The sequence below is a fragment of the Aricia agestis genome, chromosome 16 (genome assembly GCF_905147365.1).
Source record: "Aricia agestis chromosome 16, ilAriAges1.1, whole genome shotgun sequence".
Classification (NCBI taxonomy): domain Eukaryota; kingdom Metazoa; phylum Arthropoda; class Insecta; order Lepidoptera; family Lycaenidae; genus Aricia; species Aricia agestis.
This window is the reverse complement of record NC_056421.1, coordinates 2,380,528-2,441,475: the sequence shown is the minus strand read 5'-3', so window position 1 is coordinate 2,441,475 and position 60,948 is coordinate 2,380,528. Positions and strand designations below refer to the sequence as shown.

The following is a 60,948-nucleotide window of genomic DNA, read 5'->3' as shown; positions in this document are numbered from 1 at the left end:
TATAAGTCTATGGGAGAACCATAGGAGAACTGTCAAAAATGGCGTTTTTGTATGATGACATTTAGTTGAGAGCGTTAGTTCCTTTTTTCGCCACGAGCATTTAATGGCCCGGGAGCCAGGTAAATTTTTGGTCAATGATTAAAAAAATTTACGACTGATGAGTGATGTCAACTCACGTCACCTTTCAATGCCTTTCATCTACCCAACTGTCAAATCAATAGGATTCGAGTACAGTGTAGCGCACGACGATTGTGGGGATATAAAATATTAATTTGGCCAAAAATTAAATACTAAGTACTGTGAACTTTCATAGAAAAACATTTTATTTTCAAAAACTTCTAGTGAATATAATATTACTTCGTTTACAGTGAAAAACAATTGACAAAAGTATACTCTGTGTTCTGAGGATTAAAATTTGGTAAGTTACTAAAATTTATCGCTTAAATCAATACATAATTCGTCGATTTAACTGTTACAAGTTTAGAATTACTTTTATTTACAATATTCCATACTTATAATGCCGGTGTGTGTGTGAGGGGCGTGTGGTTAACGTTGTAGTTTACGCTTCGAAATTGGGATACAAATTGTTTCCATCCGGTTTATTCAGATCACAAATCACACGCGCATCTAAATATCATATTATAACCATTAAATCGCTTTCTCAAATAAAACTAAAAGTCCCTATTTGTTGGTCAAAATCAGCAAATTTCAATGCCAAAACAAAAACTTTAATAGCTAATTAAAATCCATACAATTATTACAAATCGAAAGTATATCTGTGGATTTATAATTAACTGATGTTTTTTTGTTACTTTTATTTTTAATCCCGGAAAAATGTGCAGTTAATAAACAACATTTTAGTAATTTTAAAAACAAAACATAATATTAAATATCTTAAAATGCTCACTCACGCCCGTCTTTCATATGCCAGGTGTAAAAGGACGACGCAGAATCATCGCCAAGTTAGCGGGCAGTTATAGGTACTTATTCTTTTGTTTTAAAGGATATCTATTAAGTTTTAAAAAATATGTAACATAATCCCTTCCTTTTCTATAATGTAATTATACTAAAAAGTTTCAAGCTTTATTTTAATGTATTACTTGAATACTAGCAGTTTAAAGTGTTAATTATAGGTGATTTGGAAGCAACTTCGCAATTTTTTTCAATCGAGAAAATTGTATGTTTTTGAGTAACACAGTCACTAGTGTTAGTCCTGAAGTTTGCTGCATCTAAATTTAACATTCAGTTTTTCATTAATTATTGATATTACAGACGATCATGTAAAGCAATTTGACATAATACGCACCCTGAAGGTGACAATATTAATTTAAGTAATTCATTTTAGATCATCAAATTTCAGCTTTTCTGGCATATACACCTAGAGTTGAATTTGCAAGTCACTTTACAGTTTTACAATGTTGGATTAAGCAACTGATGACTGAAATATTATTTGTCGTCTTCATTAAAACGGGTTAAGTATACAACATTTTATAAATAAAGAGCATTAGGTTATAATATCATGTATATAATGTTAAATAACACCAGTATCACACAGTCAAGGCCATAACGGCTAACATAAAAAACTTGTATCACTAGTAGGTAAACAAAAATGAATAAAGATATATAATATATAATTAAATTATGCAAATTATTTAAGTAAATGTATTGACTATCGTCATTATAATGCTAAGTCTGTTTTGTGTAACATATGAGATGCAAGTTACAAGAATAATCTTTTAACAGTTTGAATCTTGAAAATATGTTTGGAAGTAATTTACAGTCAACAATGTCAATACCAATTTTTCACTCCCCTCCTCAGTGTAAGAAGAAGGTGGAAACCAACAAAAAATACAACTACTAGCTAACTGTGTTGGTGTTGTTCATGTTATGAGATCCCATAGCTCTCTATAAAAGCATTGGAACAGTCTTATATACTAATGATAAGTTTTTTAGTGGGCAAAAATCTCTATATTATACTCCTATCTCTTATTGCCAAGGAGTTTGAGTTTCTTACGCCGGTTCTTCTAGGCGGGGTGGTTCACGAACTGGTGGTAGGCAACATAGTTTCTTCTTTCTAGGACTTTCAAAAAGTGTATCATGATACCCATTTTTAATAAAAAGATATTTTATTCATTTATTTGTTCTCTTTATTTTCTCTTTATTCTCTATCTGGGAGCACGGCAGTGCTCCAGCCAAGCTTTTTAGCAAAGGCACGGCCGTAGCATACTTGTCTCGAAGCGGTTCGCGGCTTTTTCACACCCCCTTTATCTTCGATGTTAACAAAGCTAGGGATTTAGAATTTCGTTGACTAGGAGCAAGTATTAAAACTAGATTAACCTCCAAATTACATAACATTTCGATAAATAGTTTAATAGTTACGGATGATCAAAGTTACTATATTTTGTCACTCACTGACTGACAGATCATCAAAATTCTAAGGTACTTCTAGCAGACTTAGAACCTTGAAATTTTGCAACAAGGTCGTTATCCACAATGAAAGGAAAAATTATGAAACTGGCCAAGTGCGAGTCGGACTGGCGTACATAGGGTTCCGTACCGTAAATTTGTATGGGAGCCCCCCTTAAATCACAAGTTTATGTACTTTTTATTACTCATTATTAAAGTTGAAATACAATTAAGTATTTTCTGAAATTTTCAAAAACCTTACTTTTACCATTATGGATATAGAGCAAAAAAGGGCAAAAAAACGTGTTTGTTGTATGAGACCCCCGATTAATCATTTATTTTATTTTAGTTGGACTATTAGCTTTTATAGCGACAAAAAAAGTACATAATTTGTAAAAAATTAAAATATTTAGCTATTGTGGTTCTCGAGATCTAGCCGCGTGACACACGGACGGACCACAGACAGACAGCGAAGTCTAGACTCATTAGGAATAGGCTCCCGTTTTCATCCTTTGGGCAAGGAAACCTAAAAACTGAAAAGTATATTAACTTTATTAAATAAAAGAAAAGATTTTTATATTTGTAGCTTTGCAAGAACATTAAAAATGAGTTTCGACTTCATAATAATTATTTTACGTACAAAAGGAAAAATAGTGTTAACTTAGTTAACAATGAAACTATGATAATTAAATTCGATTAAAATATAAATTAAATCAGAACTGCGAATTACGATGTACACTCCATAGTCCATACTCGCTCGATAGATGGTGTAGCACTCCCTTTATATCGCGGTATCGCTTGTTTGCGGAGTATAATTATTATGGTTTAAAAAAATCCGGGATAGGTCGTAATACTCAATCGCGTCGGAAGTAACATCGGTGCACGAATAACCTCCAGAAAGTTCAAATGTTGTTGGGCTATCGTCACAGAATTTGTACTTTGTCTTCTACAAAGTACCTACAAATTCTGTGACGATACTTTTTGTGGCGATTTATTTTATAATTATTATAATGGCTTGGCAATGAGCACTAGAGAAATAATCAGCGACTGATTGGATTTATTGGGTACGCCGTACGCGTCGTTACATACTGAAAAACACTTTACGCTTGCCGTTTGTGTAAGTATGTACTACCCCAAATATGAAGTTTTATATTTGCTTTTCTTGTGCTCATTGCCGAGCCACTATAATAATTATGAAATAAAGAAAACTATTGATAAATTCACTCAATGTTGATTTAAATTACAAAATAAGTTGAAGGCTTGGCTTGAATGTGATCTGAAAACTTTTTACGATAGATATATTGCATGGCTATGCAATATTTTGCTTGGCTCCTTTTTATATATTTTAATGTTTTGGTGGGATCATCTTTTGAAGAAAAATCCTGCTGCACTGCAGTATAGTTTTACAAACATAGCGCACAAATATAGCGTCTTGTGGCTAATATTTCACACCTGCTAAAAGTGACACATCAGCTGTAACTTTGTAAGCTATAGCTAATTATAGTAATCATGGTGTGATCATTGGTTTGCACTTGTTACCTAAATGGTATTGCAATATCTTTGACATACTAGAGTCTGTAATGAGAAGAGAATTTTCAAACAGTTTAGTGTTATTTGAATCTAAGGCTCAATTCATATGCATCCCCCACAAACGCTCAGTTTGGTGGCTACACCGCAATGTATTTAAATGACAGCGCGACCGCACCTCTATTTAAATAAATCTGGCAACTCCTAAATGGGGAGGCTTACGCCAAAAGAAGAAGAAGAAATAAATCTTTACATATACATTTGCTTGTAATCTCGCGATATAGACGATACCTAAACCGCGCGTTTGGGCGGGCGCATATAAATCCAACATAAATGCGCGTTTGTACTTTATAGTGATGAAAACGCGCGACTGTGTTGAGCAACAGCGGGGAGAAAACGGAGAGAGAGGGGTTTTTTAGGGGATTTTTGTGTCGTTTGCGTTTTTATCATATTTGCATCGCGTTTTTATCGCGTACGCTATAAAAAACTCGCCGTGTGGTAGGGCCCTAACAGGAGCTTTGTACCAATATGTAACTCCGAATGGAGGTTTCCTTTTACTTTTCTTTTGAAAATTTTGTCAAGTCTATGTGTAATGCTAGACATAGCAAAGATAGAAAACATTGAGTAAAATTATCATAAATTATACAAAGTTACTATACCTATCTAGAAAGTCAGCTGTAAGCTAAATTAAGGAAAAAACTGTGATTGCATAAGACAATTCACAATAGCATAATAAGCCATAGAGCATACCTTGACTGGATGCTAATGAGCACATATGTAATAATATTCTTATTGTATGCCTAGTTATCTACAATATTTTAGTTGGAATATATTTACTATTATTTGTAAAGCTAATACAAGTATACGCCCCAACATCTGCATACTTAAACGAGGACGTAGAATAATTTTATGATCACCTAAATAAAGCGTGTGAAGAAAACAGAGGCACTTTCAATATCATTATTGGCGACTTTAATGCAAAAGTAGGTTGCAGAGAAGAACGTGACATTGACACGATCATCGGAAAATATGGTCTTGGAGACCGTAATGAACGTGGAACTCGTCTTCTGTAATTCTGCTTTGGACAAAACCTCCATATCGCCAACAGTTTCTTTTATAAACAATCCCAAAGACGTTGGACTTGGGCGTCACCCGACGGATACACACGCAATGAAATTGATTACATTCTTTCAGCAGACAAACATTTAATTAAGGATGTCAGTGTCATAAATCAGATTAAATTCAGTTCGGACCATAGGCCATTAAGAGCTAAATTGAAATTTAATTTTAAAATCCATCGGGCCAAAACATTCAAGAAACGTTTATTTAATCATTCAAAAGATATTTTAGTAACTAACTCAGAACAGTTTAACTTAGAACTTTCAAACCATTTCAGTACATTACAATTAGAAGGAACAGATGCTGAAACCCAATACAGTGCTATCACCACAGGAATTCTTAAAAGTACAAAGTGTATAAAAAAACAACCAAAATAAAAAAGTAAACTTACAACTAAAACTTTAGACTTAATAGAAAAAAAGAATGAAAATGGTAATAGGATCCAAGGAATACAGGGACATAGACAAGAAAATTAAACGTAGCGTCAGAAAAGATATAAGAGATCTCAATACTCATCTGTTCAAAGTAGCCCTAGAGAATAGCTCGTTTCTAAAAATACTAAAGCAAGGTATAATAAAAGGCAAATCGTGGATTAGTAGTCTTAGAGATAATGAAGGAAGAAAGCATAACAATAGAGAAAAGATAATTAGCATAGCTACTAACTTCTACAAATCACTTTATTCTGAAAACACACCATCTGAAAATAAACATTTCAACTACTTTTGCCCAGAAACCATTCCTAACATAACTCCAGATGAAATAAAAAAAGCTTTAAATAGTATGCCGTAGAACCGCAGCCCTGGAGAGGATGGCATCAGCACTGATATGCTAAAAATCGGTTTACCAAATTTATTACCCCATATCACGACTTTCTTCAATACCATTCTTAAATCCGGCAAGCTCCCAGACAAAATGTGCCACTCAAATATTATTCTACTCCATAAAAAAAGGGGACAAAAGCGATATTGCCAATTACCGTCCAATTAGTCTAACATCACACCTCTACAAAACTTTAATAAAAGTAATACTAAATCGTATTAACCATCAATTAGACATACAGCAGCCACCAGAACAAGCCGGATTCCGTCACAACTTTTCTACCACAGACCACCTGCAGACCATTAACCAACTCCTCGAAAAGTATTCGGAATTCAACAAGCCTCTATACCTAGCCTTTGTTGATTACACCAAAGCATTTGACAGCATTAAACATCCCGCTATATTTAATTCTCTTTATAATCAAAATATAGATCCAACATACATAGAACTCCTGAGAATCATTTATGCCAATAGCACCGCTGATATAAAACTTAATACTACCGGTCCTAAGTTCCGAGTACTCAAGGGTGTCAAATAGGGTGACCCGCTCTCTCCCAAACTCTTTACTTGTGTGCTTGAGGAATTCTTCAGAAAACTGAAAGATCCTTGGGCGGCGAAAGGCATTGAAGTTGGCGGAAAACGGCTAACAAACCTCCGTTTTGCTGACGACATTGTCCTGTTCGCTTCCACAGCCTCTGAGTTACAAACAATGCTCCAAGACCTGAGCACTGCAAGCCTCGAGGTGGGATTAACAATGAATAGGTCCAAAACCAAAATAATGACCAATAGCACGAAGCGTAGGGTCGAGGTAGACGAGCAAAAAATGCAATATGTCGACGAGTACTTGGGCCAGTTAGTTTCTTTTGAAAATAGACAAGGGAAGGAAGTCGATCGTCGAATCGAAAACGCCTGGAAGAGCTACTGTTCCATGAAGACGCTGATGAAGGGAAATTTACCAATCTGACTAAAGCGCAGACTCGTCGACATGTGTATTTTGCCTGTCCTAACCTACGGTGCACAAACTTGGTCATTGACCGATTCACAAAAGTCCCAACTCGGGGTTTGCCAAAGAGCAATGGAGCGCAGTATGTTAGAAGTAAAACTTCTGGACAAAATAAGGAACACCACACTGCGCTCCAAAACAGGTATCAAGGATGTAGGTGTCAAGGCTGCCAAGCTGAAATGGGATTGGGCGGGTCACGTTGGCCGTATGCATTCCGACCGCTGGGCAAGGATCTCAACAGAGTGGGCACCTGAAGACGGACGCCGCCGCCGAGGCCGGCCTAGAAAAAGATGGCGTGATGAGCTGGAGGCATACCAGCCAGGCTGGCCAGCAGTGGCGCAGGAGAGAGACAGATGGAAGTCTTTGGGGGAGGCCTTTGCCCAGCAGTGGGACAGTTTAGGCTTATAATAATAATAATAATAATTTGTAAATTATTATTTACGACCTTAATTTTAACCTCAATTGCTACAATTAGAAAAATAGGCATTTGTAGAGTGTATGTTTTCACTATTCATTTGATCTTAGAATCTGGGTAGGTATAGTCAGAAACGTGAGATGAGTAATAAAAACTCTATTTACTGTAAGATCATTGCAAAGTTATCTGCAACACGCGCAATGACACTGGGCATTTATAGACATAATAGATGTCCCGCGCGGCTTCGCCCGCGTAAATTAGGAATTTTACAGACACCGTACATTTTCCCATAAAAAATAGCTTATGTCCCTACTCCCTTCACTTGGTCTACTCTATATCTGTGCTTAATATTGCCATAAAAATTGCTCGAGTAGTTCGTAATTTCTAATATTTCCCCCGTTTTTCCCACATTTTCCTGCGTTTCTTCGGTCGTATTAGTCTTAGCGTGATAATATAATATAGCCTATAGTCTTACTCGATAAGTGAGCTATCTAACACTGAAATAAGTTTTTAAATCGGACCTGTAGTTTCTGAGATTAACGCCTTCAAGCAAACATACTCTTCAAGTTTATAATATTAGGTAGGTATAATTTTTTTTTAATTATCGCTTGACAAACTCGAGTCTCGAACTAAAAGACTATGAAAACTACCAATAACAGGGTCATTATGGGCTCATAAGTCATAACCATCGGACGATGCATGGTATAATATGGTAGTGATGATGATGATGAATGTAATTTGCACAGTAGCATATGCTTTCCGTTCTTAAAACAACGCCGAAACTCCCAAACTTGTATCTATAAAGAATCAGGAGTTCTCTCAGCACCTTCCGTATACCAGGTATACCTCGGTGCAAAATATTACTTGTTGGTGGCATATGCTTAGAATACTTCTCACGAAACCGAAGTCACCACATGTTTCCCTATAAATTTTGAGGAGTTCCCTCGATTGCTTATGGATCCTTCATCAGATCACCACTTTTGTGAATATAATACCAAATTGGGATGATACCCTATATACCAAAAGAAAATTTTTTAAAATCGGTTAACAAACGGCGGAGTAATCGTTGAACATAAGACGTTTTCTTATGTTCAACGATTACTCCGCCGTTTGTTACGGCGGAGTAATCGTTGCACATAACACCTCCCCCATTTTGAAAGTCGGTTAAAATTGTAGCCTATGTGTTATTCTGATGTATAAGCTATATTATTGTAAAGTTTCATTAAAATCTGTTCAGTAGTTTTTGCGTGAAAGAGTAACAAACATCCATACATTCACACATCCACACATCCATACATCCATACATCCAAACAAACTTTCGCCTTTTAGGATTATGACCAATGAGCATCGTTAGCAGTGGCGTAGTTACCTAGCTACGCCACTGCTAACGATGCTCATTGGTCATGGTCCAAGGCCCAAGGGCCCTGGGGCAATTGAAAAATGGGGCCCCACTGCCATGTAAACTGATTAGGTTTTATTAAATAAAAATATGAAATACACAAAAATGCTAAGCTACTAAAGCTCTTTTTTGTGCACTGCAGGGCAAGTTATAAAAATATTAAAGAGTAACAACATACATTACAATTATTAAAAGGTACCTACTTGGTGTAGATTTCACACTGGCTTCATCATAGACATTTTTTTAAATCAATATTTTTGTCGATAAATAATGTTGTCACTTCGTTGACTAAATCTACTGCGCCATGTTTGATGACTGCATAAAAGCCTAAAAACACTTCTTTTACTTCTATGTCAATTGGCTGTCCATTTTCCGATCTGGTTATTACAATAATCCTTAGCTGATCTACCTTCGTTATGTCTTATCTTAACTCGAATTCACAATAAAACGCACATAATATCACTAACCGTCAAATTAACAAGTAACACTGCCAAGCTACAGATAGAATTTAGAGGGCATAACTTTCGAATTTCTCTCAACTGAGTTGTCATGATTAAAGTGGGGTTGCAACCTGTTATATTTATTTTGAAAATGGGAGAAATTCACAAGGTTCGATCGAGATTTCTGGTAAGGATTCGAGGGCCCCGGGGCACTGCCCCGCCTAGCCCCTTAGTAGCTACGCCACTGATCGTTAGCCAATGTATAGAGGTTTTACATTGATACAAATTGAAATTTAAGTCACTTCTGATGATTTGACTATATAAACTCTTTAAAAGTATCATTAGAAAATGTAACTATACAAAACAGCCATCTAATGTGACATTAAGGCCTTCTATAGACGGACCGCATCTTGCAGTCGAAACCGGCTACAAAACGCGGCCGCTGCACGGCGATCTGCATTCTGCAGTTTTCATACTCAATTCATATCCGCAATACACATTACACGGACCGCTCGAGCAGTGCTTGAGCGGTCGGTACCTTCAACGCGACCGCTCTAGAGCAGTCAATACCGACTGCAACTTGCGGTCCGTCTATGGCCAGTCTTTTTTCTGTAATAAGGGGGCAAACGAGCAAAGAGGTGATGAAAATCAACTTCCGTCGCTCGTGGTATTTCTCTGGTCCAGCCGGCCCATTCGTGCCGAAGCATGGCTCTTCCACGTAAAATTTTTTTTAGAGTAAGTCATTCTAAAGTCAATGATTTGTTTCAGGCGTGCAACACCATGTGGCGGCCATGAGAGCGGCGGGCCGATGACGGTATGATGTACTCGGCCAAGTGGAAGCGGGCCGCGGTGCTGCTGCTGCTAGTGTGGATCGCCGTCACCTACCTCGTCATATCGCCGCTCAGGTACTGTCTACTGACCGGTCTGTGTTGTCTAATGCGAATCACAATAGATCCTCAAGGGTCGCAGTGACGTCAGGGCTACAATGCCTTCAGGACAAAAAAAAACCACTTAGGCTTGGATTATACCTACCGATTTTTTTTTTAATGAAATAAGGGGGCAAACGAGCAAACGGGTCACCTGATGGAAAGCAACATCCGTCGCCCATGGACACTCGCAGCATCAGAAGAGCTGCAAGTGCGTTGCCGGCCTTTTAAGAGGGGAGGGAAGGGAAGGGAACAGGGGAAGGTAGGGAACAGGGGAAGGTAGGGAGGGGAAGGGAATAGGTTAGGGGATTGGGCCTCCGGTAAACTCACTCACTCGGCGAAACACAGCGCAAGCGCTGTTTCACGCCGGTTTTCTGTGAGAACGTGGTATTTCTCCGGTCGAGCCGGCCCATTCGTGCCGAAGCATAGCTCTCCCACGTATAAAGCAGCAGAGCATGGATTAGCAGAGTAGACAGAATTATAGAGTATACCGACTTAGAACTGATGTTGAAATTTTAAAATTTGACGTATAATGACGAAAATCGTCGCTAGGGTTGTTAAATTGTTACCTACGAATTTAAAACTATGACATATTCGATGGACGTGTTCCTCTTTGGTCGTATTGTTGTTTGTGTTTTGGCACATGCGATTAAAATTGTCAGAATCCAATTTAGAAAACTTTATTTTAAATATTTAAAAATAAATTACATCAGCCAGCGCGAGGCACATTCCGTTCATAATCCTAGTGAAACCCGACGAATTTGACAGATATTGAAACCTGTCCGTTTTTTTGCAGTCGAACTACTGGTTATGTCTATTGTGCGATTAGTGTGGCGAGACTAGGGCGAGACAGTGCAAATAATTTGATTGACCGAGAGCAGTGTCTCGCCATTATAACTACTATTCCTAAACTTCTCGCAACTACTCGTCTAAAAATTCTTGGAAGGATACAAACATCTCTTACAATTCACAAAACAGGAAGAGCTGACCCTACAGTGAAAGCAAAGCCGATCAGACGAACGGCACTTGTCGACGGCTGCCGTAGAGCGCTCTACCTGTTTGCGTAAATCTATTCACCATATTCCCGCATCCGAGCTTTCCGAATCGAAATCGTATCAGAATCATGGCCTTAAGGGGGTGACAGACGTGCGAGTAAGTACGCGGACTTATGGCTCGACGATCTTAATCGCTTGTGTGTCAGCAAAGAGCCGCGAGCCACGGGCCTTGAGCCGCGAGCCGCCAGCCAATCATGGGCATGGTAATCCAGTGTGAGCGATTCTCGTGTGTCACCGACGCGAGCCGAGTAAGTTCGCGAACTTAAAACCCGCGTGTTTTAAGTTCGTACGTCTATCAGGCCTTTCAGAATCAATTTTTTAAAAGACGTCTTATGAAATAAAAATACTCATATTCCCAATACACAGTTGTAAAAGCGCATGACACTTTAAATATTAAAATTGTTATCCATCTATAATATGGATGAAAAGTGCAATGTATTGTGAAGATGGAAAAGTTTGTTCGGAAGTTTTCCATTGAAACATGGGCCATTATGTTCCATGAAATGTCTCATGTCTGCCTTGGATAAAGTCTGCTTTGTTGTCTTCGCATTGTGAATTTTAATTTTCGAACACTTTTTACTTTTTTATGATAGTTGTAAACTGTCTAGGACTTTTCATTGTCTGGTTTTGTCACTGATAAATGCAATAAAAATCTAGTATAATGTTTTAGTAAGGCATTGCATAATAATAAGAAAATTAAGGAAAATGATTCTCTTATTAATTAAAACTGGAAGATTCGACCTTGTATAAATTATTAATGAGTGGTTAAAAATACATAAAATGTTTTATTTTCTCATAAATCCAAGGTAATGAAAAAGTAAAGAATATTATAAATGTAATAACTTTTCTAATGACGAGTGATGAGTGACGACTGACGAGAGACGATAGTCGATACGAACGCCGACATCAAATCATCATCACGCCCCCGCCCGTCAATTTTAATGACATGTGGTAGAAATGCTTTCGAGGCTCGGGCGAGGACAATGGACAGTGGCGGTCTTGCCCATTGCGAAGCCCCGGGTGGCAGGTCTTTGCGAGACCCTTTGTCTTCCAAAAACACTCGAGGCCCCAAGCGATTGCCCTGTTGACAATGGATAGTTTTATTCAGCAAAAATGTACGGTTACTGCGCGATGAACGAATTTCTGCGTGATGGGGACTCCACTATGAAAAAGGCTCTAGTATTAATATTTTCCAGGTGCGATGGCGGTTCGGAGTCGGCGGTGGACTTTCAGGAGCGTTTGCGGACGGTATCGGCGCAGCTCGAGACACTCAAGAAGCAGCACGCCGGCCTCATAGCGCAGATACGACACGGGTGAGCACCTGCGAGCCCCCAGTAGGCCTACCATGGCCAACATAGAAGCGGTTTCCTTCTTCGGAAGAATAGATCAAGTGACAGTTAGACAAAGGAAATCCGCCATTTTATCATTAAAATCTGTCAGTATGTCGATTCTTTTCCGTTTCTAATGTTGTTATGCTAAGCCTGCTGGTGCTGCGGATACCAGTAGCTCTACCATGAGTAAAGCTATAGTATGTGTAGTAGTATGACAAATTTTACAGCGCCTCTAGCGGTTAATTGCGGAACTAAAATCGCGATACTAAATATTTACGTATTCCGTATCGAGTATCGATATCGAGATATCGGTATCGAGATACTATAGCTTTAAACTCATGGTAGAGCTACAGCAGGACGATTTTCGATCGAATCGGATTCGGAAACTTTACGTGCGATCTTTGACCAATGCTTAGCGTGGCGAGAGTTTATTGGATGTCGCGCGATACAGGGGCCGTACCACGAAACCGTTTTGAGACTCAAACGAGAATGCTGCGTCCCGCTCTAACAACGTCATTTCACGTTTGTTAGAGTTTGAGTCTCAAAACGGTTTCGTGGTACATCCCAGTTTCCGGATCGTGAATCAGGGCCCTGGTTTATCCCCTTACTAATAAAAATATTTACTGTCACTTCAAGTAGACAACAATGACAAAAGTTTGTATAATTGTTATAGTTTTGCAAAGTAAGGACCTTTCACCACTTCCCGATCAAGTGCCGGATAGGTCCACAACTTGTTTGACAGATTCTCCATACTCTATCTGTCAAACAGTAGTGGCGGCGCAAGATCTAAATTTTATGTGGGAAAAATATATTTTGCGAGGCCCCCTGATGGATGATGCAAGAAGACGGATTTTGTTAAAATATATTTTTTTGATACTCGTAAATCTTAAAAAAAAACGCGCTTTTCAAGGGCGCGAGGCCCCTAGGACCTCGAGGCCGTGGGCGGTCGCCCACACCGCCCACGCCTTACGCCGCCTCTGCTGTCAAGTTAAGTAGTGGATAGCCTATGCGGCACTTATTAGGAATTGGTGAAACAGGCCCTAAATATTTTTAATGTATCAGACAAAAACAGCAGACTTCGTAACGAATATTTTTATGACTAAGGTGTTAAATGTGTAATACTTATACTGGATGCAGAATTCTTATTATAGTGTGTACAGAATTTTTTATGTGATGCATTTTAAATTGATTTTGTAGCATACAATCAATATTTTGTACTACATTCGTATTTTATACTGCAGCGAATATAGCTCAAAACAAGTTGGGAAGTAAAATACCCGCTTGGGCAGATAGAGTAAACCAAGCATCTTTATTTAATACTAGATGACGCCCGCAACTCCGTTGCGCCAAAACTCGTTTATCGCGCGGGAACCGTACATTTTTTCGGAACAAAAACTATCCTATGTCCTTTCTCGGGACTTAAAGTATCTCCATGCCAAATTCCAGCAAAATCGATTTAGAGGTTTGGGCGTGAAGAGGTAACATACAGACAGACAGACAGACAGACAGACAGATTATAATATTAGTATGGAAGTATGGATTTGAGTGATATTAGCTTTAAAATGTGTCGCACAGCAAAACAATTGTTTTTCCTCAAATAGTACGAGTATGAAGCGAATTGGGTATGTGGGACATGAAGTGTTCTCCACTGTAGAGGTTTCCATTCAACCGCCGAAAACAGAGACAAGCACAAAGATACGAGTTGAAAACCGTCGGTGTTTATTTTTAGACTTTCTATGTACTTACGAGGGCTGCTATTTATGTATCCGGAACTGGCCACTTACAAGAACAATATTTAAAAAGTGATTACAACATTTGAAAATAGAACTCTTTGGTTGAAGAATACATTTTGTTTCATGTGACTGTCAATTATTTTTCCATTGTGGCGTCATTTTGAAAATTGCGTGTCTTCATTTGCCATGGATTTAACGCGTGAACATTTTCGTGCAATGATTTACTACGATTTTCGGCGTGGGCTAAATCAACAACAGTGCTTTATTCAACTCACCGCAACTTTTGGATATGAAGCACCATCAAAAACCACTGTTTATCACTGGTACAGTGAGTTTAATCGTGGGCGGTCTATGCTCACGGATGAAAATAAAGAAGGTCGCCCAAAAACAGCTGTTGTCCCACAAAATGTAGATGCTGTGCGGGAACTAATAATGCGTGATCGTCATGTTACATATCGCGAGATAGAGGCGTCCTTAGGCATAAGTATGACGAGCATACATAAGATATTACACGAACATTTGGCTGTAAAAAAAATATGTTCGCGTTGGATTCCGCACAACTTGACAATCGATCAAAAACGGGCTCGTGTCGATTGGTGCAAAAAAATGATAAAAAAATACAACCGTGGTACGTCAAAAGCCGTTTATAATATCTACACAGGTGATGAATCTTGGATCTATGCATATGACCCCGAAACTAAACAACAGTCAACGGTGTGGGTGTTCCAAGATGAGCCGAAACCAACAAAAGTTACTAGTGCAAAAAGTACTTTGAAGCAAATGGTCGCCTGTTTTTTTGGAATTAATGGACATGTGGCTACAGTGCCATTAGAGAATCGTAAAACGGTTAATTCTGAATGGTATACGACCATTTGTTTAACAGAAGTCTTTGAAGAAATAAGAAAGGACAACCGACAACGCAGAATCATATTACATCACGACAATGCTAGCTGTCACACCTCAGCTGAAACAACTCAGTTTTTGGAGGGTCAAAAGATCGAATTGACTGGTCATCCGCCGTACAGCCCTGATTTGGCACCTAACGATTTCTTTTTATTTCCATACGCGAAGAACAAATTACGTGGTCAACGTTTTTCGAGCCGCGAAGAGGCTGTTGATGCGTTCAAAATGCACGTTTTGGAGATACCTCAATCAGAATGGAAAAAGTGCTATGAAAATTGGTTCCAGCGTATGCAAAAGTGTGTCGATCATCGCGGCGAATATTTTGAAAAGCAATAAAACCATATTAAATGATATATGTTTGTTTCTTTTTTTAATTCCGGATACATAAATAGCAGCCCTCGTATGTGATGTTTTAAGAGGAGTCCACACCGCCCTTTTTTCCATACAAACGTTTGTGTTTCCTCCCTGGATAATGCTAGTAGAGTTATGATTTTTTCGTGAATATCTACGGCCACTAATACAATGTCCCTATGTTTTCTTTTTTTCATAATTTAATTATTAAATAAGATATGAACGTTCAAAAACCCAAAAAAAATGGCCAGATTTTCCGCTGTGTTCAAACATCCAGAAAACAGATTTGGCTAGATTTTACAAAAAAAAATAAAACATAGGAACATACATCAAGCCTTTCTTTAATCTTTAATGAAAAAAGTACTTAAATCTAACCGATTTAAGTACTTTTTTCATTAAAGTTTTGGAGAAGGAATCAGGGGGCAACGAATCGTTGATTTTCTGCAGTTGTCTCTATCGCGTTCGGTATAGGCTTGAGGTATTAAGGAGACAGCTATATATATTACACGTATCACTTCACCTCTTAATATTCATTTTTAGGGTTCCGTACCCAACGGGTGAAAACGGAACCCTATTCATGAGACTTCGATGTCCGTCTGTCCGTCTGTCTGTCTCCAGGCTGTATCTCAAGAACCGCTATAGCTAGAGTTCTGAAATTTTCACAGATTGTGTATATCTGTTGCCGCTATAACGACAAATACTAAAAACAAAATAAAATAAATATTTAAAGGGGACAACAAACCTGTTTTTTTTGGCCTTTTTTGCTTGATATCTATAAAGGCAACAGGTAGGCACTTGATATTTTCACAAAGGCCTTAATTATATGTCTACTTCAATATTTAAGAATAATACTAAAATAAAATATTCCCATACAAAAACACAATTTTTGGTCTATGTTTGCTCTATATCTATGTTTTACTTAGCATAGGATTAGACGACGACGCATGTGATGTACGCTACCTAGCTTTTATACTATTGTATATTATTGTATGCTTAATAAAGAATTTGAATTTAGAGTCCCGTACCCAAACAGTAAAACGGAACTCTTTACTACGGATTACCTCTGAGATAAATGATTGGTCTCGCGCGCGCGCTCGACTAGATACCGCGCTGTATAGAAAACACAGATTCCCGAATGCGGCACCTCAATATTGTAGTGTGTGTAAAACAATGCACAAATATTGTTGTGTGCTTAGATAATCGGGTTGCCAGATACGTGACTGGTGCCCAATGAATGGGAAAAATTAGTTGCTGTGGTCTTGTAATTTATTATTATTGTATAGTAAGTGCTGAGTTTTTCAATCACCAGATAAACTTTACCATTGGAATAAAGTCCATTCGAAAAGAATGCGATAAAATAACAACGTTGTTTAGATCAACGAAATATAATGGGTACAATATTGATAAGAAAACAATACAAAAACAATGGTAGGAAGTTTAACGAAAGTTAAGAATGAGTCATAAAAAAGCAAATGTTAAAAAAAGCAAAAGTACCTTTCTTGTTTCTTGTAGTGTTATTATTGCATAGTCTCACTACGCAAACTGGCATTTTGCTACGGACGTAACTTAAAATTTCGAAAATTATCGACACATCTACCTCACCCGAAGCTTGCGGCGCGACTGGCGCGGTTACGCCTTATCAGGCGTATGATTTGTTGCCGCATTTTTCAAGTACTCCGACGGTATCTAGTCGTAGCGCGAGCGCGAGACCAATCATTCATCTAAGGATTACCTCTATAATTCCTATTAATAGTGCGTCTATTGGCGTTATATGAATATTCCTACTGATATGTGGGCTAAGTTGAAACCTCTCGAAATGACCTAGATAATTTTTCCGATATCTCGTCTAAAATCATGTCACCACGCGACTAAGGGGGCGTTCAAGCATAGTAACTTTTAGTAATCTTTAGTATTACGTTAACAATCCATACTAATATTATTAAAGCGAAAGTGTGTCTGTCTGTCTGTCTATGTTACCTTCTTACACCTAAACCGCTGAACCGATTTTGCTGGGTATGGAAATAGTTCGAGACCCGGGAAAGGACATCTAAGTAACAATCATGCTTTTTATCATGGAAAATGTACGGTTCCCGCGCGATAAACGAATTTTGGCGCAACGGAGTTGCGGGCGTCATCTAGTACAAAATATTTGTTTCAAAATAAAATCCTTATAATATGTTTTGTACAGCAACAGTCTGTCTTAAGAGGAGTCCACACCGCCCTTTTTTCCATACAAACGTTGTCCCCTGTTTCCTCCCTGGATAATGCTAGTAGAGTTATATTTTTTTTCCTGAATATCTACAGCCACTAATACAATGTCCCTATGTTTTCTTTTTTTTCATAATTTAATTATTAAATAAGATATGAACGTTCAAAAACCCAAAAAAATGGCCAGATTTTCCGCTGTGTTCAAACGTCCAGAAAACAGATTTGGCTAGATTATACAAAAAAAAGCAAAACATAGGAACACAGCTCAAGCCTTTTTTTAATCTTTAATGAAAAAAGTACTTAAATCGGTTAAGTTTTGGAGAAGGAATCAGGGGACAACGAATCGTTGATTTTCTGGATTTTCTACAGTTGTCTCTATCGCGTTCTGCGGTATAGGCTTGAGGTAAGGGAGACAGCTATAGATATTACACGTACTTTTTTTTCATTTCTCTAGCCCCTGGTGTATCCTCTTAAAACTGTCTTGTCTTGAGTAACCTCTTGCCTCTAGTCCTAATCGTATCTGTCTTTAGCCTACCAGCCAATTTGGATATCGACGCGGGCGCGTTACTCCAGAACTATGGCGGCGGCCCGTCTGAGGAGTACGAGAGCCTGCGAAGGAGAATATACTCTAACACCAAGGAGATATGGTTCTTTATCAATCACGAGCTCACCAAGTTCATGGGTGATGATATGAAGACGGACCGCCTGCAGGGGATTCTCGACCAAGTGGCTGATAGGAAAAGGTTGGTTTTTGCTTGTGCACGTGTGATGAATCCCAAGGGATTGATAGCAATTTTCTTGTATTAGTTTGTTTGTTAGACTATCATTCAATTTTAAAAACATAGAAGTAATTCTAACTGAACCGTGAGCAGATATGTGTTTCAGAAAACATAAAAAGACCATAAGAGTAAAAGAGAAAGATATAAATTATCTTATTATAACTTTGCAAATTAGATTTCAGCTCAGGTTGTCCATGTTTTGGAGTCCACTTTTAATACCAATAAAAAGTATCTATAGTCTGTCAAAAAAGTGAAGAAATTTAAAAGTAGCAACATCGTAGTGTCATCCCTTTCAAATCAATTTAAGAAAAAAGGGATGACACTACGATTTTGCCACTTTTTGCCTTATCTATAATGCAATAAAGTCGTAATTTTAACGTCGAAAATTTGAAGTCCCAATCGATATTCATGAGAACAAGACAGCCTCTTAGCTTTCTATGTATGCTATACGTACTTTAAGATGGCCTCTAAGGCCTTGACAAAGTAACACTGCAATAAAACTTATTTAAGGACTCTTAACCCACAGAATAAATATTAAATTTTAAAGGTTCCTTGTTGTTACAACTCACGATTTTCAATAGTAATAAAACCGGTCATTATAGGTAACGAACGAACGGACAGTAAAATCCTTATTGTATCCCTATTCTAAATCAATATACATGTAACATTTCTGAATGGCTTAAGTACAACCTTTTAACAATTAATGTCGCCAAAACATGCTACATTATATTTAGCCCGAGAAACAAAATAATTTCAGCTCATGACTCACTAATTATAGACAATACTCCTATTATAGAAAAACGCAGCGAAAAATACTTAGGCTTGAGAATGGATAGGCGTCTTACCTGGAACAATCAAATAGATACCATAATTAATAAGTTATCATCTTTGATAGGCTCACTAATTAAAATAAACCAATGCATTCCAACAAAACTGCGCTTTACTATTTACAACTCCCTAGTTAAATCGCACCTTCTATATCTTACTGAGGTTTGGGGCAGTGCAAATAAAACGAAATTAAATAAATTACAGAGACTCCAAAATAAAATTGTAAAAATAATATTTCGATACCCATATTTTACACCAACAACCCAAATTTACAGCGAAACTAAAATTATGAACTTAAAACAACTATATACTTACAACACCTGTATATTAATTAGAAAAATAATCGATGGTAAAATCCAAAGTGAATTATCTTTTTCTGTAAAATCCCAAACGACTAGCCGAAGTATAAGACGCCCTAATTTATTAGTTTTACCCAAAATACGTACTAACTATGCCAAAAAAAGCATCACTTTTGAGGGAGCACAGTTATATAATAGTTTACCCGACCACATTAAAAATATAACTTCTTTTAATAGTTTTAAGCACCAGCTGTCTAAGCATGTCATTGAACACTGTTAAATCTAAGAATGTTAAAATCTTTGTATCCTTTCCTCAGTATTTAACTTTAACAATGAATTATGTTTTATCTGTTTATTGCATAAACTTTTGTACTTAGTAATATTGTAAGTTCGAACTGTACTGATGATATAAATAATTAGTATTGTTAATGTCTTGTTCTCATGTAAGTGGATATTGTATCTTTAATGAGAATAAATTCTTTAAACCAAAAAAAAAAAATTAATATAATCCAACCATATTCCGTATAGTCAAAAATATTCAAACAATGCACGGAACACCAAATTAGTCTGTCCAATAAAAATTAAAAATTCTATAGCAGATTTATTGTTTGTTCTTGAAAATTCAGTTGGAATGTGGCCAAACAACGTTTCATCAGAATGTAGATCGGAAACGCTCTTAAAACATTTCTTACTAACTGCAGAAATTATAACACGAATGGGCTTGACACAAAAGTACATACCATGTATTTTGGACTAAGTACATACTTTGTAGTGTTCCCATGCCGAAAAGGAATATTTTCCATGTCTTTGTACCTGGTTTAAGTGTACTGTGTACCTAAACGAAAGTGACAACGCTATGTACGCAATCACGATATACTTAATTGTAAACTACTTATAGTCTGTCAAGAAAGTGAAGAAATGAAAAAGTGGCAACATCGTAGTGTCATCCCTTTCAAATCAATCTAAAAAAAAGGATGACACTACGATGTTGCCACTTTTTAATTTCTTCACTTTCTTGACGGACTATACTTAAATTTTATTTTTAAATACTCTTGCATCTAGTCCACCACAAGTTCCACAACCTTTAGTACCCTCTTATTCCATCCATTCCAGATCTCTCCTCTCCGATCAGGAGAAGCTACAACAGCTGGATGGGTACGCGGACTGGCGGAAGACGGAGGCGGCCAACGTCAGCGACTTGGTCCAGCGACGGCTGCGGTGGCTGCAGAACCCATCAGACTGTAGAGACGCGAGGAAGGTTATCTGCAACCTGAATAAGGTTAGTAGACTGGCAACCAACTTTATTGAATACTAGACGTTCCGTGCGGTTTTGCCCGCGTAAATTAGATATTTTTCAAATCGAACCAGTAGTTCCTGAGATTAGCGCGTTCAAATAACCCCTGTCAAATAATTTCCCCCCGGTTTTTCCACATTTTCCTCTATTTCTTCGCTCCTATTAGTCAGCGTGTAAAAATATAGCCTGTAGCCTTCCTCGATAAATGGGCTATCTAACACTGAAATAATGTTTCAAATCGGACCAGTGGTTCCTGAGATTAGCGCGTTCAAACAAACAAACAAACAAACTCTTCAGCTTTATAATGTTATAGTATAGAGTATATATGTAACCATAGGAGCCTTCAGCCTTCTTTACGCAAAAACTACTGATTGGAATGATCAAGTTTCGCATGGTGGTAGTTTAGTCCGTGGTCGAGTGGTTTAGAGCGTCTCTTGACTCGGAGATCGTAGGTTCAATATCCGCGTTGGAAACATGTTATTTCCAAGTTTCGTTAGGGCAATGCTGTCTGATCAGGTGATCTGTCTGCACATTTTAACAGCTCTACAATCTAACTCAGTTAATGAATTTCCCAGCAAAAACAGTATCAGTAAGAGTTTAATCCACAGTAATGATAACAGCCGCAACATGTTTGTTTAGTTTATGTACATATAGTTGAACAATACAAAAAAGATAAGTTATTGACGACCGACCTCCGTGGCTCAATGGTTAGAGTGTGTGGCAACTCAAGCCGGGGGTCGCGGGTTCGAATCCCGCCGATGGAACAAAAAGTTTTTCAATGTTCCTGGGTCATGGATGTGTATTAAATATATGTATGATATAATAAAAATCTTAAATATATGTATAGTATAAAAAGTATTAAATATATTTCCGTTGTCTGGTACCTGTAACACAAGTCCTTCAGGTACTTAGCACGGGGCCAGACTGACGTGGTGTGAAACGTCCATTGATATTATTATATTATTATTATTAAGTTATTTCGCTGATTACATACAAACATCTACCTATTACTATTTGTACTATTATCTATTCTGTGCTATTACGTAAAGTAAAACGTATATCTGTCTTTATTTGTCTTTCTTTCTGTCTGCTATCCATACTAATATGAAAGTGTGTCTGTCTGTCTGTTATCTCTTCACGCCCAAGCCGCTGAACCGATTTTGCTGAAATTTTGCATGGAGATACTTTGTGTCCCGGGAAACTGGACCGTTTCTTTTTTGTGAATTCGTATTTCGCGAACGGATAACGGAATAAATTACAATAACGGTTTAATTACTCAACAGTGATTTCAGTACCTTGTAAAACCAAAGATTGACGTTACTTATAAGATTAACTGTAATATTTCAAATATATTTGTAAAACTGCACCTGTAACGCAGTTCCAATAGCATCTAAGCAATTAGCATATTAAAGTATGTGGACATTTCATATTAGCTGCACTGAACGTATTTTTCAGTTCATTGCACTCTTGGCTTTGACGAGTACTGTTATATAAACCAACATAATAAATACTTCAGTCTTGCTGTGTATCTATATATATAAAACTCAAAGGTGACTGACTGACATGGTGATCTATCAACGCACAGCCCAAACCACTGGACCGATCGAGCTGAAATTTGACATGCAGGTAGATATTATGACGTAGGCATCCGCTAAGAAAGGATTTTGATCAATTCCACCTCCAAGGGGTTAAAATACGGAAGGAAAGTTTGTATATAATAATACTTCTTAACGCGAGCGAAGCCGCGGGCAAAAGCTCGTTTGTTTATAATATTATTATCAATTATCGCCGATTCGGTGTATTCCTTTGATATTTGTAAAGTCTGTTTTCGAAATGTCTTTCCACTTCTTTATTTAGTTTTTCCTTATAGCCATTAGCCAGATATTTTATTTTCTTTCTGCCGCACTCAGAGTGGAACATTCATTACTTAAATGTAATTAATTCCAAATTTTGACATAAGCCCCATACATTATCTGTCAAACTCTTCATTAAATTGTAGCTTAATCGTAATTTAATGACTCTGAGTACGGCGGTTAGCCACAGAACATATTTTCGTATGAGTCTGACACTCTGACCGGTTCAGAGAGTCAGATTTCTACCTATAGTTCCATTAGGTAGCGTCTAAATTCGTTTACCGCACTGCAACCGTACACTTTTCCGGGATATAATCTATCGTATATCCTTTCCTGGGACTCTTAAGTATCTCTTATCAAAATCGGTGCAGCCGTTTAAACGTAAAGAGTTTCACATTTTTAATACCTCTATCGTATATCTAGGCGTGGCCAGTACCATTGCACAGTAACATTATACAGTATGTAGACTATAGTATAAGTAATGAACTAATGACTCCCACACAGGTTTCGGTGACGGTGGCCGGCAGGGCTCGGAAACCTGGTTAATTGTCGCGATCCTGTTCCTGAGAAGCGCCATACATTTTCAAAAGAGCGTTTTCATTTCGATTCCGCTCTGAACGGACCGAAATTATTTCTGGTTTTGTTCTAAGAGCAAAATAAAATCGCTCACTGCTCAAAATACCGGTTAGAACCGTTCGCGATATCGCTCGCCCCGCCCACTCACACACACCACAATCCTCACCCATTCCTTTTAAAAACTAGCTTTTTAGTTGAATTTATTATTTCCTAAGATTAAAGCCGTCCCCCGAGCGAACGACCTTGACCATACATTTGCCGCGTTGCCGAGGTCGCACCAAAACCCTATTTTTTTACTTATCTTAGTTCAAATTTGACCTAAAAAAAACGTGAAATATGAAGTTTATGATATTGTCGATCTATTGGCGTGTGTTTCAAATAAAAGTAATTTGTAAATACTACGGAGATGCTGAATGTTTTATGCTTGAATTTCAATAAATTGGTTTTACTTTGGAAGCAAGCGAATCATATCATAAGTATAATAAACAAAATAAAAAAAAATTAAAACGTGTAAAGGAATGTTGATATGCTGAAGATTATTGCTGTATTTTTATTATAACTTTGTAGCTTTCAATTTATGAGTTTATAAGGCTCTCAATACGGTAAATTATGGAATTTCCGTAGGGGAAGGGCCTTAAAGTCAAGCAGGACGTTAATTTTCAAACGATACCCAAGAATATAATAGTGTCGCCACTCCATCGAAATACAGAAAGATTTCGAAATGAATATGAATAAAAATAGAGGTAAGAAAGTGTATTGATATTATTTCCCCAAGAATAGGTAAATCTTTTTTATGGTGAGGTTGTTAAGAAAAAAAAATTAATAGATTTGGTAGTTATAAGACTGGATTACTGAACAGGATAGTGTGCAAGTCATAGTCTGGGAGCTGTCAATCTTAAAAGTGCCATCATAGCGTGCATGGATTTTTTTGATGAAAATAGTTAGTTTAGATTGATTTGCAAAGCCTCGAGCAAAGAAGTTCGTATAAAAATGTAAAAGAAATAGTGAATAAATGTTTTACTTATAATGAACAGGTCCAAAACTCAATTAATGACCAACAGCACGAGACGTAGGGTTGAGGTAGACGAGCAAGACATACACTATGTCGACGAGTACATCTACTTGGGCCAGTTAGTTTCTTTTCATAACAGACAAGGGAAGGAAGTCGATCGACGAATCGAAAACTCCTAGAAGACTTTACTACACATTCAAAACAAATAAACAAGTTATGGCCTATTGGCTATTAGATGGTGCACTAGAAAGGGAAAGAAGATATCACTGCCCTAGTTACTTTCCGCGAGGAATTAACCAGGTTAATGTCAGAAGCAATACCGCTCGCATCTCGATTTCGCTCCGAGCGGACACAAATCCAAAAACCGCTTAAAGAGCGCTTTAACCTGGTTAAAAAAAATACCGGTTCCGAGCCCTGGTGGCCGGTTTCGTTGAAACCATTCCAGTAACCAGTTACGCAGGAGTAATTTTATAGTGCCCAAATGTGTGCGCAATACACAAGAGCACTCTCTATTCCTTAATCTCTATTCCTCATAAGTAACCCAGTGGGACGGAAGACCGACACGACTGGCGAGAGATCAGGCGCAGGACCGACTTTTTACATGCCCATCCGACGCATGGACATGGATATGTCTTACTTGTCAGACAATCGGGTGACCAGCCTGCATTGTCCTAACCAAACTTGGAAATAACACGTTTCCAATGCGGGAATCGAACCCACGATCTCCGAGTCAAGGGCCATGCTCTGAACCACTGGACCACGGAGGCGTTAAATAAAATATTAATTAAAATAGTATAAGTACTCGTGGACCAATGACGTAATGTTATCACATTTTGTGAGTGTCATAGTTTATCATTTTACGCTACAATGTGTCACTAATTGTACTCTATCGGTCTTATTGATGAACGAAGAATAAAACTAGAATAACTAATCCATATTATGTCCTTCATTGTTTGCTAATGCTCGGTTTAGGAGGCTTTTTTGACAGGAGTTTATCATTTCCAATTGTTCGGAATCATACCTCCTGCAACTTTTCGCCATCGTTCCACGCGAAAAACATACTATCCTCATCACCTTGATGAGTGGCATTCCTCCACCGTGCGTTTTTCGCGTAACCTTCTGCCGCGCACTGTAAAACTATGGAATGAGCTATACCACCCGCAGCAAACCTTCAAGAAGAGAGCGTATACCCTCTTAAAATGCCGGCAACTCACCTGCAGCTCTTCTAATATTGCGATTGTCCATGGGCGACGGTAGTTGCTTTCCATCAGGTGACCCGTTTGCTCGTTTACTCCTTATTTTATATTTAAAAAGTTCTGTCTTATTCTACGTTTATCAATGGTTCGATCACCCAACTTCTATTATTTAATAGAGCTATTATAATTATTCTATTTGAAGCACATTTTTTTTTTCATTTTGAAAGTACTTATATTAAGTAGTTAGATTTCTAGTTTCTAATTCTACAATAAGAAGGATAACAATTGGAGCGTAAACGCAACATTTTGTCTAATTTCAAACAAAGATATAAATTGACTGGTTTAATTGAGCTAACGTTGTAGACAAATGATTACGTAACGTCTTTATCTTTTGTTTGAGATTACTACATGAATTATTATTATTGCTACCTTGTTATACAACACTAGATGTTTCCTACAACTCCGTACAAACAAAATGAAACCATCTAAACCAAACCGACTCCGTTCAAATATAAAAGAAACCTATATCGCGTGGTTTCTGTTTTAGCTCTTAATAAACCACGGGACTTAAAGGTTCATCAAAATCGTACATGTATTTTCATAGCCTATTCGGTAATAAAAAACTATTCACATTATAAGTAGGTATAGAGTTCAAAAATAGAGCTGTCGACATTATTTAAAGGCTTAAATTAAGTTAAAGTGATTGTCTACTTGTTATAGTAGATACTAATCCCTGTGGTAATAATATGATGAAAGGTACTATCAGAGAAGTTGATTCCTACGCAAATCGGGGACCTAAGTAGTTTGGTTGCGTTACGTCAAACCCAGCTGACAGATCACAATTAACATTGAATTGACATATTCGACCAAATAACGTTAGTCTGTCAATTGCATAGGAATCAACTTCCTCGATGGTACATCATGCGTTTAAACGCCTAAAATTATGAAGCATTTGAGTATCAGGTGGTTAGTTATTTAAATTATAAAAATGTCTACAGACTACAGTTGATTTATATTTTACCTCAGAGTCGCTAAATTGATCTTTATGTCAGCGGTATAAAGATCTGTCAGGGGTAAAATAAGTCTGAACGGAGTTAATATACGGCCTAGGCACAGTTGATATTCTAAGGGGAGAAAAGCATTGTACTACGTACGTCCTTCAATGGAAACTAGGCGTGGCTTACAAAGCCTTGTACGGTCTATTATGTAATATACATATGAACGGAGGCACATGTCTGAATAATATATTAGCTAATGTCGTTACGTCTTATGATCCATGTAATTATTAAAATCGATTGAAGAGTTGTGACACTGTATTACTTATATGCGTTAGGATCCATTAACTCCATTTAAATTGATTTACTTGTACATTTTGTGGAGCGTCATCCAAATCTCTACCTATCACCCAATCCAGGAATTTCTTTTAAGTCAGACATCACAACTAATCTATTCCATACTAATATGATAAAATTAAATCGATTGAAGAGTTGTGACACCGTATTACTTAAATGCGTTGGGTTCCATTAACTGCATTTAAATTGAGAGTTTAGCGTAGGTGTTGGCGTCAATGGCGCCGGTTATTTTTCTTATGGTTGCATGTGGTATGCGTTGGATTTTTTAAATATTTGTCATACTCCTTTCCATTGCTCTCTGGCAGTGTTTGATTTTATTACATATTCTTCGAGTAAATTTCCACGTCTGAGAGGCATAGGTTAGTGATGGTAGCAGGCAGGAGTTGATGTCGCTTTTGAAATTTTCTTTCAGTTTCCAGTATTTTTGCCAGGTAGAGATTATTCTTCTGTCTACTTCAATGTCATTGCTCATTAATTCAAACGATAACTGTTTTCCTAGGTAGACATAGGACTCTTCATATTCCAAAGGAGCACTATTTAATTGAACTGGCAACTTTCTACCGTTGAATGATGATGATGAAGTGTAAATAAATACCTTTTTTTTTTCAGGGCTGCGGCTTCGGCTGCCAAGTCCACCACATAGTCTACTGTCTTATATTCGCGTACGCCACGGAACGGACCCTCATCCTCAACTCCAAGGGTTGGAGATACAACAGCAAGGGCTGGGAGTACGTATTCCACCCCGTGTCAGAATCCTGCACTTCGGCGTACGATGATAAAGTCGTGCAGTGGCCAGGTAAATAAATAGATAAAAATATTAAACTGCGTACGGCCAGGTAAATAATAAAAAAGTTATTACACTTGCGTACGGTACGCTTGATTGCGTATGCGTACGCCACAAGTTCCGTGCGCGAAAGCCGCAAAGCAAATAAGGTTTGCGGCTTTCGCGCACGGAACTTGTGGCGTACGTTACCAAACGGACGTGTACGTTATTCAGCGTATGCGTACGCCATTAAAATAAAATTAAAGAATTATCTTTAATTTTATTTTTGACATATTAATGTCAAAAATGTAAATCGTTAGATATGCATATGCAAAGATATAAATCGTTAGTTTATTTATTACTGTAAAAAAGTCAAAAACTAAATTATGACATGCTTATGTATATGTATAAGGAAATAAAATTGTTATCTTTTAATTTCCAGTGTCATACGACGCGAAAGTAGTGTCACTACCGTTCATCGACTCGATATTCCAGAAGCCAAAGTTCTTGCCACTCGCCATACCGTCTGACTTGGCGCACAGGTAAGTCGATGTTTATTTGCGAATGTAGGAAGAAAAATCATGCATGTTTGTGTGTATCCTCCTGCATGATTTCGCAGTTGTGTGTGCGAGCCCTTTTTTATATTTAAATGAAAATAAAAAAATCAAAAAAAAATATCAAATTACAGGATAGTCCGTTTCAACGGCGACCCAGCGTCGTGGTGGATCGGCCAGATGTTAAAATATGTGCTGAAGCCGCGAGCCGCCATGCAGAAGACGATCAATGAGACAATCGCCAAATTGAACTTCAAGCATCCTATAGTCGGGTGAGTGTAGCAATTAATATGCCAAATACTACTGGCACGTTTGTCATCAGAAAGCATGTGTTTTTGAGTTATAACAAATCGTCGGCGACGTGAGTTTGCTTTAACTCCATTCATATTGGATTCTCTTTGCTCTTGCAAATCATTATTTAAATAAACCTGTACAATACAATATACCTCTGAAAAAGAACCAGCCTTTTACATATTATGTACTTTAATGGTGCCATGAGAAAACATAATTCGTTTGTAATGTATGTTTAAACGAAGCGGTTTATATATGTCGAATTACACTTAATGTTTGGCATTGGGCATCTGCATTACATCAATCCTTGTCTCTCATGTCTTTCCCTCTCAGAGTCCACATTCGGCGGACGGACAAGGTGGGAACGGAAGCGGCTTTCCACCACATAGACGAGTATATGGTCCACGTGCGCGACTACTACGAGCAGCTGGCGCTGACGCAGACGCTCGACGCGCGACGCGTGTACCTCGCCACGGACGACGCCAACGTGAGTGATCGAGACCGCGACATGCGCCGTCTCTGTCCCGCATAGTACTCGGTCCACGTGCGCGACTGCTACGAGCAGCTGACGCAGACGCTCGACGCGTGTACCTCGCCACGGACGACGCCAACGTGAGTGAGCGAGACCGCGACATGCGCCCTCTCTGTCCCGCATAGTACTCGGTCCACGTGCGCGACTGCTACGAGCAGCTGACGCTGACGCTCGACGCGTGTACCTCGCCACGGACGACGCCAACGTGAGTGAGCGAGACCGCGACATGCGCCGTCTCTGTCCCGCATAGTACTCGGTCCACGTGCGCGACTGCTACGAGCAGCTGACGCTGACGCTCGACGCGTGTACCTCGCCACGGACGACGCCAACGTGAGTGATCGAGACCGCGACATGCGCCGTCTCTGTCCCGCATAGTACTCGGTCTACGTGCGCGACTACTACGAGCAGCTGCCGCTGACGCAGACGGTCGACGCACGACGCGTGCGCGCCAACGTGAGTGAGCGAGACCGCGACATGCGCCGTCTCTGTCCCACATCTAAACTCTAAAGGAGTATCTATAGATGTTTCACATTATAATAATAACTTACCTACTTATTGTTAAAACTTTAAATATTGAAGAAAAACACTGAAAATTTGACCATGTTTCAGGTACTAGATGACGCACGCAAAAAGTATCCAGAATACACCTTCCTCGGCGACCCGTCAGTCGCAAAGACCGCGGCGACGCACCGCCGCTACACGCCGCTGTCGCTCAGCGGGCTGCTGCTCGACCTGCACCTGCTGGCGCAGTGCGACTACCTCGTGTGCACGTTCAGTAGCCAGGTAGCTCACATATATACTTATTTAAGTGGGTTATATTTTTTCCAACAGGGCGATGCACGTTTCGTTGGACTCGGATTCGAACTGCATCGCGCGGCATCCAATAAACGCTTGACGCGCTAGGCCAATGACCGCACAGTAAAGCTTTCGAATGAAAGTCAAACGAAAATTGAAAACACCCCGCGAGAGTGATTCATGACAGATCTAGTAAATTTTAGGACATTAGATGACTTTACTTTGGTTGGGTGCGCGAACGTTATTTTGTGAAAAAAATCTTTGGTCGATTTTGAATTTTTTCTTAATATTTTATTGTACTTTTAAAGGCTATATAAACTAAAAATACGCTTTTATTCAAGAGCTAACTACCCTGTAATTTCCAGGTGGGCCGCGTGGCGTACGAGCTGATGCAGACGAACCGCGTGGACGCGTCCGACAGCTTCTACTCGCTGGACGACATCTACTACTTCGGCGGACAAAACGCGCACGATCGCCGCGCCGTGCTGCCGCATAGCGCCAGCGACAGGCAGCAGATATCATTCCAGGTGAGATAGGAGATAAAAGACACGCAAAACTTTAAGTGTCTAAACACACTAGGCCGAAGTTACGCGGCGTAAATTCCGCATGATTACGCCCGCAATGTCAAACGCATACAAAATACGGACGGAACGCGACGGAATAGTGTGTCATCGGTAATTTAAAATACATTGCGGGCGTAATCATGCGGAAATTACGCCGCTTTACTTCGGCCTAGTGTGTTTAGACACTAAGATAGGACAGACATCTACCACTTCGGCGGACAGAACGCGCACGACCGCCGCGCCGCGCGCGCCGTATGCAACATACATTTTATTCTGTTTTATTTTCTTTCTAGGTTGGTGACCTGATTGGTGTTGCTGGCAATCACTGGAATGGTTTCGGACGAGGAACCAATAAGAGAACGAATGTGGTATGTATAATTGATTTATTTATTACGAGCTTTTGCCCGCGGCTTCGCTCGCGTTAAGAGGAATTATTATATACAAACTTTCATCCCCTATTTGAACCCCTTGGGGTTGGAATTTATCAAAATCCTTTCTTAGCAGATGCCTACGTCATAACATCTACCTGCATGCCAAATTTCAGCCCGATCCGTCCAGTGGTTTGGGCTGTGCGTTGTTAGATCACTATGTCAATCAGTCACCTTTGAGTTTTATATATATATATATATATATATATATATATATATATATATATATATATATATATATATAGATAGAAGATAGATAATGAAGTATTGGTACTCAAATTACGTTTATATGCGTGCGCATCTAAACGCAATTTGCGTCCATGCACCGTAAACGGAAATGCTCTTTTCTCTCAAATTCGCTTTACTTTTAATTCAATTTATTTCCAGTATAGTGTCGAATTTGTATTTTACTAAACTACGACGAATCTAAATGGGAATGATTTTCGATGTCTAAGTCTAATAATGAGCCACGTAACATGATCTTGTTACAGTTTCTAACTTGTGATTGTTTTATTCCAGAACGGCCTAATACCGTGGTACAAGACAGCGGATCATCTAGTGTTGTACCCGTTCCCCGAGTACAAGCAAGTACCCATGTATGCGGACACGCGGCACGACGAGTCATGAGACTAATGTGATGCGCGCTCGACCCAACCGGAATAGAACGAATTTCAAATTTGACAGATGACAGGTATACTTCTTCTTCTTTTGACAAACGCTCTCGTATGATTTGCCAGTGTCAAGGAACGTAATAAACTGTTTTTTTTTTCAAAGGTAAATTAAATAAAAGAGTATTTTAAATACTTGTAAGTAGAACAGTAGATTTTTAAATATGATGGTTAAGTTTGACTTACCTATCTGTTAAGTTGGAAATGCGTTTCTTTATGTGTTGTGTCGAATGTTCTCTTAGCCGAATTATGTTTAGGTCTCGTCTGGCCTGTTTACGACGATAGTCACAAGTTAAAATCTCAATTTTTGCTCATGATAGAGTAGATAATATGTTATATTTCTCAGATACAGTCAGCTACGTAAACATTTTATTTATGTTGAATTTATTTTATTTTACATCTTGACGAAATGGAATAATAATTATTTTATAATACGTAATTCTTTTTGTGCTATTTTTATCGATCTTATTTTTATTTTGTTTATAAAATGGTAATATATTTAATATAGTTTATGTATAGTTAATTTTTTACTATGCCTTGATTTGACCAGTGGTAATATACCTCCTTACTAAAACAATATTTACAGTAATATTTACAGTGGATACGCTAGGTAATGTTTTGTGCTTGACTCGTTCATTGGATTATTAACTTAATAGAAAAGGACAAAATATTGTTACACAGTTTATCTATTGTGTAAGTTTATTAGTGAGGAGGATAGGATATTGTGTAATACAAATAATGCATTTATTTCGATGTATAGTCAATACAAATTGCACTCTGTGTGGTGGTGATACGATTGAATTTGCAATATTAGTTTGTATTCTGTGTAACATTAGGGTTATGCAATAACGGATTTTATTAAAAGTGTAGTTTTCGTTTTAGACGTTGCTTCTAAACTGTAACTTTATACTATCGTGCCTAATAATATTAACGCGAAATTATGCTCATATACTAAAGTATATTTAACATAATAATCTTCAAATAGCAGAGTTATCAACGAACATATTTTTTTACTTCTCAATGAAAAAATATACCATAGTCTTAAAATATTGGTATTTGTTCTATGCAATATTGTGTCGATTATATTCGTATATTTGTGCCATTTATATTTCGACATAGGCATTTTATTCTTTTTATAAAGTATGACACAGAAATAAGTATGATCTGTAATCTTAATTTCTTTGGTTTTTAACCAAATTATTATATAATTATGTATGTAAAAGAAACAAAAATTATACTGAAATAACTTTTTGTACTGTTTTATGTTTACCGAAATTAATTTGAATTTAAAATTATTTTACTAACAATAGTGATGGAACAGAATCTTATTTTCTTGGCCTAACGTTCAGCATATTATCACGAGCTTCGCATGAGATTATTACTGAAAATTTTGTAAAACTTTTCTGGACAAAATTATTGTAAAAGTGATATTAGCAAGAACTGCATAAGTGTCATACTCCTTCACTGAGAAAAATATGTTCACAGCGAATAACATGGTCTGTTTGTCTTAGGGGCTGTTTCACCACTTACTGATAAGTGCCGGGTAAGCTATCCACAAATCTGACAGATAAGTTGTGGATAGCCTATCCGGCAACTTATCAGGAAGTGATGAAACAGCCTGCCAGCCAGCCAGTCTGCCATAATGAAAACTTAACATAAAGACAGCAAACTTTAAGGTACCGTTTCGATCGCCGAGACTGGCGACCGCAACCGACAAAAATTCAAATAAAATACCACTATGGCATAGGTATAGGTTTCAATTTGCTCTTCGCCGCTACAAAGCAGCGGTGGCGTGGTCGCTAGACTAATGTCGATAGAAAATAGCTTAGGTCATAAAGTGGCATTTTGTTTGAATTTTTGTCGGTCGCGGTCGCTTGCGCCAATCGGAAAGCCTTTTCGCTGTGTAAATATTTTTATAAGTGAAGGGGATACTGTATAAATTAAACCTTATATTAATAGTAATGTGTAAGAATTGATAAATAGTTTTGGATATCTTTCACTTGTGTATTAGACTGACTGTACTTGTATAATAAAGGTGAAAGTTGGAAGCCGGCTACATGAAGCGGCAGCAGACGACGTGTCGTCGCGGCACTACTGGTTTCTATGTATTTCTATGAATAAATGAAATACATACAGACCAGTAGTGTCGTTGCGACACGTCGTCTGCGGTTGCTTCATGTCGCCCGCTGCCAACCGCACCTTAAGCCCGGGTGCGCACTAGCGGCCAGGTCGCCGTGGCCAGCGAAAGTATGGTGTGGCCGCAGGTCGCGTTGCGGTCAGGTGCGCGCGGTCTATGGCGGTTTCATACTAAGTTATCTATCTCGATGGCCGCCGCAACCTGGCCGCTAGTGCGCGCCCGGGCTTATACGTAACATTGACCTACAATACCTAGGGACATCTTAATGTTGCCAAAATAAAATATGCCTAGACAACTTTACTTTGAACTTAAAGCCCGTTATTGGGTTCCTTGCTACGTATGTCAATGTTGCTAGATCATAATAATTTTATTGAACATTCCATTTCATCTTGTCAAAGTAATCCTCCTGGCATTAGTATATTTTGCTAGCAACCCTTAACTGTAACATAAAAATTGATGTCAGATCCAAAATAACAGCTATCATGAAAAGAAATTCTAGTGTCAAATTAGTTATCTTAAATAGGATATTACTGCAATGTTTTCACGCTAGATGGAACACCAGCACAGACAGTAAACAAAAAGTTTTGTTCCACGTTTGACAAGTTTCTGTCAATATTCTGATATGACGTGTGCAACATGTCGGATTTTGGTTGGATTATTTACTGTATGTGCTAGCGCCCTCTGCTCCGACCTTCGCGTAATATTACCTATTGCACACAATTGTCACGTATAGGCATAACTAAGACATTATATTTTATTTTGTTATTGGAATGAAGTTCCTTATCGCGCGTTCGGCGTAAAGGAGGCTAGACAGAACGATATTAATTGACCTTGACACTTTTTTATTAGTATTATTATGAAGATGAGACAAGCAAAAATGGTAAAACAAAATAGCCAGTTTGATACTTTTAGAAATAGGGATGATGACAAGATCAAAGATTAGCGAATTTTGTTGATAAAATAAAGAAATCACGGTAAAAAATAAGTGTTCCCAAAATTTCAGCTTGATAGCATTTGTATTTTTTTTGTTATGCGCCTTTAAAGTTGGATATTCAAGTCGAATTTTATTTCAATTAAATTTCTTAATATTTGTTATGTCAATTCGATAACTTATACAATTAAAAGCAACTTTTGTCATGAAACCACTTTCATAAACGCAATCTATACTAATATCATAATTGGGAAGAGTTTGTTTGTTTGTTTGTTTGAACGCGCTAATCTTAGAAACTACTGGTCCAATTTGAAAATTTCTTTTACTGTTGGATAGCCCATTTATCGAGGAAGGCTATAGGCTATATTTTATCACACTATGTATAATAGGAGCGAAGAAATAGAGGAAAATGTGGAAAAAACGGTGGAAATTATTTGAATGGGCTTATTTGAACGCGGTAATCTCAGGAACTACTGGTCCGATTTGAAAAATTCTTTCAGTGTTAGATAGCCCATTGATCGAGAAAGGTTATAAGTTATATTTTATCACGCTAAGACTAATAGGAGCGAAGAAATAGAGGGAAATGTGAAAAAAACGGGGGAAATTATATGGAATTGCTTATTATCTTATGAATTGCTTATTATATTATGAACTACTGGAGCAATTTTTATGTTATTTGGCAAACATGAAGAATAGACCACGTGAAGGGACATGAAGAATAGACCACGTGAAGGGACATAGGCTATTTTTTGCGTAAAAATGTACGGTTCCGTGAAATTAATAAATTACGCAAGCGAAGCCGCGCGGAACATCTATATAATATAATAAAATTGTAGGAAAGTCAATTCTGTTAAATATTTTTGTACAATAAATATTACTTAGGATGTGATCTACTATGCTAACGCGGACGAAGTCGCGGGCAACAGCTAGTATTTAATATACCTGTCGAACAAAGTTGTCTCCCGATGCGTACAAACTACGAAAGACTGACGTCAGTCTTTCGTAGCACTTTGTATGGAGCGTTTCGGGCAGGTCTTTTTTATGAGATATTTGAAATGTCATATCTTGGTGAATTTTTAAGTTATCAGAGTCATTCTTTCAACGATGTTTCTATTTTTTAAGTGTCCTTCAATTACCGATAAGAAAAAAAATAGTCATCATGCCTATTGTACCGACGGATTATAATATATTATAATCATACTTCTAATGATATTAGAAACTTCAAATTCATTGATGATGACCATTTAAATCGAATGTTTCGGCAATCGATTTTTCTAAAAAGATTTCCGATACAATAAATAATTGAAATTCGGTCGAGTTATGTCAAGCTCGACCTACGAACAACTAACATTAACTTAACAACAGTGGCGAATTTATATTTTTTATGAGTGTAGGCCACTTTGTTACCGCCGCCCCATGCACGTTATCGGCTAGGCCCCTAGGATGCTGCCGTCCTTAGGCCGCGGCTTATACGGCCTATTGTAATCCGGGGCTGCTTGACATAACCCTACCAAATAACGTAGGTCCACCTTTCAATAAACTCTGCTCGTAAACAATAGTGTTGTACATTTCGTCGTTGTATTTCTCTAGACCGCGTTGACTGTTGTTGTTAGTATTCAGGAATATCTAACTCGGATGTTAAAGTTTGTAAATAATGTCTAGTGAATTTTAAATGATCGTTACGTGATATTGACTGTGTGAGAGTGTAAAAATCATGGAAAACTACCACTAAATAGCCTGACCTTTTACCAAATAATTTTCAAAATGAAAGTAAAATTAACATTGCAGAAATGAAAAAATGCATTTAGTTAATTTTTCCACGTCAGGTTTTCACTTCATAATAATTTTTTTTCATAATGTTCGAAGCATAGCACGCTAGGTCGCTTGGAAAATATTGACCAATGCGAAAATGTATGTATTTTAATATTGATTTCTAAAGACCCATCTCCACGTTGAATTGATAGCCAATAGCCATGATTGCGCAGTCTACATGCACAATGTACACTGCGATAAAATTGTTATTAGGTCGTTTTAATTAAATTAAATTTGACATAATATTTTGTTATTAAAACATATTGAAATGATGTTACGATTTCTAATTTTAAAAAATCAACTGCAATGAAAGGTATGTAGTAAATAATTTGATATATTAGATTTAAATGCTAATAAATTTTAACAATATCATTTCTTTTTCATCGAATGAATTCTTGACGGGCGCTGTCTCGCCACTGTCTAGCCACTCTACTCGGTAGGTGTAACGAGGCCTTCATGCCTGTTTTCACCAACCGCCTCCTAACGCTAAGTAGTCCCCTAGCGGCCACTAAGGGTACATATCCTTCAAGATTTCACGAATTTTTGTGTGTCACGTTCGTCCTTAGGGCGCGTAAGAACTTTTGCAAAACATTACTTTTTTTAATGTGTTTGTTTTAAGAGATATTTGACCCGCAAAGATCGCTAGGGAACACTTAGCGTTTGGAGACCGTTGGTGAAAACAGGCATTAGACTCGTACTCACCACTCAATTATTGTGAAATGAATCGGTTTTCTTATTAGCGGACCTTTTTTTGCTCACTTTTGGAACGAAGTTTTTATAATGATCTGAATGCTAATCGAATACATTAAACAAGATGAATTTTATTTACATTTATTTTATTTCACAAATTTATTTTAATAATTTTATTTTTAAGGGCCTCTTTATGTTGGGCTACGATGGCCATTATTGCTCAGCTGTCTAGTTTACAAAGTCGATCATAGGCAATCACTGACGAACATGTAATATTTGTCCATCATGGCCAACGTGGAGAGGCGGTATAAGTGCACGAGTGATACGCACAAAATGGTGTGGTTGCAACGGTTTTATTTGATAGGATTGTTTTCAAATATCAAAACCATTAGATTTTTGACGTGGCAAAACCGATATTGAACTGTACGACTATAGTTTTGTAGCAGAAAATCGCATAATATTTCACATACGACGCTATAGTGCTTTCACATTGATACTTGTTGGTATTATGTATAATGTATGGACCTAAACAGTGTGTATATAGCTTTACAAATGTAATGTAAATAAAATATTATATAAATACATTTTCAAACATGTTTTTTATTTGATTATAACCTAATTTTGTGCTATCGAATAAATTTATTCATATTATGCATAATTATTACAGCAGTGCACAGTGTTTATTTGACACTTTTTAGCCGATTTAATAGCTCTGCAGAGCTATTAAATCGGCTCAGCTGAGCTTGATATAGCCTGTCGGCTCAGCTGAGCTTGATATAGCCTGACCAAAATATTACATACATCGGCTGCAATAGGTGAAACCTAGCGATCACACAGCCTAATATTGAAGAGGCTGTGTGGTCGCTGGTGAAACCGCACTACAGCGACACGACACGACGCGACACTTGACTTCTATAGAACTGACGTTTGTAAAACGTCTTATTCACGTTTGTAAAACGTTCTATGGAAATGAAGTATCGCGTCGTGCAGTCGTGTCGCACTCGTGCAGTCTTAACTCTTCGATTAAATTAAATTTGGTTCATATTATTAATGTCCTTTCTCTATGTTGGGCTATGATAGATGACCATGATTATGGACAATCATAGACGAATATGCTCCTTGTTTATTTTGGTCCGTCATGGGCCAAAGTTGAACGGCTACTTAACGAAATAAACCACTTTAAAGTAGCACCTTAATCAGTTGAGAAAGAGAGTGGTTGTTAAAATACTTGAAATCTGGTTGCCGGTAAATGTGTTTAATGAAGTGACCGACTGGTTTCCGTATGTGTGTTGAGGACAGAACTCGAGCATTTCTAAATATAATCCCGTATTTGTTGTGGCAACTAAATCAGCGATAACTTGAAAACTTTCGTTTGTCCTAAAACTAATTTACATTTAGCACACTTATTAATCAGATATTACCACACTCATAAATACAGAAACGGCTTTAAAGATTTTATGGAAAATTTTCTACCAGACATATTAATATATCTAATATAAAACTAATTATATTATTATTGTCTATTTTCGTACTCCAGATTAGCTCGTACTACGTAGATAGGATTCATTTTAACTAAGTTTTTTGAGATAGGTTAGTTCTGTAGTTCTGTCAGTAGACAATTAAAACGTGCTTGTTCGCTTGAGAAATTGTCGTTGTCTCTACATTTACATAGTGATTACTTAGTCATTAAAGTACCTAATTAACCTTAACAACTTAAACCAATTTGGTGTAAGTATCACTCGGCTTGTATTTAACGCCAAATGATATACATACCTACTTAATTATTATCCACAGTGTTAATATTTTTATTACTTACTCGTACGACGTCACACAGATGCTTTATTTTGTGGAAATTGCGGACAGGAGAGTGCGCTTTCACCGACTTGTATTGCGTTGTCGTCGCTGCTACGAAGCAACTACACTTTATTAAAAATAAACGCTCGCTGGTTTCGTGGCCACAGAGAAGAGTTTGCGAGCGAAAGTTTTCTCGGTCTCGAATCAAGTTCATTAACACGGAGACAGTCTGTACGCGGCGGCCGACCGCCACGCGCGCTTTTACCGAGTAGAATAAGACCAGAAGACCGAAAGACTTGAAGACCAGTAGACCAAAAGACCAGGAGAATAAAGAAGCAAAACTTGGCAGAATAGTCGGCAAAAGACGAGTAGACCAGTAGATCAGAAGTCCGTGCATGGATATACGATGAATTATCTCATCGTGCTTATCTTGTGTTGTGTGATGCCGACGGTGTTACCCGTCAAATATCTGCCCAAATGGAAGAAGCAGGTTAGTTAAGAAAGTATATTGGGTCTACAAAAAAGTAAATATTGGGCTATTCCGAAAGCAAGCAACAGAACACAGCTAAAGTGAAAATTCGTACTAAAATTCACTCAACTCAATAATGAAACAGATAATTTCAGAACCATTTTTTACTGTACACAGCTCCTATGCCTCGCTTTCGGAAAAGCCTTGTCGTTTGTACCATCGAGGAAATTGATTCCTAGGCAGTTGACAGACCAACGTCATTTGGTCGGATCATGTCAATTCAATTGTTAATTGTGATCTGGCTGGGCTTGACGTAACACGACCAAACTACGTGCCCCCATCTGCCTAGGAATCAATTTCTCTGATAGTACTTAAAACATTGAAGTTGGTCAGTAAAGATCTTTGACTTATAGAGTGGATCCTGTTTTATGGGAACCCAGGACCATGTTCTGACTTTCGGTAATCCAAATACATCGTAAGAGTACGATTGCCGAGAGTTAGTAGCGTGGTTTTTCTATGCATGTTTGTGTGATGTGGTTTTGTTTTAGTTGTATGTTCAAATACAAATAATTTTTAGACACAGCTTGGCCATTTCGTTAGTACTGCTCGGTGATGGTCGATCATCATCTGTCATCAGTAGAAAACAAAAATTGTAGAATGTAGAGCGCTCATCGCGAGGTAAAACCTAAAAACAAGTTACATTTTAAAATAAGGCAATAAGACATTTTTCTTACCAAAACATAATATTATGAATCACCTATAATCCATGTAGGTAAATAAATACTTTGTAAATACTTCAAAATTGGATGTTAATCGATACATCTTAAACTAAGGAAATCCACGCGACTCCGTATAAGGCGGTTTCCTGTCGCAGGAAAACCGTTTTTCGCCGTAATTTATTGGGCCAATTTGGATGTTTCAAATACAGACCGATCAGTAACAAGCCTAGCATTTGGACGTTAAAGCGTAGAGAAAATTATAGCAGTATTTAAATACTAGTTTAACATACCGAAAGAACCTACGATTTATACTACCTTTTAAAGGAGCGACAAAAAATTGTCTGGTGTGGACGAATTTTTTACATACGTGCTCTCAAAATGTGGATTTTAAATGATTAGTCTGTATGGACTGGAATCGTTTAGAATCCTCAATTTTAGAGCACGAGTGCAAAAAATTCGTCTGACGGTCGACGGAAGTAAAAGCCGTTCTTTTATATGTTATATGTTGTTTGGTTGATATTCTGTTGATTTGAGTTACTTTTGATTAGCAAGATATAAATATAATAATATTATGTTTTTAAATATAATCATAAACAGTTTACATACGGGTCCAATTTTGATATTCCTGAGATCTGACAAAGATCGGATCTTTGCAAGCATGGTAGGTATCCGTTGCAAATTTTTACCAAATTACGTACCTATACGTGCATTACATATTTTATAATACGATCTGATCCTTATAATATAGCTCGCGGCAAAACATATGATTTCCTTAGCAATTTCCTTTTCGGTGTCCCGGGAAATATCTTTAGATCAATATTATTGCCTTATTTCGCAAAAACATCTTTCAAAGTTAATTTAATATTTTCCACATATAAAAACCAGATAGGCGCGTCGCAATGTAAATTTTGATACAATCCTTTCTAGAGCACACCCGATTAGGCATTGCAGAAATCTAGGCTGTAGCTAGACCGCTTCATTTACATTAATTTAATCTTAAATGTCGGTCTGTCCGTTTTAAAATGCCTTGAAATCCCTAAATATTCATGCCGCGTGAATTTACGATGGTTTTTTATGGCGTCAGGAGACACATGTATAATGTATGTTTATGTAAAACTGCATTTGGTTAAAATGATCTATGTTTAGGTAAACTGGAATAAAAATTACATATCCTTAACCTACCGAGTAGGTAGTAGCTTAATATTATGATAATATATGAATTAACTATTATGTAATGATTCAAGATGCCGGGGAAAGTTAGTTACTTATGTAAAATATCACACGTAATTAAAATGCACCCTTTGATACTCATATTGATTATATATCCAATATTAGATGTGGGAGAGCCATGCTTCGGCACGAATGGGCCGGCTCGACCGGATAAATACCACGTTCTCACAGAAAACCGGCGTGAAACAGCGCTTGCGCTGTGTTTCGCCGAGTGAGTGAGTTTACCGGAGGCCCATTCCCCTAACCCCTACCCTATTTCCTTCCCTACCCTCAACTATTCCCTTCCCTTCCCTTCCCTACCCTCCCGTATTACCCTATTCCCTCTTAAAAGGCCGGCAACGCACTTGCAGCTCTTCTGATGCTGCGAGTGTCCATGGGCGACGGAAGTTGCTTTCCAACAAGGGACCCGTTTGCTCGTTTGCCCCCTTATTTCATAAAAAAAAATTGTTTGTGTGTCTCCATACAAGCTTACATTTAATACCAGCAATTCTCGCACGCAAGTGGAACAGCCGAAGGCGATTCTTACGGTTCGATAACCGAGATTCGATTTTTGAGAATAGGCCCCAGTTTTGCCGTCTTAATTTTTATCAGCATTAAAAAGATTATCAGCAATACAATGGCCATGTCATCCTAAATGTTTCATGTCATGCGCCAATGGCATACTTTCTCGCGGCTTTCTCGCATTAGAAAGCGCTGACTCACCGACAGGATGCATTAAGGAAAATAATATTTAAGGAGAGAGTTTTTGGTAATTAAAATCAGTGTCAATTGATAATTCCTAGAAATCGATGACCGTTTTGGTGAAACAGCGAGAAATGTTGTGAATGGTGGTGGATGTCGGTAACATCGCAGAAATTGGTTCCTAGGCAGACCTATATAATTTGGTCGGCCTATGCTAATCCTGTTATCAGCTGGGTTTGACATAACGTGACTAAATAACGTAGGTCCGCCAGGTGTCTGTGTATTAATTTCTCTGTTACTACACTTTATGTGATCCCACTATTTTCTTTTCGCACGTTTTTATTGTGATGACACTTCCCGCACTCACCGTCATAATTAAGGTCATGTTGCACTTTCAAATAAGTGTCGGTTCACACCAGGATGAGACGCATTGCAGCATTTTATATTTTACGAACTCTAGGAGTGTAACAAAACTAAGTGATAATACTTTAAGGTATGGAGGTGTCCCTAACATAGAGTTTACTGTAAAAGTAGCAGCGCTTAAGGAGCAAATCTTTTTAGGATTTATTTTGGCAATTGCCCCAGCGCGACGTCATGAATTTGCCTACACAAAAGTTATAGTCCGTCAAGAAAGTGAAGAAATTAAAAAGTGACAACATCGTAGTGTCATCCCTTTTTCTTAGATTGATTTGAAAGGGATGACACTACGATGTTGCCACTTTTTAATTTCTTTACTTTCTTGACAGACTATATTATAAAAGTTACTCTTTCAACCACAGATTTTTCAACGCTATATTCATAGTGAACTCTATACAGAGGTCGACTCATACATACCCTAAAGTAAGTATTGGTCTACCAGAATCTAATGGCAAAAAGTGAGAAAATAAATTGACTCTAGCAATGACGGGGTAATTGGAATAAAACATTTTGATCCTTTTTTAAAAAGGATCAAAATGTTTTATTATAAAAATATATCCAATGTCCAATCTAGGATATTTTTTTAAAATCTGCCATCAAAATTTGCTATCAGATCCTGGTAGACCTACTTATATTATAACTTCGTTTTGTTACATCCTGTATAAAACATACACTTTTCATCGCCATACTAATAATGCTGCTGCAGCGCACTGGGCTATTGCAATGAAATCTGTGTTTTGTAGTAAATAAAGTCCAATTTTGAATCGCTATAATTGTAGAGCTGCGTCGCGTTTCGATGTGACCTGACCCTTACACAAAGCACTATCACCTCAGAATGATAATAATGTGTGTCTAACAACTTTTACTTCCCATGTCTTGTACTCTTGAAATAGGCAAAAATCAGGATGTATCTCTCGATGTGGATGTGGTCAGATCTCCCGAGAATATTTTTTTAAATGTTACTGTATGTACCTCACAGTAACACTTAGCAAAAATATTCCCAGGAGTTCTGATCTCATGTCTAAGTTTTTATCCATCAAGCCATATGAAACTGTTTTACCCATCAAAGTCTGAGTTTTGCCTACTTCTTTGTTTTACCCACGTCCGAGGTTCCTATTGTATCTAACTGCACGCACTAAGCACACCATACGGTACTAGCACGGGGTACATCGCAAGAGTGTCCAGGCGTGCGAGCTGCCCGCGGTCCAGTCCGAGCACAGCCACTACGTGTGCGACGAGAAGGGCGAGCCCAAGTGTCTGCCCGGCTGGCAGGGAGACCTCTGCGACGTGCCGATATGCAAGAAGGGATGTGATCCTTTACAAGGTTGGTAAAACTAGGGCTATGTTGCTGTCGCTAACCCAAGAGCCAGCCCTAGTAGACAAGTGGCAAGCGATTATTGTAAACGCTAACAAAATGTATGTGATTTGATTTGACATAAGTCATCGCTTCGCTAGCGAATACTAATGTCAAATCCCATACATTTTGTGGCGTTAGCGTTGGCGTTTACGAAGCGATGACTTATATGTCAAATCGCATACATTTTGTTGGCGTTTACGATAATTGCTTGCCACTTGTCTACTAGGGCAGGACAGACAGACATTCGTCATTTGATAAAAGCTGCAAGTTTGGCTTTATCATATACAAACTTTCAAATTTTCGAGCCTTATAGAGAACGACCAGCAACTATGTAGTTTTGTCGCGGTTATTTTAGGAAGTATCCAGTTCTGAAGGTCAACCTGACCTTCGAGAAAGTATAGAGCTCAATTTTTTATCTTATTATGTTCAGGATAACTGTAGGAATCTCACAATTATCTATAAGGGTCATGACTCATGATATTTATATAGGCAAACATTCAACTTTTACAAAATGACGAAAGGCGCTGGTTCTGGGGATGTTATTTATTCAATGGCGTCAAATTATAGTGTTTGACGGTAGATTTGACGTTAAACAATCATCAACGCTATTGAATAGATACGTTCCTGTCAAAACCCCCAGAAATGCCTAAGTAATGTAATGCCATGTGTTTTTGATAACAAATGACATCCTCATTATTAGCAATAATTATAAATAAAAGAAGTTAGTATAGTGACTAAGGTTCCCTGATGATAGATGGGCCCCCTCAAAAAATTGACATACTCCTTAATCGTTGTAACCAGTAGCCTTAGCACGGCCACCAGTAGAAATGCGAAAGTATAGACAAACTTTGGACATGAACTAAAGGTGCCATTCCGATCTTTACCGCGGCCAATCGCGACCGACAAAAATTCAATTAAAATGCCACTTTATGACAGACTATAGTATATGTCATAGAGTAGGATATTATTTGAATTTTTAGGACAATAGTCCTAAAAATTCAAATAATATGACAAGAGCTAGAGATTTTAATGCGCTCATCCACTCAGCCACTATGTATATATAAAAAAAACCGGCCAAGTGCGAGTCGGACTCGCGCACCGAGGGTTCCGACAGCTTAAAGGTATTATAGACCTGAGTATTTGGTATGAATTTCAATTTAATACCTCTACGCGTTTATGAGGAAATGGGTAGTAAGTTTAAAATTATTAAAAAAAAATATATTATGTGATGTAACTAAAAATTTATGGTTTTCGTAATTTTTCCTTTATCTATGCTATAAGACGTTGCTTCGTACCAAATTTCAAGATTCTGAGTTCACGGGAAGCACCCTGTAGGTTTTGATTCCCTTGCAAGTGTCGAAAATTTGCGGCATAAACGGCTGTATCTTTTGATTGCGTTGGCTTAGAAGTTTGATTTTTTCACAGCTTCAAGGGACAGTAGACCTGAGTAATTGATATAAATTTCAGCTTCATACCTCCACGCGTTCCTGAGAAAAAGGGTCTTGACAGACGGACAGACGGACAACAAAGTGATCCTATAAGGGTTCCGTTTTTTCCTTTTGAGGTACGGAACCCTAATAATACCATTCATGATCCAGGAACTTTGAAAACTTTTTGTTCCGTTGGCGGGATTCGAACCAGCTACCAGAGCTAGAGATTTTAATGCGCTCATCCACTCAGCCACTATGTATATATAAAAAAAACCGGCCAAGTGCGAGTCGGACTCGCGCACCGAGGGTTCCGACAGCTTAAAGGTATTATAGACCTGAGTATTTGGTATGAATTTCAATTTAATACCTCTACGCGTTTATGAGGAAATGGGTAGTAAGTTTAAAATTATTAAAAAAAAATATATTATGTGATGTAACTAAAAATTTATGGTTTTCGTAATTTTTCCTTTATCTATGCTATAAGACGTTGCTTCGTACCAAATTTCAAGATTCTGAGTTCACGGGAAGCACCCTGTAGGTTTTGATTCCCTTGCAAGTGTCGAAAATTTGCGGCATAAACGGCTGTATCTTTTGATTGCGTTGGCTTAGAAGTTTGATTTTTTCACAGCTTCAAGGGACAGTAGACCTGAGTAATTGATATAAATTTCAGCTTCATACCTCCACGCGTTCCTGAGAAAAAGGGTCTTGACAGACGGACAGACGGACAACAAAGTGATCCTATAAGGGTTCCGTTTTTTCCTTTTGAGGTACGGAACCCTAAAAATAAGATAAAATAAATAAATAAATACAAATCACAATCTCAGAAAAATTTGGGAATTTTTAGTTTATGGTAAATGGCAACACTGAACATCAAGCGGTACTCCGATCCGAATTTTCAGGTTTATATTATTTTTCTGTGTTTATGACGATTTATATAATATTTACTGATGGTATGTGATGCCAGTACCTTTCTTGTGTCTTGTAGTGTTATTATTGCATAGTCTCACTACGCAAACTGGCATTTTGCTACGGACGTAACTTAAAATTTCGAAAATTATCGACACATCTACCTCACCCGAAGCTTGCGGTGCGACTGGCGCGCTTACGCCTTATCAGGCGTATGATTTGTTGCCGCATTTTTCAAGTACTCCGACGGTATCTAGTCGTAGCGCGAGCGCGAGACCAATCATTCATCTAAGGATTACCTCTATAATTCCTATTAATAGTGCGTCTATTGGCGTTATATGAATATTCCTACTGATATGTGGGCTAAGTTGAAACCTCTCGAAATGACCTAGATAATTTTTCCGATAGCTCGTCTAAAATCATGTCACCACGCGACTAAGGGGGCGTTCAAGCATAGTAACTTTTAGTAATCTTTAGTATTACGTTAACAATCCATACTAATATTATTAAAGCGAAAGTGTGTCTGTCTGTCTGTCTATGTTACCTTCTTACACCTAAACCGCTGAACCGATTTTGCTGGGTATGGAAATAGTTCGAGACCCGGGAAAGGACATCTAAGTAACAATCATGCTTTTTATCATGGAAAATGTACGGTTCCCGCGCGATAAACGAATTTTGGCGCAACGGAGTTGCGGGCGTCATCTAGTACAAAATATTTGTTTCAAAATAAAATCCTTATAATATGTTTTGTACAGCAACAGTCTGTCTTAAAACTGTCTTGTCTTGAGTAACCTCTTGCCTCTAGTCCTAATCGTATCTGTCTTTAGCCTACCAGCCAATTTGGATATCGACGCGGGCGCGTTACTCCAGAACTATGGCGGCGGCCCGTCTGAGGAGTACGAGAGCCTGCGAAGGAGAATATACTCTAACACCAAGGAGATATGGTTCTTTATCAATCACGAGCTCACCAAGTTCATGGGTGATGATATGAAGACGGACCGCCTGCAGGGGATTCTCGACCAAGTGGCTGATAGGAAAAGGTTGGTTTTTACTTGTGCACGTGTGATGAATCCCAAGGGATTGATAGCAATTTTCTTGTATTAGTTTGTTTGTTAGACTATCATTCAATTTTAAAAACATAGAAGTAATTCTAACTGAACCGTGAGCAGATATGTGTTTCAGAAAACATAAAAAGACCATAAGAGTAAAAGAGAAAGATATAAATTATCTTATTATAACTTTGCAAATTAGATTTCAGCTCAGGTTGTCCATGTTTTGGAGTCCACTTTTAATACCAATAAAAAGTATCTATAGTCTGTCAAAAAAGTGAAGAAATTTAAAAGTAGCAACATCGTAGTGTCATCCCTTTCAAATCAATTTAAGAAAAAAGGGATGACACTACGATTTTGCCACTTTTTGCCTTATCTATAATGCAATAAAGTCGTAATTTTAACGTCGAAAAATTGAAGTCCCAATCGATATTCATGAGAACAAGACAGCCTCTTAGCTTTCTATGTATGCTATACGTACTTTAAGATGGCCTCTAAGGCCTTGACAAAGTAACACTGCAATAAAACTTAAGTATTTAAGGACTCTTAACCCACAGAATAAATATTAAATTAAGGTTCCTTGTTGTTACAACTCACGATTTTCAATAGTTATAAAACCGGTCATTAGAGGTAACGAACGGACGGACAGTAAAATCCTTATTGTATCCCTATTCTAAATCAATATACATGTAACATATTTAATAATATAATCCAACCATATTCCGTATAGTCAAAAATATTCAAACAATGCACGGAACACCAAATTAGTCTGTCCAATAAAAATTAAAAATTCTATAAAGCAGATTACTCGTTTGTTCTTGAAAATTCAGTTGGAATGTGGCCAAACAACGTTTCATCAGAATGTAGATCGGAAACGCTCTTAAAACATTTCTTACTAACTGCAGAAATTATAACACGAATGGGCTTGAGACAAAAGTACATACCATGTATTATGGACTAAGTACATACTTTGTAGTGTTCCCATGCCGAAAAGGAATATTTTCCATGTCTTTGTACCTGGTTTAAGTGTACTGTGTACCTAAACGAAAGTGACAACGCTATGTACGCAATCACGATGTACTTAATTGTAAACTACTTATAGTCTGTCAAGAAAGTGAAGAAATTAAAAAGTGGCAACGTCGTAGTGTCATCCCTTTCAAATCAATCTAAAAAAAAGGATGACACTACGATGTTGCCACTTTTTAATTTCTTCACTTTCTTGACGGACTATACTTAAATTTTATTTTTAAATACTCTTGCATTTAGTCCACCACAAGTTCCACAACCTTTAGTACCCTCTTATTCCATCCATTCCAGATCTCTCCTCTCCGATCAGGAGAAGCTACAACAGCTGGATGGGTACGCGGACTGGCGGAAGACGGAGGCGGCCAACGTCAGCGACTTGGTCCAGCGACGGCTGCGGTGGCTGCAGAACCCATCAGACTGTAGAGACGCGAGGAAGGTTATCTGCAACCTGAATAAGGTTAGTAGACTGGCCACCAACTTTATTGAATACTAGACGTTCCGTGCGGCTTCGCCCGCCTAAATTAGATATTTTTTCAAATCGAACCAGTAGTTCCTGAGATTAGCGCGTTCAAATAACCCCTGTCAAATAATTTCCCCCCGGTTTTTCCACATTTTCCTCTATTTCTTCGCTCCTATTAGTCTTAGCGTGATAAAATATAGCCTGTAGCCTTCCTCGATAAATGGGCTATCTAACACTGAAATAATGTTTCAAATCGGACCAGTGGTTCCTGAGATTAGCGCGTTCAAACAAACAAACAAACAAACTCTTCAGCTTTATAATGTTATAGTATAGAGTATATATGTAACCATAGGAGCCTTCAGCCTTCTTTACGCAAAAACTACTGATTGGAATGATCAAGTTTCGCATGGTGGTAGTTTAGTCTGTGGTCGAGTGGTTTAGAGCGTCTCTTGACTCGGAGATCGTAGGTTCAATATCCGCGTTGGAAACATGTTATTTCCAAGTTTCGTTAGGACAACGCTGTCTGATCAGGTGATCTGTCTGCACATTTTAACAACTCTACAATCTAACTCAGTTAATGAATTTCCCAGCAAAAACAGTATCAGTAAGACGTTAATCCACAGTAATGATAACATCGGCAACATGTTTGTTTGGTTTATGTAGATATAGTCGAACAATACAAAAAAGATAAGTTATTTCGCTGATTACTTACAAACATCTACCTATTACTATTATCTATTCTGTGCTATTACGTAAAGTAAAACGTATATCTATCTTTATTTGTCTTTCTTTCTGTCTGCTATCCATACTAATATGAAAGTGTGTCTGTCTGTCTGTTATCTCTTTACGCCCAAGCCGCTGGACCGATTTTGCTGAAATTTTGCATGGAGATACGTTGTGTCCCGGGAAACTGGACCGTTTCTTTTTTGTGAATTCGTATTTCGCGAACGGATAACGGAATAAATTACAATAACGGTTTAATTAGTCAATAGTGATTTCAGTACGTAGTAAAACTAAAGATTGACGTTACTTATAAGATTAACTGTAATATTTCAAACATATTTGTAAAACTGCACCTGTAACGCAGTTCCAATAGCATCTAAGCAATTAGCTTATTAAAGTATGTGGATGTCGTAGGATGATTTGATAAATCCGTGTTTTCGCGAAATCCCTAGAATTTTCGCGAAAATTCGATTTATCAAATCATCCTACGATGTCGTAGGATGATTTGATAAATCGAATTTTCGCGAAAATTCTAGGGATTTCGCGAAAACACGGATTTATCAAATCATCCTACGACATGGACATTTCATATTAGCTGCACTGAACGTATTTTTCAGTTCATTGCACTCTTGACTTTGACGAGTACTGTTATATAAACCAACATAATAAATACTTCAGTCTTGCTGTGTATCTATATATATATATATATAAAACTCAAAGGTGACTGACTGACATGGTGATCTATCAACGCACAGCTCAAACCACTGGACGACGATTATGACGTAGGCATCCGCTAAGAAAGGATTTTGATCAATTCCACCTCCAAGGGGTTAAAATACGGAAGGAAAGTTTGTATATAATTATACTTCTTAACGCGAGCGAAGCCGCGGGCAAAAGCTCGTTTGTTTATAATATCACTATCAATTATCGCCGATTCGGTGTATTCCTTTGATATTTGTAAAGTCCGTTTTCGAAATGTCTTTCCACTTCTTTATTTAGTTTTTCCTTATAGCCATTAACCAGAGATTTTATTTTCTTTCTGCCGCACTCAGAGTGGAACATTCATTACTTAAATGTAATTTATTCCAAATTTTGACATAAGCCCCATATATTATCTGTCAAACTCTTCATTAAATTGAAGGTTAATCGTAATTAAATGACTCTGAGTGCGGCGGTTAGCCACAGAACATATTTTCGTATGAGTCTGACACTCTGACCGGTTCAGAGAGTCAGATTTCTACCTATAGTTCCATTAGGTAGCGTATAAATTCGTTTACCGCACTGCAACCGTACACTTTTCCGGGACATAATCTATCGTATATCCTTTCCTGGGACTCTTAAGTATCTCTTATCAAAATCGGTGCAGCCGTTTAAACGTAAAGAGTTTCACATTTTTAATACCTCTATCGTATATCTAGGCGTGGCCAGTACCATTGCACAGTAACATTATACAGTATGTAGGCTATAGTATAAGTAATGACTCCCACACAGGTTTCGGTGACGGTGGCCGGCGGGGCTCGGAAACCTGGTTAATTGTCGCGATCCTGTTCGTGAGCAGCGCCATACATTTTCAAAAGAGCGTTTTCATTTCGATTCCGCTCTGAACGGACCGAAATTATTTCTGGTTTTGTTCTAAGAGCAAAATAAAATCGCTCACTGCTCAAAATACCGGTTAGAACCGTTCGCGATATCGCTCGCCCCGCCCACTCACACACACCACAATCCTCATCCATTCCTTTTAAAAACTAGCTTTTTAGTTGAATTTATTCTTTCCTAAGATTAAAGCCGTCCCCCGAGCAAACGACCTTGACCATACATTTGCCGCGTTGCCGAGGTCGCACCAAAACCCTATTTTTTTTACTTATCTTAGTTCAAATTTGACCTAAAAAAAACGTGAAATATGAAGTTTATGATATTGTCGATCTATTGGCGTGTGTTTCAAATAAAAGTCATTTGTAAATACTACAGAGATGCTGAATGTTTAATGCTTGAATTTCAATAAATTGGTTTTACTTCCATCTTTTCAGGTTTTAGTGCCATCATAGCGTGCATGGATTTTTTTTGATGAAAATAGATAGTTTAGATTGATTTGCAAAGCCTCGAGCAAAGAAGTTCGTATAAAAATGTAAAAAAAAAAAATTGTGAATAAATGTTTTACTTATAATGGCGGCTCTCGACATAGGCGAACGCGTTGGCCAACGCGTCTGCAGACGCGTTGGCCCAATGTGTAGAACGGGCGTTCGCGCGTTGGCCGTAGGTATTTAGACGTTGGCCAACGCGCGAACGCCCGTTCTACACATTGGGCCAACGCGTCTGCAGACGCGTTGGCCAACGCGTTCGCCTATGTCGAGAGCCGCCATAATGAACAGGTCCAAAACTCAATTAATGACCAACAGCACGAGACGTAGGGTTGAGGTAGACGAGCAAGACATACACTATGTCGACGAGTACATCTACTTGGGCCAGTTAGTTTCTTTTCATAACAGACAAGGGAAGGAAGCCGATCGACGAATCGAAAACTCCTAGAAGACTTTACCACACATTCAAAACAAATAAACAAGTTATGGCCTATTGGCTATTAGATGGTGCACTAGAAAGGGAAAGAAGATATCACTGCACTAGTTACTTTCCGCGAGGAATTAACCAGGTTAATGTCAGAAGCAATACCGCTCGCATCTCGATTTCGCTCCGAGCGAACACAAATCCAAAAACCGCTTAAAGAGCGCTTTAACCTGGTTAAAAAAATACCGGTTCCGAGCCCTGGTGGCCGGTTTCGTTGAAACCATTCCAGTAACCAGTTACGCAGGAGTAATTTTATAGTGCCCAAATGTGTGCGTAATACACAAGAGCACTCTCTATTCCTTAATCTCTATTCCTCATAAGTAACCCAGTGGGACGGAAGACCGACACGACTGGCGAGAGATCAGGCGCAGGACCGACTTTTTACATGCCCATCCGACGCATGGATCATCTTACTTGTCAGACAATCGGGTGACCAGCCTGCATTGTCCTAACCAAACTTGGAAATAACACGTTTCCAATGAGGGAATCGAACCCACGATCTCCGAGTCAAGGGTCATGCTCTGAACCACTGGACCACGGAGGCGTTAAATAAAATATTAATTAAAATAGTATAAGTACTCGTGGACCAATGACGTAATGTTATCACATTTTGTGAGTGTCATAGTTTATCATTTTACGCTACAATGTGTCACTAATTGTACTCTATCAGTCTTATTGATGAACGAAGAATAAAACTAGAATAACTAATCCATATTATGTCCTTCATTGTTTGCTAATGCTCGGTTTAGGAGGCTTTTTTGACAGGAGTTTATCATTTCCAATTGTTCGGAATCATACCTCCTGCAACTTTTCGCCATCGTTCCACGCGAAAAACATACTATCCTCATCACCTTGATGAGTGGCATTCCTCCACCGTGCGTTTTTCGCGTAACCTTCTGCCGCGCACTGTAAAACTATGGAATGAGCTATACCACCCGCAGCAAACCTTCAAGAAGAGAGCGTATACCCTCTTAAAATGCCGGCAACTCACCTGCAGCTCTTCTAATATTGCGATTGTCCATGGGCGACGGTAGTTGCTTTCCATCAGGTGACCCGTTTGCTCGTTTACTCCTTATTTTATATTTAAAAAGTTCTGTCTTATTCTACGTTTATCAATGGTTCGATCACCCAACTTCTATTATTTAATAGAGCTATTATAATTATTCTATTTGAAGCACATTTTTTTTTTCATTTTGAAAGTACTTATATTAAGTAGTTAGATTTCTAGTTTCTAATTCTACAATAAGAAGGATAACAATTGGAGCGTAAACGCAACATTTTGTCTAATTTCAAACAAAGATATAAATTGACTGGTTTAATTGAGCTAACGTTGTAGACAAATGATTACGTAACGTCTTTATCTTTTGTTTGAGATTACTACATGAATTATTATTATTGCTACCTTGTTATACAACACTAGATGTTTCCTACAACTCCGTACAAACAAAATGAAACCATCTAAACCAAACCGACTCCGTTCAAATATAAAAGAAACCTATATCGCGTGGTTTCTGTTTTAGCTCTTAATAAACCACGGGACTTAAAGGTTCATCAAAATCGTACATGTATTTTCATAGCCTATTCGGTAATAAAAAACTATTCACATTATAAGTAGGTATAGAGTTCAAAAATAGAGCTGTCGACATTATTTAAAGGCTTAAATTAAGTTAAAGTGATTGTCTACTTGTTATAGTAGATACTAATCCCTGTGGTAATAATATGATGAAAGGTACTATCAGAGAAGTTGATTCCTACGCAAATCGGGGACCTAAGTAGTTTGGTTGCGTTACGTCAAACCCAGCTGACAGATCACAATTAACATTGAATTGACATATTCGACCAAATAACGTTAGTCTGTCAATTGCATAGGAATCAACTTCCTCGATGGTACATCATGCGTTTAAACGCCTAAAATTATGAAGCATTTGAGTATCAGGTGGTTAGTTATTTAAATTATAAAAATGTCTACAGACTACAGTTGATTTATATTTTACCTCAGAGTCGCTAAATTGATCTTTATGTCAGCGGTATAAAGATCTGCCAGGGGTAAAATAAGTCTGAACGGAGTTAATATACGGCCTAGGCATAGTTGATATTCTAAGGGGAGAAAAGCTTTGTAGTACGTACGTCCTTCAATGGAAACTAGGCGTGGCTTACAAAGCCTTGTACGGTCTATTATGTAATATGCATATGAACGGAGGCACATGTCTGAATAATATATTAGCTAATGTCGTTACGTCTTATGATCCATGTAATTATTAAAATCGATTGAAGAGTTGTGACACTGTATTACTTATATGCGTTAGGATCCATTAACTCCATTTAAATTGATTTACTTGTACATTTTGTGGAGCGTCATCCAAATCTCTACCTATCATCCAATCCAGGAATTTCTTTTAAGTCAGACATCACAACTAATCTATTCCATACTAATATGATAAAATTAAATCGATTAAAGAGTTGTGACACCGTATTACTTAAATGCGTTGGGTTCCATTAACTGCATTTAAATTGAGAGTTTAGCGTAGGTGTTGGCGTCAATGGCGCCGGTTATTTTTCTTATGGTTGCATGTGGTATGCGTTGGATTTTTTAAATATTTGTCATACTCCTTTCCATTGCTCTCTGGCAGTGTTTGATTTTATTACGTATTCTTCGAGTAAATTTCCACGTCTGAGAGGCATAGGTTAGTGATGGTAGCAGGCAGGAGTTCAGCGCTTTTCTTTTGATTTTTACAGGCATGTCGCTTTTGAAATTTTCTTTCAGTTTCCAATATTTTTGCCAGGTAGAGATTATTCTTCTGTCTACTTCAATGTCATTGCTCATTAATTCAAACGATAACTGTTTTCCTAGCTAGACATAGGACTCTTCATATTCCAAAGGAGCACTATTTAATTGAACTGGCAACTTTCTACCGTTGAATGATGATGATGAAGTGTAAATAAATACCTTTTTTTTTCAGGGCTGCGGCTTCGGCTGCCAAGTGCACCACATAGTCTACTGTCTTATATTCGCGTACGCCACGGAACGGACCCTCATCCTCAACTCCAAGGGTTGGAGATACAACAGCAAGGGCTGGGAGTACGTATTCCACCCCGTGTCAGAATCCTGCACTTCGGCGTCCGATGATAAAGTCGTGCAGTGGCCAGGTAAATAAATAGATAAAAATATTAAACTGCGTACGGCCAGGTAAATAATAAAAAAAAATATTACACTTGCGTACGGTACGCTTGATTGCGTATGCGTACGCCACAAGTTCCGTGCGCGAAAGCCGCAAAGCAAATAAGGTTTGCGGCTTTCGCGCACGGAACTTGTGGCGTACGTTACCAAACGGACGTGTACGTTATTCAGCGTATGCGTACGCCATTAAAATAAAATTAAAGAATTATCTTTAATTTTATTTTTGACATATTAATGTCAAAAATGTAAATCGTTAGATATGCATATGCAAAGATATAAATCGTTAGTTTATTTATTACTGTAGAAAAGTCAAAAACTAAATTATGACATGCTTATGTATATGTATAAGGAAATAAAATTGTTATCTTTTAATTTCCAGTGTCATACGACGCGAAAGTAGTGTCACTACCGTTCATCGACTCCATATTCCAGAAGCCAAAGTTCTTGCCACTCGCCATACCGTCTGACTTGGCGCACAGGTAAGTCGATGTTTATTTGCGAATGTAGGAAGAAAAATCATGCATGTTAGTGTGTATCCTCCTGCATGATTTCGCAGTTGTGTGTGCGAGCCCTTTTTTATATTTAAATGAAAATAAAAAAAACTAAAAAAAAAAATCAAATTACAGGATAGTCCGTTTCAACGGCGACCCAGCGTCGTGGTGGATCGGCCAGATGTTAAAATATGTGCTGAAGCCGCGAGCCGCCATGCAGAAGACGATCAATGAGACAATCGCCAAATTGAACTTCAAGCATCCTATAGTCGGGTGAGTGTAGCAATTAATATGCCAAATACTACTGGCACGTTTGTCATCAGAAAGCATGTGTTTTTGAGTTATAACAAATCGTCGGCGACGTGAGTTTGCTTTAACTCCGTTCATATTGGATTCTCTTTGCTCTTGCAAATCATTATTTAAATAAACCTGTACAATACAATATACCTCTGAAAAAGAACCAGCCTTTTACATATGTACTTTAATGGTGCCATGAGAAAACACAATTCGTTTGTAATGTATGTTTAAACGAAGCGGTTTATATATGTCGAATTACACTTAATGTTTGGCATTGGGCATCTGCATTACATCAATCCTTGTCTCTCATGTCTTTCCCTCTCAGAGTCCACATTCGGCGGACGGACAAGGTGGGAACGGAAGCGGCTTTCCACCACATAGACGAGTATATGGTCCACGTGCGCGACTACTACGAGCAGCTGGCGCTGACGCAGACGCTCGACGCGCGACGCGTGTACCTCGCCACGGACGACGCCAACGTGAGTGATCGAGACCGCGACATGCGCCGTCTCTGTCCCGCATAGTACTCGGTCCACGTGCGCGACTGCTACGAGCAGCTGACGCAGACGCTCGACGCGTGTACCTCGCCACGGACGACGCCAACGTGAGTGAGCGAGACCGCGACATGCGCCGTCTCTGTCCCGCATAGTACTCGGTCCACGTGCGCGACTGCTACGAGCAGCTGACGCTGACGCTCGACGCGTGTACTTCGCCACGGACGACGCCAACGTGAGTGATCGCGACATTTGCCGTCTCTGTCCCGCATAGTACTCGGTCTACGTGCGCGACTACTACGAGCAGCTGCCGCTGACGCAGACGGTCGACGCACGACGCGTGCGCGCCAACGTGAGTGAGCGAGACCGTGACATGCGCCGTCTCTGTCCCACATCTAAACTCCAAAGGAGTATCTATAGATGTTTCACATTATAATAATAACTTACCTACTTATTGTTAAAACTTTAAATATTGAAGAAAAACACTGAAAATTTGACCATGTTTCAGGTACTAGATGACGCACGCAAAAAGTATCCAGAATACACCTTCCTCGGCGACCCGTCAGTCGCAAAGACCGCGGCGACGCACCGCCGCTACACGCCGCTGTCGCTCAGCGGGCTGCTGCTCGACCTGCACCTGCTGGCGCAGTGCGACTACCTCGTGTGCACGTTCAGTAGCCAGGTAGCTCACATATATACTTATTTAAGTGGGTTATATTTTTTCCAACAGGGCGATGCACGTTTCGTTGGACTCGGATTCGAACTGCATCGCGCGGCATCCAATAAACGCTTGACGCGCTAGGCCAATGACCGCACAGTAAAGCTTTCGAATGAAAGTCAAACGAAAATTGAAAACACCCCGCGAGAGTGATTCATGACAGATCTAGTAAATTTTAGGACATTAGATGACTTTACTTTGGTTGGGTGCGCGAACGTTATTTTGTGAAAAAAATCTTTGGTCGATTTTGAATTTTTTCTTAATATTTTATTGTACTTTTAAAGGCTATATAAACTAAAAATACGCTTTTATTCAAGAGCTAACTACCCTGTAATTTCCAGGTGGGCCGCGTGGCGTACGAGCTGATGCAGACGAACCGCGTGGACGCGTCCGACAGCTTCTACTCGCTGGACGACATCTACTACTTCGGCGGACAAAACGCGCACGATCGCCGCGCCGTGCTGCCGCATAGCGCCAGCGACAGGCAGCAGATATCATTCCAGGTGAGATAGGAGATAAAAGACACGCAAAACTTTAAGTGTCTAAACACACTAGGCCGAAGTTACGCGGCGTAAATTCCGCATGATTACGCCCGCAATGTCAAACGCATACAAAATACGGACGGAACGCGACGGAATAGTGTGTCATCGGTAATTTAAAATACATTGCGGGCGTAATCATGCGGAAATTACGCCGCTTTACTTCGGCCTAGTGTGTTTAGACACTAAGATAGGACAGACATCTACCACTTCGGCGGACAGAACGCGCACGACCGCCGCGCCGTATGCAACATACATTTTATTCTGTTTTATTTTCTTTCTAGGTTGGTGACCTGATTGGTGTTGCTGGCAATCACTGGAATGGTTTCGGACGAGGAACCAATAAGAGAACGAATGTGGTATGTATAATTGATTTATTTATTACGAGCTTTTGCCCGCGGCTTCGCTCGCGTTAAGAGGAATTATTATATACAAACTTTCATCCCCTATTTGAACCCCTTGGGGTTGGAATTTATCAAAATCCTTTCTTAGCAGATGCCTACGTCATAACATCTACCTGCATGCCAAATTTCAGCCCGATCCGTCCAGTGGTTTGGGCTGTGCGTTGTTAGATCACTATGTCAATCAGTCAGTCAGTCACCTTTGAGTTTTATATATATATATATATATATATATATATATATATATATATATATATATATATATATATATATATATATATATATATATATATATATATATATATATATATATATATATATATATATATATATATATATATATATATATATATATATATATATATATATATATATATATATATATATATATATATATATATATATATATATATATATATATATATATATATATAGATAGAAGATAGATAATGAAGTATTGGTACTCAAAGTGCGCATCTAAACGCGATTTGCGTCCATGCACCGTAAACGGAAATGCTCTTTTCTCTCAAATTCGCTTTACTTTTAATTCAATTTATTTCCAGTATAGTGTCGAATTTGTATTTTCTACGACGAATCTAAATGGGAATGATTTTCGATGTCTAAGTCTAATAATGAGCCACGTTACATGATCTTGTTACAGTTTCTAACTTGTGATTGTTTTATTCCAGAACGGCCTAATACCGTGGTACAAGACAGCGGATCATCTAGTGTTGTACCCGTTCCCCGAGTACAAGCAAGTACCCATGTATGCGGACACGCGGCACGACGAGTCATGAGACTAATGTGATGCGCGCTCGACCCAACCGGAATAGAACGAATTTCAAATTTGACAGATGACAGGTATACTTCTTCTTCTTTTGACAAACGCTCTCGTATGATTTGCCAGTGTCAAGGAACGTAATAAACTGTTTTTTTTTTCAAAGGTAAATTAAATAAAAGAGTATTTTAAATACTTGTAAGTAGAACAGTAGATTTTTAAATATGATGGATAAGTTTGACTTACCTGTCTGTTAAGTTGGAAATGCGTTTCTTTATGTGTTGTGTCGAATGTTCTCTTAGCCGAATTATGTTTAGGTCTCGTCTGGCCTGTTTACGACGATAGTCACAAGTTAAAATCTCAATTTTTGCTCATGATAGAGTAGATAATATGTTATATTTCTCAGATACAGTCAGCTACGTAAACATTTTATTTATGTTGAATTTATTTTATTTTACATCTTGACGAAATGGAATAATAATTATTTTATAATACGTAATTCTTTTTGTGCTATTTTTATCGATCTTATTTTTATTTTGTTTATAAAATGGTAATATATTTAATATAGTTTATGTATAGTTAATTTTTTACTATGCCTTGATTTGACCAGTGGTAATATACCTCCTTACTAAAACAATATTTACAGTAATATTTACAGTGGATACGCTAGGTAATGTTTTGTGCTTGACTCGTTCATTGGATTATTAACTTAATAGAAAAGGACAAAATATTGTTACACAGTTTATCTATTGTGTAAGTTTATTAGTGAGGAGGATAGGATATTGTGTAATACAAATAATGCATTTATTTCGATGTATAGTCAATACAAATTGCACTCTGTGTGGTGGTGATACGATTGAATTTGCAATATTAGTTTGTATTCTGTGTAACATTAGGGTTATGCAATAACGGATTTTATTAAAAGTGTAGTTTTCGTTTTAGACGTTGCTTCTAAACTGTAACTTTATACTATCGTGCCTAATAATATTAACGCGAAATTATGCTCATATACTAAAGTATATTTAACATAATAATCTTCAAATAGCAGAGTATAATATCAACGAACATATTTTTTTACTTCTCAATGAAAAAATATACCATAGTCTTAAAATATTGGTATTTGTTCTATGCAATATTATTGTGTCGATTATATTCGTATATTTGTGCCATTTATATTTCGACATAGGCATTTTATTCTTTTTATAAAGTATGACACAGAAATAAGTATGATCTGTAATCTTAATTTCTTTGGTTTTTAACCAAATTATTATATAATTATGTATGTAAAAGAAACAAAAATTATACTGAAATAACTTTTTGTACTGTTTTATGTTTACCGAAATTAATTTGAAATTAAAATTATTTTACTAACAATAGTGATGGAACAGAATCTTATTTTCTTGGCCTAACGTTCAGCATATTATCACGAGCTTCGCATGAGATTATTACTGAAAATTTTGTAAAACTTTTCTGGACAAAATTATTGTAAAAGTGATATTAGCAAGAACTGCATAAGTGTCATACTCCTTCACTGAGAAAAATATGTTCACAGCGAATAACATGGTCTGTTTGTCTTAGGGGCTGTTTCACCACTTACTGATAAGTGCCGGGTAAGCTATCCACAAATCTGACAGATAAGTTGTGGATAGCCTATCCGGCAACTTATCAGGAAGTGATGAAACAGCCTGCCAGCCAGCTAGTCTGCCATAATGAAAACTTAATATAAAGACAGCAAACTTTAAGGTACCGTTTCGATCGCCGAGACTGGCGACCGCAACCGACAAAAATTCAAATAAAATACCACTATGGCATAGGTATAGGTTTCAATTTGCTCTTCGCCGCTACAAAGCAGCGGTGGCGTGGTCGCTAGACTAATGTCGATAGAAAATAGCTTAGGTCATAAAGTGGCATTTTGTTTGAATTTTTGTCGGTCGCGGTCGCTTGCGCCAATCGGAAAGCATTTACGCTGTGTAAATATTTTTATAAGTAAAGGGGATACTGTATAAATTAAACCTTATATTAATAGTAATGTGTAAGAATTGATAAATAGTTTTGGATATCTTTCACTTGTGTATTAGACTGACTGTACTTGTATAATAAAGGTGAAAATTGGAAGCCGGCTACATGAAGCGGCAGCAGACGACGTGTCGTCGCGGCACTACTGGTTTCTATGTATATCTATGAATAAATGAAATACATACAGACCAGTAGTGTCGTTGCGACACGTCGTCTGCGGTTGCT

The 60,948-nt window shown here is 38.0% G+C and overlaps 1 protein-coding gene across 2 annotated transcripts; it reads left to right on the top strand.

The window, feature by feature from the left end:
• Window positions 1-311: 311 nt before the first annotated feature.
• LOC121734657 (alpha-(1,6)-fucosyltransferase) lies at window positions 312-59,764 on the top strand. 2 transcript variants are annotated; one of them, XM_042125256.1, is made up of 13 exons: window positions 312-418; window positions 9,897-10,033; window positions 12,306-12,422; window positions 18,166-18,378; window positions 20,655-20,820; window positions 27,434-27,620; window positions 55,369-55,468; window positions 55,616-55,753; window positions 56,103-56,256; window positions 56,780-56,953; window positions 57,331-57,492; window positions 57,813-57,887; window positions 58,619-59,764. In XM_042125256.1, exons 2-13 carry the CDS (start codon window positions 9,945-9,947, stop codon window positions 58,724-58,726), a joined length of 1,683 nt encoding a protein of 560 aa, XP_041981190.1. In that variant the 5' UTR covers window positions 312-418; window positions 9,897-9,944; the 3' UTR covers window positions 58,727-59,764. The 2 variants fall into 2 exon arrangements, with proteins under 2 accessions (XP_041981190.1, XP_041981189.1); XM_042125255.1 differs by lacking the exons at window positions 55,369-55,468; window positions 55,616-55,753; window positions 56,103-56,256; ... (2 more) ...; window positions 57,813-57,887; window positions 58,619-59,764 and adding exons at window positions 28,030-28,129; window positions 28,276-28,413; window positions 28,766-28,919; ... (2 more) ...; window positions 30,616-30,690; window positions 31,270-32,401 and having other exon boundaries at window positions 313-418.
• Window positions 59,765-60,948: the final 1,184 nt, after the last annotated feature.

Excerpts from the sequence above, each read along its gene's own strand:
- LOC121734657 (XM_042125256.1), top strand. The coding sequence starts at position 9,945 with ATGATGTACTCGGCCAAGTGGAAGCGGGCCGCGGTGCTGCTGCTGCTA. Across the intron at positions 55,754-56,102 it reads TTCAAGCATCCTATAGTCGG|AGTCCACATTCGGCGGACGG; the intron begins GTGAGTGTAGCA and ends TTTCCCTCTCAG. Across the intron at positions 56,954-57,330 it reads TGTGCACGTTCAGTAGCCAG|GTGGGCCGCGTGGCGTACGA; the intron begins GTAGCTCACATA and ends TGTAATTTCCAG.